The sequence below is a fragment of the Platalea leucorodia genome (genome assembly GCF_965183815.1).
Source record: "Platalea leucorodia genome assembly, chromosome: 6".
Taxonomy (NCBI): Eukaryota; Metazoa; Chordata; class Aves; order Pelecaniformes; family Threskiornithidae; genus Platalea; species Platalea leucorodia.
Window position 1 is genome coordinate 47,014,103 of NC_138828.1, and position 63,962 is coordinate 47,078,064.

General features: G+C 35.8%; 1 protein-coding gene across 1 annotated transcript; it reads left to right on the forward strand.

Annotated features, from left to right (window-relative positions):
* Positions 1-11,912: 11,912 nt before the first annotated feature.
* On the forward strand, positions 11,913-60,536 carry WDR17 (WD repeat domain 17; the record flags this gene model as incomplete). The annotated part of the gene is made up of 30 exons (XM_082314960.1): positions 11,913-12,023; positions 21,087-21,215; positions 22,301-22,484; positions 24,241-24,471; positions 28,991-29,242; positions 30,054-30,176; positions 30,517-30,704; positions 31,987-32,155; positions 34,169-34,260; positions 35,436-35,518; positions 36,549-36,635; positions 37,404-37,568; positions 40,822-41,024; positions 41,164-41,313; positions 41,439-41,569; positions 43,316-43,441; positions 45,265-45,420; positions 45,704-45,768; positions 46,157-46,289; positions 47,791-47,882; positions 48,799-48,898; positions 50,052-50,191; positions 52,662-52,682; positions 53,650-53,761; positions 54,474-54,615; positions 54,704-54,806; positions 55,689-55,790; positions 58,243-58,338; positions 58,525-58,708; positions 60,417-60,536. 30 exons carry the CDS (start codon positions 11,913-11,915, stop codon positions 60,534-60,536), a joined length of 3,990 nt encoding a protein of 1,329 aa, XP_082171086.1.
* Positions 60,537-63,962: the final 3,426 nt, after the last annotated feature.

The following is a 63,962-nucleotide window of genomic DNA, read 5'->3' on the forward strand; positions in this document are numbered from 1 at the left end:
ACAAATTCAGCAAAAATTTTTGCTGGCAGGTGGTGTGTGTTGGAGCTGTACACTTTCCACCCAGTAAATCATCTACAAAGTGATACCTTATCCACCTCTTCTCAGCTCCTACTGCTAAAATTAGAATCTATTGGCAAGGTCAGGAATTACATTGTAGGACAGGTCTCCTCAAGCAATAGCTTCTTTTAGTCCAGAGAACAGAGTAAGAAGACATTTTTTCTTATTTGAGCATGCATAAATACCAGCTGCAGAGGGTTGAGTTAGCTTTAATGAAAGAAATCAAGAACAATCTTTGGAGTTGTAGTTTCACAATTCACGGGCTGCCTCCCCACTATTTGCATTGCATTGACACAAACACAGTAATGGTGATGTAGTGAGCTGAATCAGGAAATTGTTCCGTCTGAAAAATAATTCAAGGAAAACTAGTTGTTCAGTAAACAAGTAAGTTCCATGCTGCAGGTCACCAGCCACCTGCCCAAACAAACAGAGGAGGGAAACAGTAGAAGAGAAAAAGAAGCAGATGTTGTCCAATAAATGTCTGTGGATTAAAAGCCCACATGATGTACCTGATGACTCCAGGCTGGGGGAGTTGGACCCGGCGGAATGCGTTTTGTGACTCGCATTTGACGGGATTAGTCAGTGTGTAATACGATAGTCTGCAGTTCTTTTCAGTCCCTCAGCATGGAGCAATGGGCTCTACAAACGATGCGCAGCTATAGCTAAATGGCTCAAAATTCATGTCATCTTAAAATGCTTAGCTTAACAACGGCGTCGTCCGGGCGTATGAGGCCAGCGCTCCCCGGAGATCCTCGGAGCGCGTAAAATCGTCCCTTCCCTCCTGACACTGGTTTCTGATCCCCTCACGGTAACGGGGAAGGCGGCTTGCTAGCTCTGGAAAACCTCCCCTCTCCCAGCTACTGACCCGGTCGGAACCCGCGCGAAAGAGCGGAGCTGGGGTCGGGGTTCGCCCCCTCAGTGTCTCCCAGGTCACGCTGACGCGGCCGTTAACGCCTGAGGCGCGAGGCAAGGGCCGCAGCTCCTCAGGGGGCCGCGGAACAACGCCCACCCGCGCGAACACGCGCCCCGGGGATCTCAGGTACAGCCCGCGCCCGCGTCCCCCACCCCGTTGCTAAGTAACGCGGTCCCCGCTTCCGCCCGCCGGCGGCCGGCGTCTCCCTCCAATGAGCGCGCGGCGGGGGCGGGCCCGCCGGGTTGCCCGGGAGACGGGGTTGGTTTTCCCCTGCGCGGCGGCGGCGGCGGTGGTGCTGTCGGCGCGGCGGGCGGACAGACAGACAGACAGGTGAGGGCCGGCGGGCGTTTCGCGGTACGGCGTTTCGCGGTACGGCGTTTCTCGCCCCGCCGTGTGGCAAGGGGGGAGGCCCGGATCGGGCGGTTGAGCACGGTGCGGGCCCGGTTGTCCCGCCGCCAGCGGTTCTGTGGGGCTTGGCCGGGCCGCGCCGCCCTTCGCCCACCTGCGGCCTGGGGACGGGGCTTTGGGCGGTTGGCTGAAGTATCCGGGAGCGGGCTGGAGGTGTTGTTGGGTGTTTACATTGGGTTTGGGACTTCTCTGCTGTCTCTGTACAAATGTGTGTGTGTGGAAACGTAAACTTGAAATCGAGTAAACGCGGAGGCAGCAATCCAGAAGAAGGAAACTGTGTGGAAAACGCTTGCCCTCCGCAGGGAGGGAGAGCTTTGGGCTTGTTGATACTTAAGATGCTTTTCCCATCTGGGACAAGTGCGGGAGGGGGGAGGGAAAACAAGCTTAGAGAATTAAAAAAATTATTCAAGTCCAAAAGCAAACTACAGGCTAAGCACATTTAAGACAGCAGGCTCCACAAATGATGAAATAAGTATTTAAAGTTTTTTCTGTTACATAAATTCCTGTGATATCTTAAGAGGTGTTGCTTTACATAGAAATGGTCATGCAACAATTTGAGAAACTATTTTGGAAGGCTTAAAAATGGCAAGTATGAAATCAAAGTCTGAGTGAGACCTTTAAATACTTGGAATGTTGTAGTAAATATCATAATCCTGGATTTTAAAATCAGTGAAGACCACAGTGTTCATAATAATTGTCTTAACCACTGTGTGATATAGAACATAAAAACTTAGAAACTTCCATTTTAAGCCCCCAAACTGGTTGTTTCAAGAATATCTTTCTGATGGCCATGCACTCAGTCTTTCAAAAATGTCATGGGCTAGGGAGCCTCTTATGTCTCTTTCTAAGGAGAGTTTAAGGCTCTTCTGTGTTAGGAGTGCAGAGCTTTCTGGTTTTATGCCTGATTTAAAAATTTTGTCATGACACTGTAGTTTCCTGCTATTTATAAGAGCATTTAGGGGGAAGAATTCAGATAATAAACCATGTAGTAAACAATCAGATGTTCTTCAGACTTTAGCAAAGTATTCTTTCGCTTAAGTTATTCATGGTAAGGCATATTTCCCATTGTTTTAAATGAAGTTTAAGTTGCTAACCTTTGCACTTCCTAATTTTTTGTAGTCCTAAAATAGTGGAAATTCACTTAGGCTGTGTGATTTGCAAATAAATTGTTTCTTGATTAATGGGGCACAACTATATAGGTTACTGATATATTTTAGGGTTTCTGTTGGAGAACAAGTGCCTTGCACAAATCAGTCAAGCTAACTTTGTGTTATTGTTATTTATGTTTTGCATATCAGAACTGTTCAAAAACTTCAGTTAAGACTGTAGTCATCTTTGGCTAATTGTTGTAACCCATATGAAGACATGGTGATCTAAAGAACTTGCAAAGGTAATATGGAGTATGTGTGGAGTAATAGAGATAATGCAAAAATTTTAAAATATTTTGGGAGTATTGTTTTAGTTACTGATTTTTTGGTAACTTACTAATTATTCTCCCTGACAAGATATCTACTATCTTCTTCCATCTCTCTATTTCAGCAGAACCGTCACTCTGTGCATTGTGTTACACCAAATCTTGGACTCATTGAGTAGCTCTGGCTATTTAAAGGACACATAACACAATGATAAACTTGTAATGTGGTGATCTGCTATGAGGAAAATTTCCACATTGCAAGAACAACATAAGAAAGTCCTCACTGAGTTTGACTGATGGTCCATTTAACTCATTGGGCCAGTATTTTATTTCTAATAGTGGTAACAGGAGATGATAACTTAGGGAAAGCAACATTTCCTCTTCCTGCAGTCTGTGAGTCAGAGCTGATGTGGACAGTAAGAATTACTTAAGCAAATCCTGGTGAAGATATCGTGTAACTCATGTATTTTGTTATATAAGGCAAAAGATACGCAGCACAAGAAGAGAAGTAATTATCAATATAACATTTGAATTATAGCAACTGGCCATGAGAAATGACAATTCTCCTGTAGGGTATAGGCAATTCAGCGACGTAGCGTCGTTCAGGCTAGCAGTTATTTATGGTAGCAGCTGAGCTGTACTCTTGGCACTGGAGAAGGACGGAAGCTTTCTATGATATACTTTTCCCCACTTAAGCCCTATAATAAGTACACCTTGGCTGAATCCATTGGGGCCATTTATTCCTTATCCTGTTCTAGCACGGGTTGGAGAACTTGGTTTTGCTGCTCTGTGTGGGATTCACTAGATTAGCAGTAAAAGCTTGTACAGTTTTGCTGACTTTTTTAATGTTGTTAACAATATCGTATACTAGCTCTCAAGGCAGTCTTGTCATGAAGTGTGGGAACTCGTCTCTTCTAGTTCTTTCTGTCATTTGGTGGTGTTTTCATCTAAGGCGATGACCTTGACTGCACTGTCATCTCTGCTAAGGCTACTCCTTAGGTTTTTCACTTGGGCTGCTTTGTTCAGTTTTATGTGGCAAGCTGCGTGTAAGCGGACAAGTTGATAATTAGTAATTTCTAAAATCTTCATCAGTGATGAATCTTTCTGTTCAGTGTCCAGTGTCTAATTTCCTATTTAATGATGGGAGATCCCCAGCTCTCGGAAGCAGTTGTCAGAGTGGAAGAGTATTAATGTCATCTTTTTTTCTTGGGCTGCATATTATAGGCCTTTTATTGGTGAAGTTAATACTGCCTTTTCCCTACTTAATGATTTTTTTTTTTTTTTTTTTTTAATGCTTCTACTGAGTAGACATTCGGTTCAGGTACAGGAACCTTCATCTACTTTCCAGCCTATGTGGCCAGTCTGAAACCAGCTGCTGAGCCTATATGGTATCTTGATTTAAATAATACTTCTATATCTCTGGTAATTACCACCTCCTTCCATTGTTTTTTAAAACACTGTATCCAAAATGTTTAAATCCATCTCTCTTGAATGTGCTAACCAAACATAGCGCATGAGTGCCTAGTATAATGGGGTTAAGCTTCCTTCTGTGTTGAAAATAGCTTTCTTAACACATTGTACATCTCTTCTCATGGCCACATCCCGTTGATGGCTCATACTTTTCCCATGATTTATCACATCCAATGTTTGACTGATTTTTGTAAGGTTTTTTTCCTCTCTCTCCTTTTGTTGTACTATAGCTGTGTAGTTTTTACTCAATTTCATGGTCTCTTGAAACCAACCATCTCTACTTGCAGGTTTTTTTGGGGGATAGGGTTTATCCCATCCCTTCGATTTATATGTTTTGAGATCTCCTATTTTGTTTGTTTTAAGTACAATTGTTTGCATTTACTTGTGCCATTAGACTGCCTGCTTTTGCCTCTTACATCCTTAGGAAGATATGTGATCAAGTCCAATCCACTGCTATTGTTGGCAGCTAGAGCCTAATCTCCTCCATAAACTGATAAAGCTCAATCTGAAAAGTAGCTATGTTTTTGTCCTTGTACTCTTGTGGGAAGGTTATTCTAAAGTCTCACCCTGGTGCAGATCTGGTGATGATGATGGTGTTGCACATCTGTTACTAACAGCTTATTTTAATCACTGTGAGGTGGCCTGGCTATCCTGTATGTCATCTTGTCCTGATAAATCCACACAGCTTGTTGGGAAAGAGCAAATGAGGGGAAAAGGAAAAAGGACGACCATTTAGAGCCCTGCTTATGTTTCTACAACTAGTAGCTTGGGAGCAGTAGGGGAAATCTAATTCTTAACTAACCTCACATGACATAGAATCACTGAGACATAGGTTTGCTGTGTCATTATCGTGTCATTGCTTATTGCACAGCCTTACTGTAAACATTGTATTTTAGGATTTAGTTTAGGGTATTTAGGATCATTACATGCTTCATATTCTCAATGTAAAGGTTCTTAAAGCACTAATTAATAAATAAAACTGAAGCTTTTAAACTGATTTCTTCACTATAGATATTGATGTAATGAATTTACATAATGCTATATGAATTAGGAAAATAATGAATTTTTATACTCTTGTAATTTAAAGAATTTTTGAAGTATTTTGTACTTGCGTTTTTTTGTTGTGTGTTTTTTGTTATGAAGACGTTAATTGCTGTAATGAATGTTGTGGCTTCAAAATGTGTCAGAAGAGAAAATGCAAAGTTGTAGCATGTTAATCTTTAGTATATAGTCATTCAGTAGATAATTTTTAGTGCTATGATGGGACATATTAAGAAATAATGTCTACACGGATTGACAGAGAATTAATTTTGTCATGGAATTGGGTACAGTGGATCTGGAGACAAGCTTACAAATATACCAATTTCTATGAGGTGTAAATATAGTCAATTAATTGAAAATCATTCTTAATTTTGAAACATACTTAATGCTACTGATTTATGGCAAGAATACATTAAATCTGACTTTTTAAAGAAATTATAGAGGCAAATGTCTAAATATTTCTCTATATAAGATTCAAGCAGAAACATAAACAGTGGTTAGAAATGTATTTGGAAAAAATAAGTGCATGGTTAATTTGGCACAGTATATCAACTGCAGGTTATTAAATAATAGCAAATTTCGTGGCAAAAGTGGAAGATCAAGATAGAGAGGTTTCTTACCTCTCTTTCATTCTTGAAGATATTTCTTCATAACTGAAATGTATTGCTGACTTCAGATACTGCCAGATAATATGGGAGAATAGTATCAGCTTGTTCATTCCAATGGCATTTAGATCATTATTTTCAGATGTAATCTTTTATCATTTGTTTTCTAGGTAAACTATATATGTATGTTATATTTAGGAATATATTTTAGCATGTAGAGATTGAGGCCTCTATACTCTTCAGCATCTCATTTCAGACTCTTTTAAGGTCATGTCTTTGTAGAGAGCAAGGTAGTAGCTTACTCTCATAACAAAAAAATACCTGCACTGAAGTGTCCGCAAGTAAGATCAACTTTCATATCAAATACAAATAGAAGATAAACACTGATTTTCCCCCCCCCCCCTTTGTTTGTAATCTTGACCTTTGTAGCACTGATCTTTAACCACACATTGTAATGTTCTTATCCTAAAGCATCACAATTTACAACATCACTTCCATTTTTATCCTTCTGACTGTTTGGGGTTTTTTGTATTTATGCCTAGCCAATCAAACTTTGGGGCCAAGTATTCAGCTGTTCTGTCTGCAGTACTGGAGGTAGTAACCGCCACTAACTCTCACTATTCTCAAATTGCACATCCTTCCTTATTATCATATAAGGCAGAATCATTAAAAGCAGTTGGCAAAGCCCAATTAATATCTTACTCCTGCTGGATCGTATCTTAGAGGAAATTTCATAGTGTATGGGCTTTGTGTCCTGCCTGATGTCCACACTTAAGGTAATTGAAGGTTGTCATCGTCAATAAAGTATGTCTTCACTTGCAATTAAATCCTTTGCTACTTGAAGCTAGAAGACATTTCTGATTCTGAAATCACACTGAACTGTTCAATATTCAACTTTTCTGAGAATAATTTGATTTCGGAATTCAAATAAGGATTAAAGAACCTTGTATTCATGGCTGGATTGATTCATTGTCACTTCAGACAGTAGTTCTGTGAATATATACCATTTCTGTTATCCTTGACCGATGATGCTCATAAACTTAAGAAGAAGTTTCATCTGCAATCTCAGTATCTCTCAGACTATATATGTTACCAACTGGTAAAGCTGGAAAAAAATTTTTTTAAATGTTTAGCATAAAGTATAGATCTTTTTTTCCCAGTATCAACACTTCATGCGAAGGATTCCAAAAGTTATTTGTTCAGTCACTACATTCTACAGTGGCGCATAGCTGCTTGTGATTGCAGATCCTAGAATTGTGATGTCTACGTGCATTACAACCCTCATAGGAGTTGCTTGTATGTGTAAATGGAAATGCCTTATATGAACAGCATTACCTCCTGTACTCCATCCATCTCCTTCATCTGCCTAGTTTGTACTCTTCCTCCTGACTCAGCAAGCTGCTTTGAATCCCTGTAGCTCAAGGTTTCAGAGCTCACAGCTGTGGGATCCAGTGTCTCTGCTGTTTATGCAGCCCTCTGCTGGTAGGGCTCTTTCTAGATCAGAATGCCAGTGTAGTGACCTCTTGAGAGCTTACAAGACTCTGACCTGACGATGATATGGCCTCAAAAGTGCTGCTCCTCTGCATCTTCCACCAATGCACAGGCTCTGACTGGCCTGACCAGCCCATAACTCTTGTTCTGCAATCTCCATCTTTACCCCCTTTCCTCCCCATGCCAGGAGTTTAACTGTCTGTGTTCAAGGCAAGCTTTGCTATGGTGCAGCTGTGTAACCTTGGGTCAGACTGTGTGAAAACAGTGAAGTCAGGAGAAAGCTATGAGAAACTTTGTCTGGGGCTTCCATCCATGCACCTTCTGCCCCCTGGCTCTAGGGCCACATTGGAGCTCAGGCCCTTGCCTTGGTCTTTGCCTGAACTATGCCATAGCCACACTGTGCTTAGCCTTAACACCTTGCTGCTCCTGACCTTGCCTTGCTGAATTCCTGTCTTGATCTTGGATTTGTTTTGGCACTGTGAACTTGTCCAGTGATCACTGGACTACCAACTGAGCCTGGTTACCATCACTGGACCTGTTTTGTTGCTCTTGAGTACTGAGGGACGGTGCCACTCGTCAGCGAGGTCAACCCCCGCCTGCTTTGCGGTCACCTTTGGCTCCTGGCTTCCATACTTTGCAAAGTAGACTACTTGTGCTGCTCCCTGTTGGTCTTATGCAGGCAGATAAGAGCCCTACTCCTAATGGGAAGTCTCCCTCAGAGTCCAGGCTGAGAGATAAGGAATAAAGCCTGCACAGTTACGTGAAGGGGATAGAACAGAGTCCATGGTCTTGTATTGTCCAGCTGCCTCTATGGAGTTGTAGAATTTGGCCTTCTCCTGAGCACGCTGGCTCATTCATAGCCCTGAGACACAACTTCAGTGGGACTTGGTGAGGGTTGTGGACAGTCTGGACAATGCACTTGAATATGTGCTAATATGACTGTGGATGCAAGAGGTGCTAAGCATTGTGAAATGACCCAGAACAGCATTAAACAGCTGGTTTTGTATGCTTTTGGTTGGCTTCTTTTGTGTATCTCACTTGCCTTTTAAAATGCACGTGGCAATGTAAAAAAGCTGAAGTGCTGAGCCCGGCAAGATATCTCGTGTTTCTCTAAAGTATGTTCTTATAATTGTATATATTTCTTTAGAAGTCTTATATTACAGCATTGATAGCTATTGCAATTTCCACCTCAAATGATAAGTTAATGTTTGTGAGTGCTAAATAGTAACAGACCTTTTTGATTTGTAACATACACTGATAATATTATTCTTGTCATATCATATATTTACATATTAGTTATTACATATGCATAACAACTTTAGTTTCTAAAATGTAGTTACTTTGCCAGAATTGTTCCCTCTAGGAGTTAAGTCCTGACCCTGAAAAGTGTAAAATTATTCTATCACTCGCTGAAATGAGAGTACCTAGTTCCAAAGGGAGGATTGTGAAATGTCTGCAGCATAGGCTTGATCATAGAATCATAGAATACCTCAAGTTGGAAGGGAGCCATAAGGATCATCAAGTCCAACTCCCTGCTCCTTGCAGGACTACCTAAAAGTAAACCATATGACTAAGAGCATTGTCCAGATGCGCCTTGAACTCAGACAGGCTTGGTGCTGTGACCACTTCCTTGGGGAGCCTGTTCCAGTGACTGACCACCCTCTCAGTGAAGAACCTTTTCCTAATGTCCAAGCTGAACTTCCCCTGCCGCAGCTTCATTCCATTTCCTCGTGTCAGCTCAAAAATTAGACAGTTGTTTCTGCATGAAATGAATAGGATCTGTTTTGTCTTTTTATTCCCTCTGGAATACTGCAAATACATTTATTGGGCAACTTATTGTAAGGCTGTGTACACCTTAAAGATATCTCTTTTGGTCTGATCTATTAAAATCTATTAACATTCAATGCTTGAACAAAAATTCATTTTTTTGACTTTGACATCATAATACATTTTGTTGTCCTTAAAAGTGAGAACAAAGAATGTTTAACTAGATGTACCAACTGGACTTTAGGTTAAGTGCATACTAAGTTATTATAAAACATTTAATAAGATTAACCTTAATTACAAAAAATTAAGGGATGGAATACTTTGAGATTTTTCATATTTTTATTGTAATATTTAGTACATGGAGTTTCATTCATCCTCCACTGGAGCATTATTATACCTGTAGTATAATAGTTTTTCCAGCGGTTGGAGATGAATGATGGAATAGGCAAACAAATACAATGGACCCATGATGCATTTGCAGCTACTAGTCTTTCTTGTCTCTATTTTTCAAGTATAATTTAGGACAAAACTTTTTACTTTATTTACAGGTAATTGTAACAGATCATTTTTAGCAGTTTACGTTCCCATCCGCTATCCTGTGAAGATTTTAATTGTGTCTGAGCTGAAGATATCACCAGTTTATTGAAAGGCTAATACAGTATCCATATTCATTTAGCCCATGCTTCCCTGATGATCCTGAAACTAAATGTGAACCACGGTGTTAGTCTCTCAAGAGAGACTCATCGTTCTAACAAGTTGGTATTGAGACTAGAAAATTCAGTTCACATACATTGTGGAACAGCTATAGGTGTAAAACAGAACCAGATTTGTTACCGTTGAACTACATGTAATACTTTGCTCAAGTTTCTGAATGATGTCATGTGCCCTTGTAAAGACACAGAGCAGCCTGAAAGCAAAGGCTTTCCCAAATGTGCTAGTATTAATTTATTTGAAACCATGATTTTGGGCTGTAACAAGCAGTAATAATGTGGATATGATTTGTTTAGCAAATTATAAAATTTTTGTTCATAGGAGTGGTATTTCAGTAACATTTTTATCATTTAGTCATAGACCTTGGATATGGTCAGGCGTTTCTTCAGCTGTATGAATAGACGTGTCTGAATTAATCCCATGTTTCCCATATGGTTTATGAGACCATGCAAATCTCTGCACTTTGCATTGTTTACGTTTGAGCTGAAGTCTCAAATGGCAAGTAACCTGAAAGATTTCAGCAGTGTGGTGGGAAGTTTCTCTGTATATCCTTGTGTATGTATACATTTATTGGGAGAACTGTATAACCACAAAAAAATCTGCTAATCTGGGAATGCAATTTCCCATAAATGAAATGGGTGTCTTGATTTAAATTTTTATTATTTTGTGTGTGTGGTTTGTTTCTTTCTTTTTTTTTTTTACTCGTCTTGGGTGTCATAATTGCTGAGTAAGAGATTGGAGAGCAAAGGTATTGCTGCTTTTCTCTATTTTCCTGCTGTGTATCTGAGAATGTAGCTTGACTATACAATAGCCTTAATGGAAACTATGTGTGCTAGAGTGGAACTGGTAATGACACTGAAGTGCTCTTTGGAAATGGTAAGTCATGTTGCCCACTAACTCCAGGTTAATATCTGGTACTTCCAGCTGTTCTTTTCCTGCTTTGCTTTGTTTATTTCTTGATTGAACAACTGACTTCACAGTCTAGCTTTTGCATTTATTATGCATTTTGGGAAACAGCTCATTAATGCAGTACAGAAAGGCAGAGGTTCTCTGGGTTCTAGATTTCTTAAGAAACTGGGTTTTTTTAGCTCTCCGTAATCTCTGTTGAGGATTTGATAGTTGCTGCAACCATGCAGTCAGGAAGATTTGTATGATAATGTCTCCTAAACAGCACAGCTGATGAAGTGTGCTGCTGCAGTACTGAATTGTGGTGTGAGCAAAGCTTTTATTCCTCTTTTTACCTCTTGTTTTCATTGGTATAATGCACTGTGAAATCTGATATGAAACTTGGGAGCATACCAAAAAAGGACAATTAGCTGCAGAAGGAATAAATACAGACAGATATGTGAAACTCTCCCGAGGGAGAGAAAAGAAGCAGATGCATTCCAATGAATTAGTGAAAATTAGGCTTTTTAAATTTCCCAGCCGGTACTGGTGGCTGTAGCTGAGCTCTTCAGGCTCTGCTGGCTGTGAGCAACAGAGATGCAGATCCTTTTTTCTTTTTTTCCCTTTTTAAAAAAAATGTTGTTAAACATAAGATGTTCAGTACTTGCAATTATCGTGGCCCCTCCTACTGTGCCAGTTGAAACCATTCCCTACATAACCAAAACTTCCCATGATTCTGAAGGTATTTTACATTTCAATACAAGCTTTTGTGCACTGAACCACATTTCTTACAGACAGTACATTTGAAAAGAGGGAAAATATTTTTTTTTAGGAGATACATGAGAATGACTCAAACAGCACCTCATTTTCAGAGCTCAGAAGCACTGTAAAATTGAGCTTGAAGCACTAGACTGCTTTAATTTAAAATACTGAAATATATAATTTAGTAATTGTTTTAGTGTTGATTTCTGTTTTCCAGTTCAGAATCCAATACATATAGCATTTAAATTGCTGCTAAAAGTATTTCAGTCTATATATTTATGAATGTAAAGCTTATTAATGCAGAATCATATCACAGAGTTCAGATCTGATCTTTGGGTAGCTTGTTGTAGTTTTGAGTAAATTTTAGCAGAGGACTCATTGTACTCGCATGTGTTCAGGTTCTGTATTTTTTATTTCAACTGTGCCTTCTGTCATGGCTTGGATGACTTATATTTCCCACTGGTTTGATGAAGATGATTGGTATGAAGGACAACAACAAGTAAGAACTGTTTAAATTAATATTTTCTCTTTTACTTCCTTTATATTTTTCTTCTTTAAGCTGCTGTTTATTATATTACTAGTACCAAAAGTAATATTCCCATAGTGGTACTAAGAAGGGGTTTTTAGTAGTTTTAATGAGATCTTGAATCATAGATAAGCACATCTAAAATTAGTTTTTTGAAAATTAATTTTGCTAGCTGGATAAAAGATACTGGAAGTTTGGTGGCCACCTACTTACATTTCTTAGGTTGCATAATTTAATGAGTAGTAATTCTTTAATATGTAATGAGATAGAAATCAAGCATTTAATTTTATTGTATTAGGAGGAATTAATATACTGTGCATGGAGTAAACTAAAATAGCTATAAGCAGTAATTGAGTAAAACAAAAATATTTGGAAAATATTAAATTCACCTAGGGTCATTTCCAGTTTGTACCTTGGATACGTGTATATTTTTATTCACATTTTTCCAAGGAGGAGGAGTTGTTACTATAGCAACATTTGCAGGATATCTTGGATTTTTTTTTAATGTTTATTAACTACATGCCTTGGGCAAGCTTGATCTACTGCTGCTTTCATAGATTTATGGTGGAAAGTGAATATAAGTCACATTTCTTTCATTGTATCAAGCTCCTTTATGTAACCAGATATTTCTGTAACTTCTATTTCTCCTTTTGATAGTATATTCTCAGCTATTGAATCAGAATGCAGGAGATGCTACTGAAACATAAGGACCAGCAGCTGCTTTCATTGTATTATTGTGTATTACTTGGTAATGCCAGTTATATGCTCATAAGTATTAAAAACTAGCAGATTTTAATACCTTTCCACTGTTCTCATTTTACATGTCACTCATGATATGAACGTTTCAGATGTGGAGTTATCTTTTAATAGCTGCTCATCAGGGTTTCAGGTGTGAGATGTGTCAAGAGGTAACTTTATCTGAAATCACAAGTGTCTTTGCAATTTGCCAGCAGAAAAGCAATCTTCTGGTGATTGTGGTAGCTCTGGCTTGGAAGATGAGAACAAAATTAATATGGAGGGTCTTAGATGCTTTATACTGAGATCAGTGTTTTTGTACCACTGCTATGTATGCTGTTGATTGGGTATGTAGGTCAACATTCCTGGTGATGTATTATTAGAAATACCAGCATTTCTCCATGCTCTGTTTCAAATCCTAGTATTGCTCTTTAGATTATCTTGTTAAAGTTGTACAATAAAGGATATTCTAGTTAAACTGTACAAGTAGCATAGTCAAGAGACTCAAAACCACTCCTTTGTAAGGCTTACCCCAAGTTATGATTTTTTTAATGTTAAATTGTTGGCCTTAGGTTTTCTAAGCAGGGTAGCTATCTTGGATTAATATTTGTTTTTAATTTCAAATAAGTGTTTTTTTCCATAAAATACGGTCTCAGGCTGCGATTTCAAATCCAGACTTTTTCCAAACTTCAGCCAGAGGTCCACAACATTGTTAGGACTTCTTCTCTTGTGAAGCCAGAGATACTGTGGTTAAATCAATTCTAGTAGTAATTTCACTCTGGGTTTATTGTGGAGGTTTAAAATGTCTGTGAACACTAGTAGAACACTTGTTTGTTTAAAATGATCTTTTAAATAATAGTATTCTTCTCCTAGTCAGCATCTGGATAACCGAACGCACTCATTTTGAACACTTGCTAGGTTATCGTAAGTTAGGAAATGTCATCTGCAAATGCTGGTTGCAAGAGTCTGGCCAAGGCTTCTGGTGTTTTTGAAGAATCTTGCTGAAATTCAAAGCCTTGTCCAAGGCACTCTCTTCTTGCCTCTGGTTAATATTCTCTTTCTCTAGGAGCCACAGACGGTCTGTGTGCCATGAATTGTATACAAAAGCAGAAAAAACTTTTCTAATTTTTGCAGAGAGGCATGCAAACTCTGTACTGCTCAGTAGTAAACTAGCAACCAACCTGACACTTTAACACGCAGTAGACTACCTAGGTTAAATCCTGCTGGGAAGTATGAAGGGCTTAGCTTTTGTTTAGAGCAGTACATGCATAAACCTACATAATTATTCTATATTATTCTGCATTGTGACTGTCATGATTAATGTAGTCAGTCTTTGCTCATCTTTTGCCCAGAAGCAGTTGCTTGAAGTAGTGTGTGTACAGTCTCAGCAAGACTGTTTAGAGACCTACATTAGTAACTGCAGTTTGATTGTCCACATCAAGAACTGGAAATTCTTTAGCATTTTGTGGTACTCCATGCTAAGTAAGAAGAATTTTTGTTTGAAGGGAGTAACTCAAATGATATTGAGATATCTGGTTCTTAAGAAATTGTAACTGAAATATGACACTGCCATCTATTTCTTTGTTTCTAACCTTTTTTTCGTATGGATCTATTAAAATCCATGACAGCTGATCTTTTACAATATACATATTGTCAAAGTTTTCATAGTATAAGATTTCTTCTCATCTTCTGATGTGCTTACTTTTATTTTTGAGATTCCTCAGATTCATAAAGTAATAGATACAAATAAATTTTAAAGTAATGGCGAGAGAACATAGAATAGAATTTAGAAAATGTACTAACTTCTTAAATGCTCCTTCCAGAAACATTAAAGTTTTTGGAGATTTCATTGCTCTATTTATTCTTAGTAAATTTAATTTGTCTGTTGTCTTTTAAGTTGCATATGTACCAGAATATTTCCAATTATCCTTTATTTCATGGGTCTGGACATAATAATCAGAACTTAATTTCTTAACATGTGTATAATGTGCTTGGTGTTTTCCAGCCCCCTTGGAAGAGGGCTAATACTAATTATGCTTATGTTCTTACATGAGACTCTGTGCTATTGAGGCAGGCATACTCAGGAAGAAGTTGGTTTCCACTGTGTCTTGCAGAGATTTCTTGGTAGATTTGAAGACCTTCGTGTTCTTACCAATTTAAATTCTTTGTCCATTATCTGGTGTTTCATACTGGTCCCATGGGATAGGGTAATGAATTTGAAACTCTATGGTTCACAGGTCACGTTTTTATCTCCAGTGGATTTTCCCACAAAGATGGGCAAATATGCCCAATGTCTTTAAGGAGACATCACTTTTATATCACTGAAGATGTTTAATTATTACATTATCATTGACATATTGCCAAAAATACTGGTACCTGGGGACAATAGTCTGGATGAGACATAACAGTTTTATATGTCAAACATACAGGAGTGACAGCAAGCGTTCCACATAAGAAAACATACAAACTTAATTGGAAGATAGTGACAATAGAATGAACAGAAGCAGAGGACACTAGCACTTTATTACATATAGCTGTTCAGAAACTAGGGGGTTATATATACAGAAGCATATTGATTAATATAAGGATACTGTATATTCACTTTTGTGTGCATGCCATATTGCATATTTACTCATTTGGACAGGTCACACGCCATATGGACCACAATCGCTAACAATATAAGCATACGTTATTGGTTGTGCGTGATGGTTATAAATTTATGAATACTTACAACATACAAGCACATCCCTTGATAATTAAAGGGTGCTAAGTGATGGATTTAAAGAGCTATTATTATTCTGTAAATATTGTTGTAGTACAATCGGGAAATACAATGAGCACTGCAATACACTGAGTAGCTGAAGCAGCGAAAAAGGTATTAGGTTAAAATTAAAATGGTGCCTGTTAAAGAGCTGCAGTTGCCAGGCTACTGACACTGCCGTTTTGTGTGTGTGGTGCGACACAATGCTCAGTCTTTCTCCTGCATCCTTTAGTAACTGCATTATTCTGTGAACATCAAGGTTTAGTTCCTTCATCTGTCAAGTAAAGTGATTTCATTCTACAACCAGAGCAAGATTTTGCATTTTTGGGAGCAGCAAGGTATTGGAATGAACATGGAAATTCTTAAGTGGTTTACAAAAAATGATACCTTTGCTAAGGTAGGGATTATTAGGCATTTATCTTTCAGTTATTGATATACAGCCATGTCTACTTATCTAGTCCATTTAGTTGTTATTTTTAAATATTAACTCTATGGTATACAGAATTTCAGTTTAATGTTTTTTTTTTTTTCTTCTATATTTAGCAACAAGGAACGGCTTAGAATGTTGCTGTTCATTCCAATTGAAAAGAAGGGTTTTTGTTGTCCTCTCTCTTCCCTTCATCTCCTTGGAAACTGTGGGCATCCTTTGATAGCTTTCCCAGTGTGGTATACATTTTTTACATGCACATTTTTTTTCAGTGTATACTTAAGAGTCCAATATAATTACTTGTACATCCTTTATTTTGAAATAAAATGTTTTTTTAACACAGTATGAAAAATCTCCATTGTATAAAAAGGCAACGTGTGAAATCATACCTGTGTACCCTTATTCAGTTCTATTGCATTTCTAGTTTTCTGTCATTTTATTCAGGCTGTTCTGATGAATGTTGCTTTCTCCCTTGTACGATAAGTATGTTCAACAGAAATCTATAATGTCTGAAAAGATCTGCAGGAAACTGCTTTGATGCATGATACTTAGAAGAGAATAACAGTCAGTATGCCACACAATTGTCATTTCTTCTTCTAGATACTATTGTACTGAATTTCAAAGCAAGTGCATCTTCTTAATTATAATATTTTTTTGTAAAACAGTATATAACTCATTACAAGGAGCAGGAAATATTAACAAATTTAAAACAGCAAATATTAGTAAATAAAGTGCAAATTCCTTTCTATAATACACTTCAGAATATTTTACATATGTAATTTTGTTAATACACTTAAATAGGAAAATCTATATGAAGAATCAAAGTTTAATACTGCTTCTTAAGCATGAGTTATTAACTCAGTGAAATAATGATATATCACAAAGCAGGATTTTTCATCTAAATGTTGATCTTATTTAGGAGACATTTTCATCTGAATATCAGACTTTAAGAAAAATAGTACAATATCCAAAAAATGGTTGTTTTAAATGAAACTTGTGAATGAGGCTTATATTGGTGAATTTCTTTAAAAAAAAAAAAATAAAGTTGCCTTTTGTCATTAATGTAAATGTAGAACAAAGAGAAGACAAATGTGTTCGTCTGTTTCAAATACAGTACTTAATATGACATGTCCAGTAATGCTTACAGACAGACAATTAGAACTAGGCTGAAATAATTTTATAACCATTTGATGGCAATGATTTTTGGTCATGATTAATCTAGCCTGAATTCTAATCAAGTGACGTATGCATTTGGAAACCATTAAAATACCCTAAACTATGCAGGTGTCCTGATGACATGAAAAAAATACATAAAACCCTCTTCATTGTAATCAGCTGCATGGAAAACATGGAAATAGTAGCACTAGTAGTGGAACTATCTCCAAAGTGCTAGTCTGTTTTGTGTGATTGTGGTAATTGTGAATCCAGTATGGAGGACCTTTTTCTTTTTGTTCTAGATTTCAACACTTAGGCTTGGAATCCTGCTTATTGTCAGCCACTTAGAATAGTATTATAGACTAGATTTCATGTAGTCAGGAATAATTTCGCTCTTTCATATCAAGGCAAAAAGGAAGATCTGCTGAATATATTAACAAGATTTTTTTTTTTTAATACAGATTACTGCAGAATCCTACAAGGCAAATCTGTTGTTACTCTGACAGAAACATTTGTGGAATTCTGTTTTAGCATCTGTAAGAGATCTTAACTTTACATTCAATTTTACATGTAATCAAACTGCAAATTAAACAAGATTTAAGATAATATTTTGTTACAGATCAAATCAAATCAGGAACCTCTTAGCTCCCATATAAGAAGGTAAAAAAGAGGATCTGTACAAAATGAGACAAATCTTTTATTATTAAGAAATAGATATTTGTGCACTCTTAGTGTCTAAAGAGTTGTTGACTTTTAATGAGTCTTACATGCGGTAAACCTACAAATTAAACCTATGATAATCCATTATTGTACATCTAATTCTCTTCTACTTCACCATGCCTTTTCTTAATGTTCCTTATCCGATTGCTGACATACCTAGTGTTTTAACCATCATTTTCCCTGGAATCAAGAGCAGAAACCAAGCGTTCTGATTCCAGGTATTATTCTGTGTTTTAGTAAATTGTTATGTAATCAACTGGATGACTTTAATTTCAGAAAAAGTGGTTGTTAATGGTCCCAGTTAATTTTTCATTGTGACTGGAAAAAGTCTGTGTTGCAGTTCTGAATGCCCCAAATCCAAATATTTCTGAATATACGTGATTGATACTTTAATTGCACAGAAGGCATCTCTGGAATTTGTAATTTTACTAAACAGTAAAAGAACACTAAATGGCAAAATCAGAAATTTGGAGTCTATTTTTTGTCACTTCGTGGTGGTGGTGATGATAATTCTTTAGATAATTTCTTTCTGTGGGACTCATTTATAACATGAGATGGATTGCAAATGAACTGCAAGGTGATGCAATTTATAGAACTGTTCTCTCTAGAATCTATAATTTATTTGCTGCAGAAGTCAGAAGAATTGTTGGCAGAGACAGAAAAGAAGTCTAATAGCCAAAGCACTAGTCTGCAGCAGAGCTGTATCTTATAACATTTTTCTGTGTATTTCTCTTCTGTTGTTGTACTCTCTCCTTTACCAAAGTTTTCAGAGGTTAAACATGGGTGTTTCATTTTCTTTAGGCATTTAGAACTCAGTCAGAACCTTTAAGCACTATAACTACAGTCAGTGATATCTTTGAGATGGTCGGTCCCAGACATTCAGTCTGTTCCTGATCTTCTGCTAAAGAAGCACCCAAAATAAGTCTTTCTTTTTCATTCACACTTTCCAAAGTGAAAGGGAGAGACTTACAATGTCATGGAGGTTGCTTCTTATGTTTATTCATTAATATTTATCTGCCAAGTAGATACCCCAAGCAGATAAGAAAAATGGAAGATAAAATTGATCATTCAACTTCATTTTCATCCTTTTGTGTGTGTGTGTGTGTGTATATATATATGCAGTAAAATGAAATTTTGTTAATATTTATATAATAAGCTTTTTGTCAATATTGACCAATAGGTTCCCTTGTGTACTATAGGTCACTATTACCATACTTTGTACAAAGTTTTTTCTAAATGAGCCTTAATATTAATGTCATTCAGAAAAATATTCCCCCCTCCAAACAGTTGATATCAAGTAGGTGGAAAGTGACCTGCCAACAACATATCTCTCCTAAAGCTGTTATACAGCAATGCATTGCATAACGAACGCTTGCACTTAATCAACAGTTGCTCCCTCAAAATACTTAATCGTGTTCGAAGTCTCCTTTTTTTCAATTCCATTTCCTTTGTGGGTCTTGAAAATGTACCTAACGCTTGGTAAATTGAACATAGCTCTCCTTGTCTTTAAAGATTATAGTCTCAGCTCTTTGACCTAAAGATCCCATCCTCCATACTCCATGTAATGTTTTTCCACATAATGTCCCTCAGCCCCTTAATCTATCCACAGTATAAACTTGTCCTTAAATGAGACATTCTATAACATAGTTGGAGGAGTAAATTTTTATGTCTGGACCTTACCATAGCCCATGCTGAAACACTCAGTGGTATGGTGGAACTCAGCAGAATTGTCTTTTACCAATCTACAAAAGAAGATGTTTTTCTGCAGGAGCTCTCACTGACACAAGTACAATTGTTTTCCTGTATTAGGATTCTGCTGCTAGCCCAGCTGAAGTCATATGTATGCAGAGGTTTCAGCTACGGGTTATCCAAATATCCTGTGTATGGGTAGTATTTTCAGCCATGCTCAGGGAGCCTTGTTTGGATTGATTTAACTTCTATGCAGAAGTGGTGAATCCTTTTTGCAGCTATTGGACTTTGTTCTGCCATTTGGATCACCACACTGTTGCCGGCTGTGATCCACCTAGTCATCCTTGTCAACCTCAGTGGCAGTTATTTGGCCACTGGAGCCTTCTGTAGTGGTGGTAAAGCCACAATTATTTCTGCAGGTTCATGGATCAGGCATTTCATCAGTTGGAAACTGGCTTGAACGTGGGACATTTGTAGCACATGAAGACTGGTTTCTAAGGGAGTTCAGAGATTCTGTGAAAACTGATGGCCTTCCCTACTCGTCTGCTGTAAAGAAATGCAACAAGACTCTTTTTGAATGTTTTCTTAAATCACAGAACAGTTGAGGTTGGAAGGGACCTCTGGAGGTCATCTTGTACAACCCACCCAGGAGTGAAGTTTTAACAATACCGTTGCAAATGTGTGCATTCTTGGTCATAGTAGAGTCTGTAAATGGATCATAGAAAAATGGCCAGGCTCGTGCTCTTAAGTAACGTTTTGACTTTATCGTGAATCAGATATGGGCTAGGTGCATAATTGGTCTGGCCCAGCAAAGCATTTCTTGTGTTTTTGTGTTAAAGGCAGTTGTTGCCTCTTTTTGAGCAGAGCTGGTAGTTTGAGACTTCTTTTAGACAGTGAAGGCATAGTTTGCTATACAATAATGCAGTAATGTTACACTAAGCTTTGCTTCTTATTTTCCACAGTTTACTTCAACTTTTTTGTTAAACAGTAATTGAGAAAACTTAGAAAGCTTCTCCAAAAAGGTTGATGATAATAAGTAACGCATAGCTGTTCTATGCAAGTGGTTTGAAGTCCTTTTTAAACACGTTGCTTAACTTACTTAAAACTATTAGCATGTGGTTTATTTTGTCCAGCTGTGTTTGTGGGGGATGAAGGGAAGAAGAGAGCAGAGAGGGCATTACACTGTAATATATAAAGTGTTGAACCAGACTGCAGAAGAAAATGAAAGTGATGAAGAACAGCTTCAGCTAGTACAAATAAAGAATTATTCAAGTTTTCATGGCCTGCTTTTTTCTCCCAAATGGATTCCTGTGAATGGTGTTAAAATCCCTTTCTTGTGTAGCACTGAAGCCTGCGAACATCTGCTTGGCTTTATTTTAGATACGTTCATTTGTACCTCATAAACACAAGGTGTGGCTGTTAAAACATAAAGGCTAGCTATATTTTTAAGGTACATGTATATGTGTTATTTATGGGAACAAAAATGTATTATTCTGCTCTTAAACATTCTGTTGTCTTGTTGTAGTCTAATGAATTTCTCTTTTTAAAGGCAAAAATGTCACAGGTTAAACAAGTGGGACTTTTAGCTGCTGGATGTCAGCCATGGAACAAGGATGTATGTGCTGCTAGTGGGGACAGATTTGCCTACTGTGCAACCCTTGCTATTTATATTTATCAGGTAAGACTATTTTTATTTAACAGACTAGTTACATTTTTACATTGTTGTCTATCTCACTTTGAACCCTTTCAATAAATGTTTCTATAATGCTTTTGGAAGTATGATTGCTGCTGAGAAGATGTCTATGTAAAGTTCAGTCTTCTATTGAAGATACCTCTTCCAAATTAATTTTTTTTCTCCTTGTTACAGCTAATACAAAAGATTGATGTAAACTTTATATTTGAAGTTGTATGTGTCAAGAATTATTCTTAAGACAGACTCTCAAGCACCTGAGATGAATGAAGTGCAGTGATAGAAGAGCAGGTTCTGAGAGAGAAATGAAGCAGTTCCATGGTTTCATTTGGAGCTGTAGTGTAACAGTAGTCTTTTGAAGTAGTTTAATCTACTGTGCAAAGTTGTGGATTCAGTGGTCCACCTTTCTTTGTTTTGGAACAAGTTATTACTTTTTCATTACTGAACTGCTCAGCACCGTGGTCTTCTGAAGTTCAGTTACTATACATCAACACATAACAAAGAAATAGAAATGCTGTGACATGGAATTTTCAGACTGAGAAATATGTCAAGAAATAAAGGATACACTTATTTTAACTTCATGGGTTGTACCGCTAGTAGGATTAAAATAAACAAAATTTACTGTGTCGGGTTTGGGAATTTGATTTTTTTTTTTTCCTTTAATTGTCCTGAGTGATTTGAGAAATCAGAATGATTTCAAACTCATTTTCATATTCTATCCTGTTTAACCCCTTGCAGGTTACTAAATTGTTGTTACCATGCCTATAAATAAAGAATTTTAGGATTGTGTTTGAGTTTCAGTGCAGTTATTAATGGAATATAATAGTTTATAAGTGAAAAGAGGATAGACTGTGTTAATACTGGTTGGGCTAGTTGAATATTTGACAACTTTTCTGTTCAAGTCAAATGTATGAATTTAATTTATTGAGATGTCAGGTACTGACAGGTGTTAAACCCACTATAAATTAATCTATAAGTCTAATACGGTTATATGAACTATTCTCTAACCCAACAGTACTTAAAGTGAGTTTATGAAATATGTATTTCTAAAATGAATTTTACTTTTTATTTAGCTGGATCACCGATACAATGAATTCAAGCTCCGGGCAATTATGTCTGAGCATAAGAAGACAATCACAGCCATATCTTGGTGTCCGCACAATCCTGACATGTTTGCAAGCGCCAGTGCAGATAGCTTAGTGATTATTTGGAATGTGACTGAACAGAAAGTTGTGGCCAAGCTGGACAATACAAAAGGTATTTCAGACATGGAGATCTATTTTGATCCATACAGCTTTTTTATCCACAGGTATCAGAAATACTTGATATATAGTACATTCTAAGCAGCTGGTAGGCCAGAGGTTTAACAATTTCATAACACAGTATTCTTGTCAGATTTGTTGCAGTTCGTTTTAGAAAATAATGATAATGCATTTGAGGAAATTGCTCTGAACCATCTAGTAATTGGTAAAGAAAGAGGTTATTCTTTTTTCTAAAGTACTTGATCAGTTCAGGAATTTAATTTGTCATTGATTTCTTGTTGAGCAGGGAAAAAACCAGTTTTTTCCATCACTGTATAAAAGGATAAATAATTAAGTTTTAAACCTTGTGTGTTTTCATGATAACTTCATGGAAGTGAAAGCAAATAAATTGTAGCCATCAACAGATTGAAGTATAAATTGTTAATGAATTTGAAAAACAGTTTTTGTTTAAACACCCTAATGCTTGTCTACCTGCATCTTCTCTCAGGACTTAAAACTGCTGGTTTGGAGATTGTAATAGAAGTCTAGGGGGTTAAAAGTCTGTGTCTGTCACCTTTCCTACCCAGTTCTGATTTATTCCCTTCAGTCAAAACCAGTACCTGTATTTCTGTTCTTACAGTTAATCTCTGTCAGGTGTCCTTGACTCCTACATTTGCATTCTTGGAAAACAGGTGCAACCCAAGAACTGTCCGTATTTCAGGATCTTCTAAGATGTTTTGGGACCCCCTACTCTGTTCTTTCCAGAGCACTTAGGATACCTCTGAAAATCTTGTACATCTTGCATATCCCACAAAAGGAATAAGTAGGAAAACAACACACTGATTTGATCTATTCTAAAAGGAATATTGTATCAGATTATGCGTTAATATAAAAACTGATACTTATTTTTCAATACCTTGCTTAAAAAAACTACTTCAGCCAATGACTATGTATGAAAGAAGTGTTATTATTTTAAACTTTTAAAAAGCTGATTTACTTTCAGGATAATATGTTTAAACCTCCTATTAATGCTGCTTTTACTCTCTGTGACACTGCCATGTTAAAGTGTCTAAATACAAACAGTTTTGAATTTTCAGCTTGAGGAGTTTATCTTACCGTCATTTATTCCTTCAGACACACATTATTAAATTATGAGGATAATGAGGGTTGGAGATGTTAAGGTCAAAATCCTTAAACTGGAATGCCTGCAGTTAAGTGTTAGGCAACTGAATTAAAACTTATATATCCAGAAGGAAGCTATCAAGAGTTTCCTTTGATTACAGAGCTAGCTTTCCAATTTTGTCACAAATATTTGCCTCTGTTTATCTCTAAATGAAGTTTCACTGTGTTTTGCAAAAACAGACATTTTAAAGTTTTCAATATTTTACCAGCTTAGTAGCAAATAGCTTACAGTAAAACATAATGGTGAATGGAATTGTGAATGAATGAAAGTATTGTTTACAGGATCAGGCTTATCCTCTTTCATATCCATGATTATCTTTGGCACTAATGAAGTGTAGGTCTCATAAAATACAGCCCCTCAAAGTAGTACTAAAATAATTTGGGAAATAATTCTACTTCCTGCCTATGAATATGTGTAGTTTACTTTTACACCATCAGATGTTCACACAGTTGTCTAAATGTTAGTCTAATCATTTTTATGTAGAATAATTATTTCTACAGCTTTTCAGGACAATTGCTGATACTGGGTCAAGCAGTAATACACTGAATTTTATATCCTGGTTCTTATAAGGTTTACCTGTATGTTTCAGGAATTCCTGCGTCACTTAGCTGGTGCTGGAATGCAGGTGATGCAGTTGCATTTGTGTCCCACAGAGGTCCGTTGTACATTTGGACTATCTCAGGACCTGACAGCGGGGTAACTGTACATAGAGAAGCACATAGTTTCTTGTCAGATATCAGTCTGTTTAGATGGCATCCAAAGAAAAAAGGAAAAGTAGTATTTGGACATACTGATGGAAGCATATCGATTTTTCAGCCAGGTAAAAACTGATACAGTAAAATATTTATTTTTATATATATATCTCTCTTATTTTTGTCTCTGTATATGTGTGTAATTCTGCACTTTTTTCATTTAGGTTTTATAATGTATGTACATAAAACTTGTTCTCAGTTCATAGTATTCCTAGTCCTTCCATATCACAAAAATTTTCTTAGGTGAAGAGTGCAGAGCATTTTCTTTGTATCTTCTCCCTTTTGTGACCAAGATAACATTGCAATTTTTGACATACAATAAACTGTTTTTTTAGGGAATGATAACAGCCATGATCTCCTAATGAACTTTCACAGCAAGTTTGTTCTTCTGAATGGACTGACTTGAATCTTTTGCTTAGTCTCTTACTTTGCTTGCATTTATACTGGAGTCCTCTGCTTCGTATTCTAGAGTCATCAACATTTTTGTAGCTAGAGTCTCATGTCCCGCTTCATATTGACTTTGTGATTCTGTTATATGAAAGACTATATGGGAAAATATTTATCTCTTTGAAAACCACCAAGCACGTTTGTGCATGCTTTATAAATAGTCCAATACTCTGCTAATGAAAGTGTCTTGTTGATAAGCTCCTTTGAAGTTGAAATTTAGCTCTCTTTCATAAATAGTTTTCTACAAAAACAGAAATTTGTATTAGGTGGACTATTTAAATTTTTTTTCTGGCTACTTCTTTTTCCTCCAGTAAAAACTGATTTTCAACTTTGTGAGAAAAATTGTTCTTTAGATAATGCATTAATTTTACATAGTATTATGCTCCAACAGCCATGCAGAATTTATTCTCCTTCAGTTCACTCTGCTAAGTTGTCACTGAGGATGTCACAGAGAATAGATTACCTTGCTTCAGTAGTGCTGACTGAATTAGTATTGGCATTGGAAAAAGAAAATCTATTTTATTATAATCTCTAAATATGTATTGAACTGAGGCTTTTCATGAAGTTTGTCTAGAATGATTTGAATATGAAAATAGAAATAATAGGAAAAGGATTTAAAATATCAAAATTATGTTCTAGAAATGCAAACATAATATTGGCTAAAAAAGCTAGCAGCAGTGGCAGTCTTGTACGTACCACAATTCAAGTTGCTATCAAAAAAATTTGTTTATTGAAAATTATGCATAACTGCTGGGTAAAAACCTACTTGCATCAGCTTGAAATTCAGTTTAGATTATCACAGAAATTTTGCCTGTCTCTGTACTTAGGATAGTTTTCATTATTATTGTAGTATTGTACATATTATTCATTAAGATAATTTTAAAATAACAATAAATTAACCATAAAATTTGTTCTTAACATATATAAGACTCTTGATTTCCAACAGAGAAGTAAGAAGTTGAAAGTTTATATGCAGTTGTGCAAAATTTTTTGTCAGAACGCTTTCACTGAAAATCCTGGATTTAAGTAGTGCAGTTTACTTCTCCTTAATAAATTCTTTAGAATTGAAAAGAAAATGTGGCATTTTGGCTTTTAAAAATGAACTTCTCAGGGTTTTGTTTTTAAACTATTTAGAATTTCACTTTTCTCAAAATTATTCAAGAAAAGTAGTACACTTTCTGTTGGATCATATTAAGTGTTTTTTAAACCTGAACACACTTCTTTTAACGAAAAGGATGTAAAAAAACTTTTCAGTCAAATAGAACTTTTATTTCATTTTATGTAACAAAAAAATAACTGATCTGCAGAGGTCTGCTTACAAATTAATTGTCAGAACTGAGTAGCAGATTTTACTATGTGGGATAAATTAGTACAACAAATTCAGATGCATTCAAGAAGAACAACTGCTAATTGAAATAGCATAGAGCTGCCATTCAAAGCTCAGACTTGCATGCAATAAGAAATCTGAATATTTTAATTCAAAGGATTATATTCGTGTAATTAAGACAATGACATTGGAGCAATCATAATGACTTTGAAAGAATGCAGACCAGTATTAGTTTTCTTTTAACTTGCTTTCTTTACACTGTTAGAAAAAAGTGAAGAATTTGTTTAGATAAAAACCTAGATGTGTTTAAGAATAGATCACAAAACTTTTGGTGAACAGATAAATTCATTAAAATATGTTTCAAAATCAGGTAATGTTGAAAAATAGACTGTATCACTGTAATAAAATATAAGTACCATTAGTGTGGTTACCCTTTCATAAATGACTTTATGTCTTAACATTCAGATATAATTGAAAACATAAGCTTATCCAAGTTATCTGTTTTATCAACTGTGGGTTTCTATTTTGCAATTTATAGTCAAAATTCATCTGACTTTTGTAATTTGTAGCTTTTGAAAAATAACAATACACAGAAAAAAGTGGTATCAGTAGGATGAATATAGGCCCTTAAAAAAAAAAAAAAAAAAAAAGGGGGAAGGGACACAAAGAATTTGTACTTTTCGATAAGGAATAGAAAGCTAATTTTTTGCTTTGAGATCGAAGTTCAGCCCTCATCTACTTCGTGTCAGAAAGTGTAAAATGACTTGTTTTTGAACAAGAACTTAGTTTGTCACCAAGTGACATCAATTTAAAAAAAATACTATTCCTTACTTTTAAAGGCTTCAGTCCTTTTGCAGGATATCCTACAAAACGCTATCTTGAGAGAACCTGAACATCCACAAGTTCCTGTTAATTGCTTAAAAGTTCAGTGTGATTGACTTGTTGAAGGCTCTGGTCTTACTATTTAAGTGTGAGTCACTGCTGCATAGTTAGCAGACCACACAACTTCTTTTTCCTTGTTGTTACCTACTTAGTTTTTTTTCTTCTGGCTGTACTTTCTTTTAATTAACTCCAGACAACCTGTTAATGTAGCAGAACAATTAGTGTGAAGAAAAAATATGCAAGAATTTAAGATTAGTACCCTATTTTTAAAGAAATACAGTGCAGTCATGTAGAGCCAAATGTTCTGTACCAGTTTACCTTTCATTTGTGCTCAAAATAAGCACAGCTTACTTAAATGACCTGTGACTCAGTCTCAGTCGCATGATTCACAGTGCTGATGTCTTCTTTTAACGGCAAATAAAATTTAACAGTTACGGTTTCCATGAGCTTTGCTTCTAGACTCTTGTGAAGCACAGATAAAACTGAATAGCTCCTAGATATCCATACTCCCTCACCAGCTGGTTCTGCTTTCTTGGGACTGAAGTGTTTGAACATTCAAACTTTGATCACTCCAGGGCTTTTTGCCTTTAGTTCTTGTAAAGCTAACTGAAAAATGACAATTCTGTTTTGTTGTCAGTTCTTGGTTTCATTTAAATGAGGATTTTCATTGAACAAAAAATTGGAACTGAAATGTAAGCAGGGGACATTGTTAAAGAAGGTGGGAATCCCAAAGTTTTTGGAAATTTAAAGCAGTTATCTGATGATATTTCTGATGTTGTTCCTGTTGTTATTCTTGATGCTTCAAAAGAGACAACTGCTCCTTTGCAGTTGTCTTGTATACAGACATAAATGGCACGGAGAAATAAGTTTATGCTATTAATTGTTGTGCAGTCTTAAATTATTTCTCCCATTTCTGGTAACTGATTTATAAAGTTACCCTAGATATAATGTGCACTAATAGCATTTTCCCTAGAAAATCATAATGAGAGTTATTTTAATATTCAGAATGTTCCCCAGTGAACAGAAACTTCTCAGCATTTTTTTTTAGTGTGTATCAGAATAGGCTTTGTTCTACATCAATCATTAAGGAATATAGATAGGTCTTGGCATTTATCATAATATGACAAATTAATTGTATTCTTCATTATCAAAATTGAAAATTAGATTAAAAGCTGAATAATGGAAGTTGTCGTTTCATTATTTCTAGAAAAGGAGTACAAAATTAGTTAGTTTTTTTAATACAAGATCACAACTTCAAAATTACAGATCTATGTTGTTAGTTATTCATTTGGGCTGTATACTGTCTTATAAAACTAAGAGCCAGCTCTCTGTAAAAACAAAAACTGGGAAATAAACATGATGTTAAAAATTGTGGTTCTCAATAATATAGATCATAAAGTGAAAGATGTCTGCTGTTATGCAGGTGTCAAATTAGATATTTAATGGCCTGTTCTGCCTTCAAAATCTATGAACATTTCATAAGGAAGAAAAAAATCTAAAGGCAATTTTTCATGGACACTTTTTTTGACTGCTACGATTTTTTTTCCTAGTTCACACTGCTTTTATTTAGCCTGTATTTGCTGTGGTATGCAGATTTACTTATACTCAAATAATGTGTATTTTAGATTGCTGCAGGCCTTTACTCATAGAAATTGTTAGGACAATGTATATGATTCAACATACTTTTCTTCAGTATAAAATTATGTTAATAAACCTGACAGCTGTTTCTATTTTCTGCTGTATTAAAAAGAAAGTTGGATCTTAAGTCAAATATTGCAGAGCCAGCTTCATTAATTTCACTGGTGCAGACAGTAGAGCAGGCTACTAAAAATTTCAGGGAGAGACAAAAATTATGTTTGCAAACGTTGTAACTATTAAAAGGATATACTTGATTTCATTTCGAAATAATCTGTTTTCTTGTGCTCTAAAAGGTTCTAAAAATCAGAAACATGTCTTAAGACCAGAGTCTCTTGAAGGAACAGATGAAGAGGATCCTGTTACAGCACTGGAGTGGGACCCTTTGTCAACTGACTACCTTCTTGTTGCTAATTTACATAATGGTATTCGACTAGTTGATTCTGAATCTCTGTCCTGTATCACAACTTTTAATTTTCCCAGTGCAGCGGCGTCTGTTCAGTGTTTAGCCTGGGTTTCTAGCGCACCTGGAATGTTTATAACTGGAGGTAAGCCTTTTTATTTTCTGATTTATACAAAGGTAATAAATATAAAACTGATTCTTCAAAATTGATCCTTCAAGTTTGATATTAAAGCATACATGCATCATACAAAAAAAAAATACGCAAAACTGTAGAAAAGAACAGAAAACTACACTGAGCAGTTTTTACTTATTTTGTATTTGTTGGATACATAAACAAGTGACTTTAAACTATTTTTTATACTAAATAATATTTTCCATGGGGGATGGACTAGATGACATTTAAAGGTCCCTTTCATCCCAAAGCATTCTATAATTCGTCATGCACACTTCCGCAACAAATACGAGAATTACTTTGGGAATAGGAGTAAAAATGTATTGTACTAGTGGATGTCACTTCTTGCTCCCCTGCTTTTCTTTCTCTATTTTCAGAAGGATTTTTTAAAAAATGAATCTTATTTCTTGCCTCTTTTATACACCATAGACGTTAGTGCTCAGGTTGAAAAACTAATGAATAGGGCAAGTGAGACTGTGAGAGTATTTTATAATGAGAGAAGTTCCACAGAGTTTATTTACTGAAGTTTAAATAACTCATGCTAATAATTATTGTTGTTAACAGTGATATTACCATGGAGATGACAGTGCCTGCTTGTAAAATTCTTCTTAAGATTCTAAGTTTAATTAATTGTTGTATTTTTGCTTAGATCAGTCCTTAAGCCGCATACCTCTGTGTACAGCAAAAAGAGAATAATAAATTAAAAAAAAAAATGGGTTTTTATGGGTTTTTTGTGTGTGTGTGTTGTTTTTTTTTTGTTTTGTTTTGTTTTTTTTAAACTCAGATTCTCAGGTTGGTGTGTTGCGTATTTGGAATGTTTCACGTACAACACCTATAGATAATTTTAAATTGAAGAAAACTGGTTTCCATGGTTTGCATGTGCTAAGTTCTCCTCCAAAGAAAAAGTGTAAGTGTAATTTTCATTGTTATTCATTGCAATGGCTGTAAGTTAAGAAAATCTTGCTTGTGAATCTTGTTATATCTGAGTTGATCTCTGTAAGTTTGTGTTGGCTCTGTAGTTGTTAATTAAAGTACCCTCTGGTGCCAGTGGACTAGACAAATATGTAAAGGATCAAGCACTTTATAAGGTCCTTCTTTAGTAGGCTAGGCTTCATACAGGAATTCTGCATTTCTTTTGTTTTAATCTCATTGGAATAAAAAGCATTTTACTCTTTATAATTGTTAATTATTAAATGAAAAAAAAAATTAATCTTATCTGTTTATATCTTTTGCTTTATTTTGTTAAGCATGTTCATCACAGCATACTACTAAAAATTACCATACATCCTCAACAAGTGAGGCAGTTCCTCCTCCAACTTTAACCCAGAACCAAGCATTTTCTCTTCCTCCTGGTCATGCTGTCTGTTGCTTCATGGATGGTGGAGTGGGGCTTTATGACATGGGAGCCAAAAAGTGGGATTTCCTTAGAGATTTGGTACGTGTCATCTCTGTCTTTGGCATGAGAGTTTATTTGGCTTATACACTTTCTTCTAACAGCAAAAAGTGGAGAATGAAGTCTTCGCAGCAATGTAAAATAGTTTATATCATTAAAGAGAGTCTAAATTTCTAGGAAACAAAATTACAGTTCTGAAGTTAAGAGTAATTCTTTATTGCAAAAGACTGAATCCTGTTGGAAGTATTCTGGCAATTTTCATGTAGAAATTAAGATTTAAGGGCCTGGTTTTTTTTTTAACTGAAATTTTAATTTGATGGCCTTCTCAGAAATATTATCTGGAGGGTTTTCTATAATCCAGAATAAAAGTTCTAGTCAAATCAGAGAGAAAATACATGCAACTCAGATGGTGAGGTCAATCAGTTTAAAATTACAAAGACCAAATTATTAAATCTTCTTTGAAGCAGAAATTCAAAACTGGGTTTATCACATATTAGATGAGTCTCTTCACTGGGCTTTCAGTTATTCTTGAGGATTTTTCTCTTCTCTTTCCGCATTCCCTTTTCATTGGAAAAACTTCAGTAATTCTCAGCTGTACTCCTACACGTGTTTGAATAGAGGCTGCTGGTTGGTGTTCTTTTTCCATTTTTAATGGTTTTGGTGTTGTAAAGCAACTGAGGCTTAAAAAAATTCTTATGTATTGTCTGTTTCTCGTGTACGTGTCAAGTTAAATTCTACAAATGCATGTCTTGGAAAACAAGCAATTGACATGTGAAGTTTCTAATGGATTGAAGTTTAAACTGCAATAGAGCATAGACTGTATTTAGAACATAGAAAACTCGGTGGAATACTAGAAAACTTGTAGAACATGATCAACATAAAAAGCTTTATTTTTTCAGTCACATACTTTTTACCTAAAGACCAAAATTATTTCTGTTTTAAAAAATTAATCTTTCTTGGTTGTTTTTTGTGGTGTGATTTTTTTTTTTTTTTTTTTTTTTTTTTTTTTTTTTTTTAGCTTAACTCTTTTAAATTCTGTTTTTTAGCAGCTTGGTTCCAATGGCAAATGCTAACAAGTACCTGGCATTGCATCACCGTGTTTCAGGGCAGAATTTTTCTGTCTTTAATAATGATCTGTGAAAGGGAGGAGTGTTGTAATCCAAGCTATTTTATGCCTTTTAATTTTGACTGATGAGCCAGGTTTTTTTGGAACTCATTGATCTGACAGGTTATAATACAATGTATTTTAGAGTTTAATCTAGAATTGGACTTCTGCAAAAAATCAAATGTAATAAAAATGGATTAAATATTTGTTTCATTTAAGGGACATGTTGAGACCATCTTTGATTGCAAATTCAAACCTGATAACCCTGATCTTCTTGCTACAGCTTCATTTGATGGCACAATAAAAGTTTGGGACATAAATACTTTAACAGCAGTTTACACATCTCCTGGTAATGAGGGGGTTATTTATTCCCTTTCTTGGGCTCCAGGTAAGAATAATTTGCTTTAGGTCTAAATGTTCTTTGAATTAGCATTGACTAGAAGCAATTTGTGGTGTAAAAGTATTAGTTTTAGATAGGAGGGTATCTTATAAGGTTTAAACATAACTGAACTATTGTCTGTGAAACCTATAGAATTCAATGCTTCAGTCCTTGTTGAGGCTTACCCTTATGAGGAACGATCTCGGTATTTCATACTGAGTCAGGATGGAGGGAGGAAAATTTCCAGAGCCTTTCTAGCATTACATTATGCAGATGATGAAAAAGGCTTTCTTTGCATGGGAATCAGCTGATTAAAGGAACTCAGATTCTATTTTGTGCTGAAAAAGTGGAATGTGTTTAGTTCTTTCTCTTCCTTCTTTGTGTAGGATTCTAATCACTGAAGAGCTCTGCTTTTACTTTAGTAGAATAGGCAGTACCTTTTCTGCAAAGCATCTACTTTTTTTAGAGAAGTCACTGAAGTCAGTGGGAAATTTTCTTCTTAAAATTGTTCTGCAACCCACTTAAGTGAACCTGGGAGTACATTTCTGAGAGATACTGTCAGTAGTTGACGATAGATAGGCTTTCTTGTTGTGTTTTAATTCTTTGGACAGCAGATGCACTTTTAAAAAAGTCTGAATAATTCAGCTCACTTCCTTTCTCCTGTGCTTTTAAACTCTAAGAAATAGTAGCTGACAGGAAAAGAAATCCTGTGATGGGAAGCTTAATGTAGTTTGCACATGTGAAATGAATTTGCACTTTTTTAATTTCAGAGAGCCTCTTGCACCTTGTTCCTCTTCACAGCTAATTTGTCTCGCTATATGGGAATTATGACAATATGAAATATGGTGTTTTCTTTTGGTATTTTGTTTTGAAATTTAAATTCAGTTTGTATCTCACATTGAGAGTACAGTTTGTTCGCTGGGGGGGTGCTTTTCAAGTCTTGTATTCTGATTTTTTTTTTTTTTTTTGAAGTAAATTTAAGCGAATTGGAAGCATATGTTTCAACTTCAGTTCCTTACCATGCTGTCCAAAAGTTCCTGTTCATCCCAGACAGAACTTTTCCTGCTTCTTTCACATCCCTTACTCCTAGAGAGTTCATCTCCACCTTGTACTATCATTTATCTTCATTCCTAATATGTAATCCAATGCATGCCACCATTTGTATTTGGTTTCAAAAGACCTTTGAACATAGTGTTTACTCTTTTTTTTTCTTTTTTTTTTTTTTCCCCTATCATTCTTGTACCTGAATCTCTTTCCATCTTATATATGTACCTCTCTAGACTTCCTGCATAGATTGCCTGCCTCTGAAGTGTGGTATAAAATAGCAGTCATGACTTACATATAAATGTGCCATATAGCTATTTAGAAAAAGTATAGCTATATTGGGATAGAGGGTCACTGTGGTGAGGAGAATTTGGTGGCTTTTGGATTAGGCCTGAATTCAGTTTCCACGTTCTCAAAATGGAGTCAAATATTCAGATTTTCCAACCTGTAGAGTGTGGTTACAGATTCAAGTACATTCTTGATGGGCTTAGGTGCTGCAGTGGCACAAGGTTAAGAAAACAAAGTACTGTTATGTTCTGTCTCATTCTTCCTGAGTAGTCTTAGTACTTAGGGAACTTTAAAAGAAAATGCTCTGGTTGCTACAAATTTAAGCTTCAAACATTGAGATTGTATCTCTCTCTCAGTTTGAGTCCTATGCATCATGGACATTATTTTTTTGTCACCTTAACTGCAAGACTTTCAGCAGGCATAGGGAATACTTTTTGCAACAATACAACTTTTATTTTGCCCTTTCCTCAAAATAGGAATGTAGAAAAGCAGGTCAGGCTTTTGTTGAAATTGGTATTTGTGACTAAGTATCAAATGCTGGCCTTAAACTATGAAAAACTCTTGTTTATGTGCCATTAATGTCTTCTGTTTTTATATTACATTTCTTGAATTTAAAGTAGAAACATATTAGTCAAACAATATTTTGATCTTATATTTATTGTGAGATCTTACAAATATCTTTCTCTAAAGGAGATCTGAACTGCATAGCAGGTGCAACATCCAGAAATGGTGGCTTCATCTGGGATGTCCCAAAAGGCAAAATGATAACCAGATTCAGTGAGGTAAGATGAGATTACATCTCTTTTTGTCTATATGCAATGTAAGTTAGTCATTCCCTCTAGTGTCAATAAATAAAGATGGGTCAAAGTTCATATGTTTTTAAAAGGTGCTATAACATAAAAATCTATAGAAAGAATTATGTGGGGGCCAATTTATCTCTGAGGCAGAAGTATTTTTACTTCCTCAGGCTGGGTTTGTGACATGAGAATGATGAAGCACCAGATGGTCTCCATTATCTTAAAATTGGTCCTGTAGTGATACACAGCAAAAGCATAGCTCATTCTTTCTTAAATATGTAAATGTATATGGACATGTAGACTTTAAACTGAGTACCAAAATGTAAAATGATGTTCTGTATTTTCAAACATAAGGCCCAGAAAAAATTTTCAGTCCCTGAAGTCTAGACCAGTAAAGCTCCATTTTGCAGCACGCTAAAAAGTATGCCTTATTTAGAATCTTGCTTTGTATTACCTAAAATCTATGCAGGCATTTGCAAGTCCTGAAACAGTCGCATAAATGTTATTGGCAGAAGGAGTTATTTAATACTGTGTTGTAGTATTCTATATTTTTTTGTGTATTCTTAGTATATAGCCGTAATCTTCAGATTATACAGACATAATTAACTGTGGCATCTGCATCAGAGAACAAAGAATGCTCTTGAAGAAGATGGAGATGGAGGGGGGGCGGGCAGAAAACAAATATACGTACATACATTCAGGAGTTCCTGAGTTCTAACACTCAGAAGATTTGCACTTGTGCTACTAAGCATCTTTTCTCAAACGCTCGTCCTGATACACGTCCCACTTCAGTTTTCACATACCACAATTATTCATGCCCACTAACTTCGTTATTCCAACAAGTAGCTAACCTTTATTCAAGCTTCAGGTCCATATAGTTATGGGTTGCTCATTCTTCATCTTGACCCAGTTTTGTCTCTTGGATACTGGAGAGTATGGCAGTTTTATGGTCTCTCTCTTCAGTCCCAATTTTTTGGACTTGGATTCTCAAATATCCCAGATATGTTGGGGACTCATTATAATGTGTTTTTGTACAGTATACTTTACTGGGAGAAAAGGGTTGAAGCCCATAGGAGAATAAAATAAAAAAGATGAGTCAATAGATGAGAGAAAAAGGGGTGAATTATTTCTTATTGATAGGTATTTTGCATTTTTTGAAGCATGGAAAGAATGGAATCTTCTGCATTGCCTGGAGTCATAAAGATTCCAAAAGAATAGCAACCTGCAGCGGTGATGGATTTTGGTGAGTGCTACTGGAAGAAAAAAAAAAAATTGCTAAATGCACTTCTCAAGTCAGTAAACTTTCAGAGTACTATCAGTGATTAATTTTAAAACTGTTCTTACTGGCCAAAACTTGGATTATATTAATGTCCTGTACTTGTTAGGATATATTTTTCATTATTTTAAGAAAAAAATAAAGGAAATTTTGCAAAAGGAATAGTGTCTAAGACACTCTGATAGTGAAACTGAATATTGATTTTTATTTAACCAAGAATATTCTTCTAGAGTATTCTTCTAGATAGGGAGGACACTTTTCAAAAGCTATCCCACTTCACTTGTCTTCATTTTTAAATTTTTTTTTAAGTTTGCTATTTCAAGGACTAGGAATCACTATTTTAGAACAAAGTAATTGCAGTTGTACTATTACAGGAGTATAATAGTGTATTTGTAAAAACTTGCAAATGCCCGTTGACAAAAATTTTGCATTTATTGTGTTTCAGTACATTTCTAATTCCTTGTTCATTCTTGTCCTTTGCTACCCATGTTATTTCACTTCAAACATAACAAGAGCAATTTTAGAAAACAATCAATCAATCAATGTCTTTCTGTCTGTCTTTCTGTCTGTCTTTCTGTCTGTCTTTCTGTCTGTCTTTCTGTCTGTCTTTCTGTCTGTCTTTCTGTCTGTCTTTCTGTCTGTCTTTCTGTCTGTCTTTCTGTCTGTCTTTCTGTCATCCCTAAAGATCTATTTGTACCTTAAAGCCATAGCTACAAGTTAGGTTTTGGGCTGTGAGGATCATTTCAGGCAGGGAGGTACCACAGTGGACATCTTTGCAGCCCCTCTGAAGGAACATGGACTCTGAAGTCCAATTAAATGTTTTCTTAGGAAATATATAGTTAGCCTTGTAGTTGAGGGGCTGTAGGAATAAAGATTTTTCATATTATTTCTGTGTACTTTTTTTGCTCTCTGGCTTATTTGCACAGAATCAAACTTGACTTTTGGATAGCCTATTCAGAATGCCTTTTTCCTCATATTGCATTGTAATTGGTTTCAGTATTATTCGAACCATTGACGGCAAGGTTCTTCACAAGTACAAACATCCAGCTGCAGTGTTTGGTTGTGATTGGAGTCAAAACAACAAGTAAGTAAAAATTAACCCAAAGAACTGATAATATTTACTATTTAAATTGATTACCAAGAAAACAATTTTTTTGCTATTTAAATTGATTACTGATACCATAAAGTTATCTAGAATGTGGTATTTACTGTGATACTAGAGCAGTGAAATTGTTTCTGTTCTGCAGTAGGATATGTCTGTAGCAGCTCTGTATTCCCAGTACTGTATTTCATTGCCCAGCATGTTAATGTGTTGAGTAGGACAAGGACTACGTAACTTTCAAAAGAGTATCTTTTCATATTGATGGAAGAAAAAAAAAAAATTCTCTGGCTGAATAAATAATGGGGGGGGGGGGGAAGCAGATATTCAATACCAGGAAAAGGGAGGTTAGACTGGCTTCCTTTTAATGGCTGCTAAGCTGAAGATATTGCAGGCAACTAAATACACTGTGATATATGTTAATTTTGCAGATAATTCTATTAATAAACATGACAACTTTTTGTCAAAAAACAATTATACAGTAATTCAATCTAGTAATAGTTGTGTGTTGGGTGCATGGTCAGATTGTAATGCAAATACTATTCCCTGTTGCAACTAATGGATCTTTATCAGTTTTTTTCTGAGTTAGTATATTTAATTGGCTTGTCAGTCATTACATCATAAAGACACAAAGCAGAAGCAAAAATAACTTTTTTTTAAAGTAAATTGCAAAATACACGTCGTATTTAATTTTAAGCTAAAAAAGTACCTTTGATCCCCGTGACTGAGGATTTTACTATTCTTGTTTTGCAGAGATATGATAGCTACTGGTTGTGAGGATAAAAATGTTCGTGTTTACTACTTGGCAACTAGCTCTGATCAGCCACTGAAAGTTTTTACAGGGCATACTGCAAAGGTGTTTCATGTACGGTGGTCTCCTCTGAGAGAAGGAATCCTCTGCAGTGGCTCTGATGATGGGTGTGTATTTCTGAACTATTAGGAAACTTAAAGCCTCAAGCAGGACTATTAGATAAACTTAAGATCTTTAGTTGTACTGGTGCTGGAACCTTCAAAAACTCTGTGAATAATATAATCTAGATCTCTGCCTTGTTCAGATTCGGGCTGTAGCTTTGCTGTTAGCTTAATATAGAATTTGGACAGCAGGATAATTATCTAAAAATAATTATCTAAAATTGTCACAACTGCTGTAGCAATGCAACTTTCCAAATGCTTTCCCAAGAGTAGAGTCAGTGACTGGTACCTGTTACTCCCAGGAATGATACAAGGAGGATACCACATGCTTACACTATGTCTAAAGATATGGGTGCAAGACCTGCTCTTATTTCATGTCTTTCAAAAGTATAATTAAGTAGAATCTGTGGAGATTTTTAATGGGTGCTAGGTACTTCTCTTTTGTTGGTTTTGATGATGTTTTTTGAGGGAGAGCGCATCAGTCTATGGTTAAGCAGCAGGAAGGATTTTTCTATGATTCTACACCACTTCCCTGCAGAGTACACAAAACATTTCTGTAAAGGATCACAAGTTTAGAGTATTGGTTTCTGTTGCTTTCCCCAATATCATTCATTAGATGTTTATGCTTGCAGCAAAATCTGCTAGTTCATCGTTTAATGATTTATGAAAGAAACCAACTTGACAACAAACTTCTTACATGCAAATCCTCTGTATTTCACATGAGCAAGAAGTAGTGAATCCAAAAGTCTGTCGCAGTGTCATTATGAGATATTCTGATTTTATTACCAATCATGGCTATGTAATAAGTCTTGATGACAGAGGTTATTAACAGAATACAGTCACACTTTCACTTTGAGGGAAGGAGATAGTTGAATAACTTAGTCCCAGATAACACAGAAAGTAAGCAGTCTTTTGAGTTTATTGTACTTGGTAATGCTCCTGTTCGTAGTCAAACTCGGAACTATTTCAGATGACCTGTTTAGCACCTAGGCTTATACAGTACATAGGAACAGTATGCAAGGGTCACACATGAGCACATATTGCTGTAGAACAATATATATGTAAATACATAAAATGGCCTTCTAACTTGTGGATTCTACTTTGTGATGCAAGGCCTATCAAATGGCCCCTTTGCAGCATTGGAGAAACTGTAATAGGTGCCTTTGCTGCCATGGATGAGCTTTGGTAACGTGTTTGATAATGTAACAAAATTTAGCCAGAATTACAATGATCTTTTCAAGAAACTGAGTCCTCATTCTGTAGTCTGCTCAATTAACTGTATCCAGCAATAGCAACTACTGAAAATAAAAGGAAATGTTGGAAACTTACTTGGTTAAAAGGGAAGAAAATAATAGTGAGAAAGCTGGTATGAATTCTTCCTCACTAGTTGCGTAATTGTAGTGGAAGTTTCACAATTTAAGATAGTGTGGTGTCCACTTCTGCCATGTGACAAATGCCATGTTCAAAGGAGAGAAGATAATAGAATAGAATATTTTAGTTGAAGGGACCTACAATGATCATCTAGTCTAACTGCCTGACCAATTCAGAGCTGACCAAAAGTTAAAGCATGTTATTAAGGGCATCCTCCAAATGCCTCTTAAACACTGACAGGCTTGCAGCATCCACCAGCTCTCTAGGAAGCCTGTTCCAGTGTTTGACCACCCTCTTGGTAAAGAAATGCTTCCTAACATCCAGTCTAAACCTCCTGTGGCGCAGCTTTGAACCATTCCCACACATCCTATCACTGGATACCAAGGAGAAGAGACCAGCACCTCCCTCTCCACTTCCCCTCCTAAGGGAGCTGTAGAGAGCCATGAGGGCGCCCCCCAGCCTCCTTTTCTCCAAACTAGAGAAGCCCAAAGTCCTTAGCTGCTCCTCACAGGACATGCCTTCCAGCCCTTTCACCAGCTTTGTTGCCCTCCTCTGGACACATTCAAGGACCTGAACATCCTTCTTGAATTGTGGGGCCCAGAACTGCACACAGAACTCAAGGTGAGGCCTCACCAGTGCTCAATACAGCAGGATAATCACGTCTCGTGACCGGCTGGTTATACTGTGTTTGATAAACCGCAGGTTGCAGTTTGCCCTCTTGGCTGCCAGGGCACGCTGCTGACTCACATTGAGCCTGTTGTTGACCAGCACCCCCAGATGCCTTTTTGCAGCGCTGCTCTCCAGCCACTCCTCTCCCCATTTATACTTGTGCCCAGCATTACTCCGTCCCAGGTGCAGAATCTGGCATTTGTTCTTGTTATATTTCATGCCATTAATCATTGCCCAATGCTCCAATCTATCTAGATCTCTCTGCAAGGCATCTTGTCCCTCAAGAGAGTGAACAGCACCTCTCAGTTTGGTATTGTCACCAAATTGCTAGTAACACATTCAACTCCTGCATCTACATCATTGATAAATATACTGAACAGAACTGGCCCTAGAATTGAACCCTGAGGAATACCACTGGTGACCGGTTGCCAGCCAGATCTAGCCCCATTCACTACAACTCTTTGAGCCGTGCTGTTCAGCCAGTTCTTCACCCAGCACACCGTGAACCTGCTCATCTCACAGTTGGAGAACTTGTCCAGAAGGATGCTATGAGGGACAGTATCACAAGCCTTACTAAAATCCAGAAAAACTACATCTACCACCTTCCCTTCAGCCACTGGGTGGGTGACCTTATCATAGAAGGATATGAAATTAGTTAAACAGGACTTTCCCTTTGTGAACCCATGTTGACTGTGCCTGATGATTGCATTACTCTTTAAATGCCTTTCAATAGTACCCAGTATAATCTTCTCCATAATTTTTCCAGGAACTGAGGTTAGACTAGCAGATCTGTAGTTTCCTGGGTCTGTTAGAGGCCTGTTAAAGACATGGGAAAGAGAGATCTTACAGTTTTGCTTTGTTTTTCTTTCATTTTTCTCCCCTTGAGAGTCCTAACAGACAAATTTATTACACATGCAGGAATATGGGCAAAATTCTGTTCTCTCACTGACATGTAAGATAATGGTGCATGTGAGATTTTGAAAGACTATGCAGTGGATGGAATAGTTTCTTACTCCGGTGAACTGCCTTTGGTGTATTTTGTAGCCCATCCTAAACATGAAGGGCATTGGCTCCAACCTCTCCTATTACAACTTCAATAAACATATCGCTAATAAATATTCTGATAAATTTGAAGCTTAGAATATTGCTGAAGTAGAGAGAGAATCATATTTCAGTATGTGATTTGATGGACATAGGTCTTTTTTTTATCCTGTTTCAGTACTGTTCGAATATGGGATTATACACAGGATGCTTGTATAAATGTTCTTAGTGGACATACAGCTCCAGTACGGGGGCTGATGTGGAATCCTGAAATTCCGTACCTTCTAATATCTGGCAGTTGGGACTATACAATTCGAGTCTGGGACACAAGAGATGGGACATGTTTGGACACAGTTTATGATCATGGTGCAGATGTATATGGTAATATTTTAAAATTTTGTTTTACTTCTGTATTGAAATGCATTTTAAAATATTTTAAAATTTATAAAATAATTTAATTAAACTGGTTATCAGATGAACTTAATTATTTGACTACATTTTTAAATGTCATCTTCACTAGGATTAACATGTCATCCTAGTCGTCCATTTACTATGGCATCTTGCTCTCGTGATTCCACTGTGAGGCTCTGGTCATTGACGCCTCTCATAAACCCTCTACAAATAAATATCTTGGCAGATAGATGCTGGGATGAGATTATCGGTAATACAGGTAAGTAAATTGTACATACCGTTGTTTTAATTTTCTTTGTTATTATATTTCTTTTTTTTTTTTTTTCCTCCTGTTTGGTTTTTTTTTTTTTTTAATCTTCATGTATAAATGTTTGTGTGTGTTAGATCGTGCTGTGGAATCTGGTGCTCCTCCTTTGCTGTGTGGTAAAGTTTCCAGGGATATTAAACAAGAAGTGGAAAAATTGACAGGAAATCCTCGAGGAAAAAAACTAAGGTGGTTTTCAGAATGTTTTTCAGTAAGTATTCTGCAAACTTAAGGATGTTGTCAGTGTGTGCAACTTTCTCTTCCAAAGTCAATCTCCAAAACTGAAATTTCTTTCTTCTCTACCATTTTTTTTTTTCTCTCTTTCTTAAAGGGACGTCAGAAAATACGCAGAAATCAATTCTGTCTCTTAACAGTTTTGCATGTAAAAATGTCTATGACTGAATTAGTTGTGAGTTGTGAACACCGATTTTTCACAAAGTGAAATAAGTGCAATAATTTAATTTTCCATAGGAAAAGTTTGACAAGAATTTTCTATTAAAGAAAATGAAAAGATGTGTTTTATCAAACTACACTGGAGTTTTTAATTTTAATCCATCAAAGGGACACCCTCATTACGGATAAGGTTTGAACTGCCCAAGCGTCGGTGCGAAAACTGCTGTATAACCTTCTAGGAGCTGGAGATCTGGATGAGCCATGCGCCAGTATCCATCTCTTGCCTTTGCTCCATTGCACAGTAATATTTCCTATAAATCACTGCAGTCTCTCTGTGCAATTGAGTGCTCACATGCATAGGAGCTGAACTTGAGGTAGAACAAGGACAAAAATGACCTGGAACTACAGCTTGTGTCAAGCACTGTTGTAATTTAAGTCAATACACTGACCTGCAAAGACCTAGTTTATCCAAAATATTTGGTTTGATTTCTAGCTAAATTGAAGTGCATGATTTAGAAATGCTGAAACAATCTTCTTCAGTTACAAATCTTGACATTTCCTGTTTTATTAAAAATGTATTTTTATGGAATTCCTGGTTTTACAGAAGTTATACATTTTGATGTCCCATGTTGATTCGAGAGTAAAACTTACATTAGAATTTCCAAGAAGAAAAACTTTTTTTGATCAGCTATGTTCAGTGCTTTTTAAGTCCAGAAAATAAAGTGGTGTGCTTAAACTGTGGGGAGTCAAGAGCTTTAAGGGACTGAAAAAAGAGGAATAGTCTGGTGGGTTTTTTTTGGTTGGTTGGTTTGTTTGTTTGTTTTTCTCCCTAGTAGGATCTTCTGCTTTTTACCAGCTCAGAAATAATTGGACTTCTAAACTTGTAGTCCTGTTATTCTTAGAAAAGCTCCTTCAGGTCAAAGGTTTAATGATTTTTTTTTTGTTTTGTTTTGTTTTTTTTCTTAAGCTTTTAATTACTCACTCTCTTCTAGACCTCATTGAATGTTAAACATTGTCCTAGTTCTACAGAAGGATTGATTCAAATGTTAGACCAGTAAAAATGCTTAAAATTTATTTAAAAACAAATCGCCATGATGGCCTACAAGATTTTGTGCATATACAGTTATACCATATGCGTCCATTTTAAGATTTAATATTAAGGTAGTAAACCAGATTGTGGCAGCTGAGCCTTGAAGCTGCTTTTCACCTGGCCTGCACCTTTGCTTTACAGAAAACGGTAAACAAGTGCTGGGGCAGCTCCTGCATCCCAGCAGCTGAATGTTGTTTTATGCCAGCAGTAGCCACCAGAAAACTGATGGCGAGCCCTCAGCTATGTCCACACGTAACCAAATACTTATGTTCATGGATCTTGCTGTATCTTCACAGCCTTCAAGAAGACTGAAGGACTTGTAGTATCTTGAACTAATTCATGTCTTCACAGTAAAGCTTCTAATATTAGAAGTAGTCCGAAATTGTTCTCCGACAAATGTTTTTCAATGTCTTTATAAGTTTAATTTCTTGAATGTTACTGTAATACAACTCTTTTCTTCCCTAACAATTTTAGCCTCCAGGAGGCAGCAAAAATTTATGGGATTTAGTTGCTGTAATAAAAGGACAGGATGACAGTTTGCTTCCACAAAACTACAGCAAAGGAATTATGCATATGAAACATCTCATTAGATTTAGAATGGTAAGTGAAGCATAAACACTATGTGAAAATGGTTGTTAATCCATTATAGTATTTCACTCTTTAAAAATAACATTTAATGCTTTACAAAAGGGTCACAATTTATTTCATGTCCAAAGATATTTGTGCAATATCAGTTCTGTGTGCAATACTAGTCTGTTAGAACAATAGCATCTAGCTAAGTCTGCGTGACTTCATGCATACTCAGTGTTAAAATGCTAAGTTACAGTTATTAACTAGAAAAGCAGTTTTCAAGAGAATGAAAAGAAATTGCAAAGCAAACATCACTACAGCTTGAGCTATGAAGTGAGTTTGTCTTCCCTGTTATATATACTGTACTTTTATATTCAGTAAAGTCAAATTATTTGGTTGTATAAACATGAAGTTTGTAGTTGTGTTCAGATGCAGGGACAGGGGAATTCATGTCTGAAAATGGGGGAGAGTCAGCAGAAATATGGTCTGTAGCTGTCTGGAAGAAGGCGTGGAAAAACAAGAACCTGTCATTAATAGAGATATGCAGCTGAAGAGTGACTCAGATGTGAATGTGAAATTCAGGTGCTAAGCCATGAATTTATTAGTAGCTGCATATATGAATATGCAACCAAACATACAATTTGTGCAGAATATGGGGATACATGGTTCTGTCAGGGACTTCTTAAGGATACTAAAGAATCCCATACTCTAATGACTGGAGTGGAAATAGAGGCAAGATGTCTATTGGTACACATCAGGAAATGCTTAACTCCCCACTTGCCACCCCCAGCGCTAAATACCTGCCAGGTATCACCTGTTGTTTGCTCTTGCAGGCTGTCTTTTTCACAAAATCACGGACTCTTTAGTGTGTCCTATATACCTTATGACTCTTAAGCGATAGATGTTTTTTATTGGTAATGTTAACTGTAATAATAGCAGCTGCTTTGCTAATACTATGAAGCTCTGTGTGTGTGTGTATCTGTGTGTCCAAAAACCAGTTTTCTCAGCCAGTTAGCCTGAAAAGAAGAAATTAATTATTGACTCAGCAGCTGCCATTGGTCTACATTGCAGTTTACTTTGGTGAAGAATGTTCAAAGTTCGTTCTCCTTCCTCCATATATGGTATTGTAAAGCTGTGAATAGCCAAACGCCGTCTCACGTGCATTGATGATAAAGAGTTAAACTGAGAATTCTTGAAATGTGAAGTGAAGCTCCTTTCGCTTTTTTTTTTTTATGTTAAATGTGATTCTATTGCAGCTTGTTTCTCAAACTCTGCCAGATGGAGAAATTTAGTCCTATCTCTTCAACTAATAGAAAAATTGCAGTAGTTGGGAATATAAATTGTTTATTCATCATAAGGTTAATGGGGTATGACAAATCAGGACACAGGTTGAGCCTATTGTCTTTATTCTTTCTTTATTTGGACATCATTATAATGGTAATAAGTCCTATTTCCAGCTCTATATGGTTTATGTTCACAAATATTTTTTTGAAATTTCAAAAATATCAAGATTTTTATGATGGACATCTGGTTGAATTACTATTACATATGATAAAATAGCTGAGAATACAAAAAAAATATAAAAGAGATTAAAGGAAGGTAATTGAGGAAAATGTACGTGTGCAACAAAACACTAACATAGTTACTTTAACAATAAATAGTTCACTGTAATCTCATTGTAAACTCTTCCAATTAGCCTTTTCGCAAAAGGATTTTTTTCTTAAATGATAGCCTTTATATTCCATTGTAATGTTTGACACTAGTTCTTTCTTAAGAAAACTTGTTTTCATCACAGAAAACTGTACTTTTTTTTTTTTTTAACTTTTTAAACTTTCCCCCCCCCCCCCCCTCAGTCCAAGGCACAGGAACTGACAACGGTAAAAATGTCCAAGTTTGGAGGTGGTATTGGTGCACCAAGCAAAGAGGAGAGGCTTAAAGAAGCTGCAGAAATACATTTAAGACTGGGACAAATTCAGCGATACTGTGAACTAATGGTAGAACTTGGAGAGGTAAAAATCAAAACATTATTGAAGAACAATAAAATATGAAGGTTTCTGAAAACCAGCTACTCTAGCAAAGATGGGGTTGCAACAAAATGGGTCACAAGTCCAGAAAAGAGTAATCTTGCTCCAGTTATATTATTTTAACATATGCAGTCTAATGCATAGCTCATTCCTTATTTAACCTCCTGACAAATTTATTTTTTAATGGAAGAAACATGAAACTAGTGAAAAATACAGCTGTTTCTCAAAATAAAATGATTAGGTTAAATGTATTACTACTTTCTTCTAGTGGGACAAAGCTCTCTCAGTTGCACCTGGTGTATCAATGAAATATTGGAGGAAGTTAATGCAAAGGTAAGCTAATAAAAATACGATGCTGAATTTTAGCTTCTGTCCATAAAAGGACACAGACAAGTAGGAAGGATGGATATTAATATCAGTTGTACTTGGCTTTTGTTACAGTTACTTTTTGTTCAGTAAGGGTTGGGATGGAACTGTAGAGGATTTCAATAACAATTTTGTGTACAGGAATCAAGTTAAAGCGTTGAGCATAAATTGCAAATTTAAATGGAAACACTTCAGTGCAGTATCCACCGTTTGCACGTGTTCTGAGGTCTGGAAAGGCAGATGGGTTTCAGTGAACTTTATATGGCTTCATCTAACACCTATACCATAGAGATAAGTTTAGTGATCAATTATATATGTAGATCTTTCTTGTTTGTTTATTCATTTGTTTAATTAGGAGAGCTGATCAGTTAATTCAGGAAGAAAATGATGATGTCATCCCATACTGTATAGCTATCGGAGATGTGAAGAAACTAGTTTCTTTCTTTACTTCAAGAGGCCAGCTTAAAGAGGCTCTGCTTGTTGCACAGGTATTATGAACAGCAGTGTGGGAGATGTATTTAGCTATTTGTTTCTAACTGAAGAGGACTAGCATATTTAAAAGGCTAGCTCTGTTCACTTTTGCAAAATGGCTACGTAATGATACCCTACTCTTTACTTTTGTATTGTACTGACCAGTTTTTATGCAGAAATCATAAAAAGGTATCTCATGCTTACCAGTTTTAAGCCTGATTCTTCTAAATTGCAATCAAATTCCCATCATGAAAACTGATGTATTCATTTTTGGTTGAAGTAGAAAATTAACCTGATTTTCAGCAGTCTGTATTGCCCTTAACATCTAAGACATGTAGGATTTCTCTTGCATTTCTACTGAGGTTTTGGTTATACTACTTCCTATAGAATCTTTGGGTGAAACTGCTCAGTTGCAGTAGTAATCAATATAGGAAATCAATCTTTTAAATTAATGCAAAAAACAGTACAAGAGATTACCAAAAGTGTGTATGTCCCTTCTGCTTCCTAATGTAGACACAAGTTAAAGGGTGCACAAAACATGAAAGACTGATACTTTGTTTCACTCTTTCTCACTATTCCTTTATTCTTTTTGAGTAATTTCTGCAGGCTTAATATAATTTGTTAAATAAACTGTCAGGACTTGTCCCTGGTACGTTCTGTCATGCCTACCTGTCCTTGAACATTCTGTTGCCTTAGAGATAAGAATTTTAATAACGCATATGAATTTGTCCTTTAGAAATTGTCTGTCTATATGTTGTTGTTCTTCTCATAGTAGCTGAATAGTGCACAGAATTGAACTTTTAAGGTATGCTTAAATTTAACAAGTTCTAATGTTTGGACCTTAAAGCACCTTAAAGCTTTAGAAAAATCTTAATTTTTCTTGTAAGAAAGACATTTCAGGGGTTGCTTTTATTACAAGTCATCGAACAGTCTTTGTCTTAAAGGTTTAATCAGATAATATTAAGCAATAAAATACCAGGAGTTTCTTTCCCTTTTAACTGAGCCCTGAGTATTAATGTTGTTATCCCAGCTACACCTTAAAGCACATGAAAGAATTTTCTTTTGAGCCAAACTGATCTCTTCTCGTTTAATGTTAGAAATAATTTATTGCCAGCTTGTGCCACTATATAAACCTTTCCAGATCTGCTGTTATGCCTACTGAGAAGTATCTATGGAGTTCATCCTTTACTCACAGCCACTTGCTCCTTGGGGTGTAAAAATCAAGGTTGTAGCCCTCACTGTCCATTTCAGGTGTATTCAAATGCTGGAAAAATCCTGTACAAATGCGTAGGGAGGAAGAGGTCTCTTGCTTCTGTAGAATTTCTTGTATGGCTGGATAAAACTAGGCTAAAATTTAGCTATGAATAAGTTCATTGGTTTAAACATTTCCTGTGTTATAACTGGGCTTTAGAAGGATTTTTATAGATCTTAGATTATTTTTTGTTGTTGTTGAAAAATCACATTTCATGTTCAGTTTGATTGGTGCATTAATTAATTCATTTTTTTATTCACTTCTAGGCAGCTTGTGAGGGAAATATACAGATGTCACCGCTCTCCACTGCAAGTGGATCTTCAAATTCTGGTGGAAACAATACAGATGATTATAACGAGTAAGTTGTTCTAGTTTATATCTAAAGCCTCATTTTAGTGCAGAATGTGAAGTCATCAGGGGAGATAAACCTTAGTGGTTTAATTTGGCATCAGCAATGTAGAATTAGACAACAAAATATTACATCTTCTAGTACTTAGTTGACAGTTACTAACTAACTGATGCTACACTGAATAATTCCCCCATTGTGCCTCCTTCTGGAACCAAATGGATTTTTCATATGTATGTATTATAATTATAAACATACTTTTAATTTGCTTGATATTTAAGGTGCGTTCCTATGCACTTAAATATGTAGCATATTAACTTAGAACTTTTGGTAAGTAGAGTAAGATTTAGCATTAATAAGTATCTATGAGAACCTCTGTTTTATGCATCTCCTCCTCCTGAAGCTTCACTGCTTATCATCAGTGGAGTTTCTGACAATGTACACTAATGGTCATATTTTCATTGTGTGTGCCCATAAAAGAAACGATGCATCTCTCCTTGTTTAGAACAGTGCTCAAAAACCTAAATTACATTATCAAGTTATATGTGTAGTAACAAAAGCAGCTTGGAGGCTGTGTAGTTACTTCGTTGACATGTGCAGTTTTTGAACAATTAGAGATTTATGCAGAGTTCACAGGTACAGAATTAATATCCAAGTATTTGATTTTTTTTTTCTTCTGTCAATCTGAAGAGACATTTCCATACTGATGTAGATTTTGGGAAACTGACCCACCTAAATATGCACCAACATAAGTAGTGGATGAAGCTCAAACTGATTGCATTTTGAAAGCTAGTGGTGTCGTTACCTGTCAGTCAAATATAGAAATTTTAGGGTACAGAAGGAAATGTGATGACTTGTTCATAAATTAAAGAGCCAAAGAACACCAACCTTTAAGTGACCTTGCAGAATTCATGTTTTGTTTTCGCAGGCTCCTGCACAAGGTCAGTAAAGAACTGGCAGAATGGTATTTCCAGGATGGCCATGCAGTGCTTGCAGCATGTTGCCATCTGGCTGTTGAAAATATAGAGGTAATTATTTTTTTCTCTTTAACTATGGAAAGGCCAGCATTGACTTCCTTTTTACATCTCCAGATGTTAACTGTTTTTTAAAATGTATGTACCACATTCTAAAATGTATTACTTATACTTGGTATTTGCTTTGTATATATTTATATAGACAGTTTGATCCTTACAATATTGAAGTTAGTAGCAAAACTCCCCTGAGTCTATTAAATTCAAGATTCCTGTCATGCACAGAAAGTAGTATGTTACTATTTAATTGTATTTTCATATATACAGTATCTTGTTATATTAGAAAATATAAGGTACCTACATACCTTACATGTATACATAAGTATTACTGTTTACTGTGACTCAAAAGACCCATTCAGAACTGGAACTTCATTGTGCTACAAAAGATGCGATCTCTGCCTTGAAGAATTTGCATTCTAAATGGTGAATAGGAAAAAACCCTCTACCCCTCAGTACAAAACCAGGGCTGACATGTAGGAAACATTTTATTAGATTGTCATTTTGTTTGTAGTTTTACAAACAAAATTTTGTTTCTTTTCCTCATTCTCTCTGGATTTTGTTGTTGCTGACCCAAGATGTTCTTCCTCCTCTATCCCCCCAAATGAATAAAAGTCCATCTTAACAAGCTGTTCAGAGAGAAAGCAATAATCAGTTAATACCTATATTTCAAAACAGACATGTCACGAGTTCTTGTGTAGTCTCTTACTGTTTAATATTCTGCTATGCCTTTCAGCATCTCCAGTTGCCCAGGGAGGGTAAGAACAGGAGAGTCCTTCCTGGTTGTTTGGGTTTTTTTTTGTGTGTCCCCTTTTGTCAAAAAAGAGGGGAAATATGTACTCGGAAAGCTAACATCCTTACTTAAGACTAGAAGGAATTTTTATCATGCTTTTTATGTATGATGTGCAATCCTTTTGGTTGAATAAAGGAAGATTCTGCTAAAGGAAATCTATTTGGTTATTTAAAAACTGATTAACACGTGGTGCACAATTATTTACTTATTCAAGAGACCCAAATTATATATAAAGTTTCTTTAATGCATATTTTGTCCTTCTGTAAAAAACAGTCTCATAAATGAATGTCATATGCTCAACATGGTGAATCCCCAAAAATGCTTGTGTCCCTTAATGATATAATTTTTTCATTGAGCAAGCTTGCGATGGCAAACCTGATTCGTGGAAACGAACTGGAGTTGGCAATCAGTGTGGGTACTGTCTTAGGAGAAAGTGCAGCACAAGCAACACATTATGCCCTAGAATTACTAGCAAGAAAATGTATGACAGTAACAACATGGTAAGAATTTCTTAATCCACAGAGGATTTTTTTTTTTTTCCCCCTGACAAAATGATAATGGTGTTTCATTCTGAAACTTTTTATAGACACCAAACCACCATGGGTAGGTAGAATAAGAATTGCTGCTTGAATAAGAATTGCTGTATTAGACCTTTGAAGCACAGGGCATGCAAATGTTCAGCTTTAATCTCAAAATACATTATGTATGCATTGTAAATGAGAGAAGAGTCATTGTCAAACAAGAGTATGAAACCCGCTGAAAAAAACCTAGATACTTGGGCAATAGGTAGCATAGTAAGTCCTAGTCTGTACTGAGTAAAAATGCTTCAGACAAAGTAAGGCTACAATTGAATTATAAAGTCAAAAGGAACAGAGGCTTAAGTAAGATCTGTGAAATGATTTTTAAGTACTTGCTTGAAAAATACAAAAACCTAAGGGGCTGAGGAATTATTTTATATTGGTGTTGGGAATACAAGACAGCTGACAAGATTTAAGGATGAAACAGGATTACTATTTAATTCTGCAGGAGTAGGTCATTTCTCTGTTGCATCTAGGGGAAACTTTATCTCTGCTAAATTTTCTGTTCTTCCTTGTGGTGGTTTTACTTTGAAAGATACAGTTTTGGTCTGTTTTTTGTCTACCAATGAAAAGCAGAAAATCTTCCTAAGGTATATTTGGCAGCTGTACAGGTTTCAGAATTAACATTTCATAGGCCATGTGTGCTTAAACAGATATTTCAATTAAGCATCAGTTTTTCTGCTACAGTTGGTATTTGCTTAAGCACTTAGAGGTAGCCTGAGAGAAACATAGCGGAACTCCTCTCTACAGAGACAATGAAGCATTGTAGAAAGAGAGAAAATAAGAAATGGATGACTTGCTGCTTTGGTTTTGCAAGGATTTAGCATGTCTGCATTGCACCAGTTCTAACAGGGTTGTTTTGGCAACTCCATTTGCAGCTTTTAAAGCCTCTGAAGCTCTTTCTCTGATCTCCCTGCCTTCGTTGTGGAGAGTGAATTTTATGTAACCTCTGATAGGAAGCACTGGATGTGGAATTAAGAAAAATGGTGTATATTTTTTTCCAGTTCCGTAACAAAAGGTTGTTGTGATCTCAGTGCTGTAACAAGTACTTATAGTACAGCATTTACATGTATACACATAAAACTTCTGCAAACTTATGGTATGTGTACACTGAAGTCTACATGGGTATATGTGATAAAACTTTTTAATTGCTGTACTGCATATTGCCCAAATATACACCTGGATTTGTCAGTGGGTTTCATATGCTATACTGAACACGTATTACAGCTACACCCTGCAACCCTGGATTCTGGTTTGCAGCCATTACAGCATATTTGTCTGTTCTGTAGGAAAAGATCAGAGATTCCTGAATCTCTTCGTATTTTCTAATAAAGAGATACTGGCACAGCACAGTACCCCTTGGTCCACTGCATGTATAAGATCATGTATAGGGAAGCTGGAGTTCAAGGGCCTCTGATATTTGAAGGGCTCCTTTTTTGTTTTTACTGGTTGTTATGCTTAGGGATATCCATCAATTGGAAACATTTCATTGTAGAGACACACTTAATTGTAGACAACTCAAGGAATACCAAAAGGACCTTGATGGGTTAGTAATGAAATCAGTTATTGGTGGAATGTTTTTTGGGTTTTGGTTGGTTTTGGTGGGTTTTGTTTTTTGTTTTGAGGTTTGGTTTGGTTTGTTTTTTTTTTTCCCTTAGAAGTGCCCTAAAATATAAAATCCAAACAAAAAAATCAAAACTGAACGTTCATGCCCTTCCCCATCCTTCCAAATCTACAGCCTTGGGAAAATGTGTGAACACCATTTCCCTTTTATTTGTGTTTAGCATCTAAATACCGTTAAAAGCAACCTTCTGCTATTCAGAAGGCTAGTGGTATTTTACTTGAGATACTGAATTCTGCATATGCAGACTCAGCCGCCTGATTTTGTTGTTTTTGCTGACAGTGTTTGAAGCTTGATTATTAAAAAAACATCCAGGTAACATGATTTGTAGGCAATTATATGAGGGCTTCTTAGGATTGTTTTTAAATAAACATTTGATTTCATTTTTTTGGCTGAGCGATTTCTAATAACTTTAAAAAAAAAAAATCTTTAAATTGCCTATGAAGATGAGTACATGTGAGTAACTGACCTTGAAAATAGTTTAAGAAATTATGAAATACACTATATTCTCAAAGAGCCTTTCGGTATCTCAGAAAATTGGCTATAGCATGGTAATAGTATACAGATTTTTCCAAAGACCTTTTGGCATTAGCTTCTGTAGTTTGTCAAAAGGCATTGGAAAGATATTTTTTTGTTGTTAAACAAAGTCAGTTAACCTGACCCTTAGATTTGCTGTTGTAGTTTAATTATTTTCTATTAAATTTTTTCCTCTGTAAAATAAGAATACAAAACAAAGTTTTGTTCATTACTGTTTCAATGTCTTCCTTTTAGCTTTCCATCACTTGGATACAGGTATTTTGCTTGCTTATAGAAAGAGAGATTTGAAAAGCGTGTGACTTTACTAATGCTAAAAATAAGCTTAAACTAAGTGTTCTAATTTTTTAATTTGATCAATACTTGAAAGAGGGACAGAAAGCAGTTGTAAATATTGGACAGTAGCTTACTTGAACATTTTCAAGCCAAGGACCGCATTCTGAAAATTCCAGGGGAACTCAGTAGGAGTTTTTGCCTTACACAGGGGCAAGTCGGTCTTGTGGGTCACAAGAGAAATGATGTCTGCATGAATAGTCACAGAACAACCAGAATATTCAGTTATTAAAAGCTCAGTAGAATAGTTGTTTCAAAATAATTTATTAATATTTACATGTATTCCCTCCAGCTGCTTGTTGTGTTAAGGAGGGGGTAACAAATGGTAAAAAGTTAGGAATATTTCAGAAATATCTGTTTGCTGAAACACAATTTTCCTTTCAGAAGGATGAAAATAGGCATCACATTCTTTCCTTGTATAATCTCACTTTTGTAATGTCACAGAAGCACTAGCCATTCTGGGTGACTGAGAGATGCTTTATGCTGATGTCATGGAGCTCTAGAAGCCTGGAAGTTTGAGGATGGTTTCATGACACAGAGTCACATTAGCATCTTTCCTTCTTTCAAATTGGATAGGTTCTACTCTCCCTTCCCATCCCGGCTCACATATTCTTCCATCTCACTTTGAGGTGGTTCTGATGCTTGAGGATTGTACAGCTGTTTAATTCAACCAACTAAAGCAACAGAAAATTAACACTTCCCAAAAAAGATGAATAGATTAAGCCTCATTTATTGCACCAAAATAGAGACTGAGGTTGCTTCTGCTCTTCTCTGGAAATAGTATTTTTTTTTCAATAAACTCTTCTTTATAAAAGGAACGTAAAAGAGAAACAGAGTTTCCTCCTATTACAAACCATCAAGAGTAACAACATGTCATCTTTTGTTTGTGCAGGGATTTAGCAGCTGATCTTCTTATGATGATTCCTGATAATAAACTGCAGTTAGTAAAACTATGTGCTTTTTATCCTGGATGCGTAGCAGAAATAAATGACCTGCATGAAAAGGTACAATGAAAAAGAATGCGAACAAGAGGTTATGTATTGATTTGTTTACTAATTTCAGAAAATTTAAGGCCGAATAAATCTGTAGGATGAACTTGTCACTAAGTCTTATATGTTACATATCCTTTTTTGCTCTTTTAGTCTTCATTTGACTTTATTTTCAGTATTGCACAAGAACAACTTTAATTCTACTCTGTGTGTAGCCTTTCCATGACACAGGTTACTTCCTGAAGTAGCTTATGATCTTCAGAATTACCTGTCAGTGTGATTTATAACCTCCTCATCGCTGAAGTGCAGCCTAATCCTGTCTTGGCAGATCAGCTTTCTGTACTATCCTGAATTGTTTTGCATCTTACGTCTGTAATTTCCTGAAATCCCCCTTTCCTCTTCAGCAGCAGAAGGGTCTGCTTCACTAACTCCCTTAACGTTCAACTCAGACTGCACATCTATTAAGCAGTAGTAAAAAGTTCACAAAAACGTTAGCAATGGAAACTGATACTGCTTAAACTAAAGTTACAGAACCTTCTCCTCCTGTGTTGTTCTCTGATCTAGATGGCTTTCTTAATGCGCGTTATATGCAGGTATGTCCTTCAAACAATGACTCTTCTTTCAGAGAGTTTGATCTTATTGTTATGTGCTTCTTCAGTATTTCTCTGCATCTTGGAGAATTGTTTGAACATTACAAGAATTATTTGGCAAAACCTTTGTTTTCCAGTGTAATCTTCCTGATGTAGAAGAATGTATGCGATTGGCAGAGACAATTCAGGCAGATGGGGATGTATTCGAAACTATAAAGTACTATCTGTTAAGCACAGAACCTGAAAAGGCCCTTCCTATTGGCATTCAGTATGTGAAAGGTAGGTACTTGGATGAAGAAACCTTTTAAAGCATAAGTCATTTGTGTAGCTTGCCTCTTGAGATGTTTTTGTTTCTGTTTTTCAACAGAACAACTTTGTGGCTCAGATTGGACTTTAGATTCAGTCTGTCCATATCTTGATCTTCTAAGTTACATACGCACTGAACGATTAGTGTTGCATAAATGTAGTGAGTGAGTATATTTTCCTTACTTATTAAAGGGGAAGTTTCATTAAAGGAAACTTTTGGAATTAAAAAAATATAGGTGCAGACTGTTAGTATCATTTTTTGTTTACCAGAAGAGGGGTACAAAAAAATTGCAACAAGCAGGCTAGTTCCCAATCTGGAGAATAGAATGTGGAATTTTCCTAAATTTTCAAGGTTTAGCAAGAAGAAAAAAGATATTTTACTGCTTCTTTCTCTATGGGGCATTTACAATGGGTGAATCAATGTTGGTCTTATTTGAAGACTCTCACTTTGATCAGCTCTGGTTTCAGTTTCTTGAAGAAACAGAGCAGTAGTACCACACATAATATGGGGTTTATGTCAAAGTGTTAAGGAAATTTGAGCTGTCACTCTCAGAATTAACTCTAAAATAGTTGGATGGCTGTGGTTCACCTTCATGACAGGTGGTTGAAGCTAGGCCTGGGTGCCTGCACAGGTGTATGTGTGAAGAACTAAAAGGAGCAAAAAGCTTAACTCTTATCTGTGGCCTGTGGGAAAACTTGGTGAAACTTAAGTCCACGCTAATATGTGGGGCAATTTTGTTTACATTTAGAGTTTTATCACATTGAGAGGTCTGAGTGAAATTGTTTTTGTAACTTTAAATGATTGTGCTTAATAACTATGTGTTATACATGCTATTTAATATTTAATAATTGAGATCAATGTAAAGCAGATGGAATCTGTTTCAACAATTACATCACATAGAAAGTAAGCATAATCAGCAAACATATGTTCTCCACAAAAGATAGATGGATAAATTAGGTTTTAAAATTATAATTTGAATATGAGTTTGTTTAATGTTTTTGCAAATGCATGTTATTGTTCATGATTAATACTTATCCATTTATAGATTTCGGAATGAGCTGCTGATTTTGTGTGGTTACATTGGTGCTTTACTTGCTATCAGAAGACAGTACAATAGCATTGTACCTGCACTTTATGAGTATACAAGGTAATATTATGGTTTTCAGCAATACAGAAATCCCAGTCACTGTTATCATGCATGCCATACATTGTCCCCACTTCCCCCCTGCCTCCCAGTGGGAAAAAAAAAAAAAAAAACACACCACACACACAGAAAAGAAAAACCAAAAAAAAAAAAAAAAACCCAAAAACCCCAAACCCTGAGTTCCCAGTTCTGTTATAAAGTTATAAAGGTATATCCATGCCTGCATATAGAACCTTCTTTACTTTCTTTATGCATTACACATGTAGGAGTTTTTGAGGTAATGCAACAAGTTGTGAATCCAGGATTTCAGTCAAACTCTTAGTTCTGTAAGAAAAACAATTTTTAGAAGTAGATGAGTATTTAGCATTACCTCCATGCATGATTATATGTTGATAGTAACAGTTCTAATTTTGTATCTGTGTGGACCATGTGTCAAGACTTGCTCAGTAGCAACAAGGACAAGCTTTGAATTTACAGTTTGTAACTGGGCACTAGCTTGATTCCCACCAGGAAACCTGGCTTGATCTTCTGTTACTCAGTGAGCTAATATTCCCAGGCATTAATACACTTGACCTGGCTCACTTGATCTGACCTCTCCTGGTCCTGCCCACTTATTCCAGCTCAACCCCAACCAGTCACCTGGCCAGGCCCACCTGACTAGACTTGACCGACTTGAACCAGCTCAGCCTGACCCAATTGACTTGACCTCACTCACTTCACGTGACCCAACTTGGCCCATGTGATGTGACTGGACTTGGCTTGACTTGACCAGACTTGGCTTGACTTGATCCAGCCCACTTAACTTGACCAGACTGGGCTTGACCCAGCCCAGTCCAGCTTGGCTCAACCCACTTGACCCTACTCGACCTGACCCACTTGATTTCACTTGGGACACTTGACCTGACCTGACTTGTCCCACTTGGACTTGAACCGACCAACTTGGACTTCAAAGGAGAAATATTAAGATCAATAAGATAAAGATCTTATTGATCTTAAAGATCTTACCTGGTAAATAAAATAGGCCTACATACAGTACTCTAGCATTCCTTCCTCAGAGTATAACCACGACTGTTTAGTCTTCCTGTCTGGTTTGGTAACAATACTGCTATCCAGCTGACTAATTTCCACTTCTCCCTCACAATTTGGGACTGTCAAATCCCTTTGGTTTTGTTACCTGACTTGCTGGGTAGCAAGGCCAGCTCCAAGATGTCACTGATTTCATAGCGCAAGCTGGATTGGCATTGTTCTAGCTGTGACTGCTCCACTAGCTGCTCTGACTGACCACTGTGGCTTTGCTAACAATTTCAGCTCATTTACCTCTTCATCAAGAATAAATGTTACATATATGTTGTCCACTCCTTTCACACCTTACCAGAATTGTGAGCTTTCCTACACCTCCTGATATTTTATCAGAGTTGCCTACCAAGGATAATGAAACAACATAAATTTAACATGTCTTAGATCTGTGTGTTTGCCCCTTTTCTTCCACTCCTCTACATTAGGTGTCTCGACAGCGCCCCTTTCCTCTTAGCCATCCTCATCTCTGAAACTTGGTGAGAGGCTAGGGAAAAGGGAAAAGGACGGGGCTTTTGTTTTATTTATTTTTTACTGAGCCACCACACTTATGTATGGAAAACAAGAAGATGAAATATAAGCTCTTACAGAAGGGCTATTCTGATATGGAAATTAATAGACTAGTAAGAAGCCAACTCAGTTTATGGTACTTTGGCTGTCAAGCTTTACATTTTCCTGGGATTTAAAGAAGCACAGAACAATAGTGTTCTAATTTTTTTTTTTTCTCAGATTGCCCAATATTTTCAGCATTCATAGATTTTTTTTAGATTCCAGCCCATCTTAAACTGGACACTTTAATGCTTAAGCTGGACATTTTTAAAGTATCCCAGCACAAATGGAAGTTTGCTGAATTAGGTCAGGTAATGACTGTCCCTTGTATTATATTTTGATAAATAAAAAATGCATCCACTGCAAGAATTTTGAAACTGTTTTCCACAAGTAATCAGGTGAAACAAGGCTGTCCCAGAGCATGTATTGAACCGTGTTACTCTAACTGTATTTTTATCATATCCACTATATATAGGCAAAAAGGGCCCTTAATTTTAGTAAAGTTGTCATTATTAAAAAATAAGAATGCATATAGCCTTAAAATATAGAACAGCCTCAAAGAAAAAAAAAAAAGGAGCTAATTAAAGACAGGAAAGATTAAATAAGAAGGTGTAAATAGGGATAATTAAAATCAAACTTAAATGAAAAGGTATACTTTTATATCTAGTAATTTAATATTTCTAAGGTTTAATATAGTGATTATCATGAAGGATCAACTTATTTCCATATCCAATCAAAAATATTTTTATATTACTACTATCTTGTTTATCTTTTAAGAAAATATTCATTGTTAGAATTAATTTGGACTTTAATTATTTGCATTCCTTTTCAGTCAGCTTTTAAAAAGACGGGAAGTATCTGTACCTTTGAAAATTGAACAGCTTTCTGAGGAACTAGATGCATGGAGAGCTTGTACTCAATTAAACAAGTAGGTGGACAAATATAAAACTACCATGAATAAGACTATTAATATTTAAATGTTTAGTTGTAAATACAGTATTTATTTCCTTTGTAAAATCTGAATATGAATGTAAAACATTAGTACTTTATGGCTCTTAATTTCCAACAAAAATTAAGATGTATAGTTGAAAAATAAGTGTCTTTTTGTTCATAGGCCTACTGATGAATTGCCATGCACCCCGCCATCTGAATCACAGAGAACAGTGTATTCAATACTCGTATCACGAATACAAGAGGAGCCTCTGAAAGGAATGGTTGGGCCAGACTATGTCACTGGATCAAATCTTCCTAGTCATTCAGATGTTCACATCTCTTGTTTGACAGGGCTAAGGATACAGGTATGGTTTCAGAGAGCTGAGGTGTTCTTGCTCGGTGATAGCATTGACTAGTTGTGAGGTTCCCATAAATCTAAGGTTGCTCCCATCATTTAGGAGAAAAACGTTTTCCCTGTTGTCACAGTAGCAGAAGATAAAGAGGATAAGTGCTGACATCTGCCATATAAGAAAGGCTATATAACGAATTGTCCAATCAAGTAATTGCCCAGTTTCCCAATCGAAAACTTCTTAATTTCCATGGGAAAGACAGATTTCCTTTGCCAGATGTTGTGTCTAAATTGCATGTGACTTATTGCCTACTACCTCACCACAGCTTGAATAAAACCCAGGAAATTGTTTATCTTCAACTACATACTAACATTAATCTGTTGTTAGTATTTATCATTATGGAAATGCATACTATAAAACTTGTAAGTCATGATTAATTAAAGCCAGATATTAGGAGACTAAATATTCAGATGTATTTATTCATCACTCACATAGAGCTTTATGATCAAAACATACTAGTCCTTCTAACACCTCTTTGGTATGTTGTTATTTCCATAAAGGGAAAATTGACAGAGCCTGAAAACACTATTCTCAAGTGCCTCAGCATGAATTTACTCTCTTACATGAGGTTGAGTCTGTTTCCTCTGTCCAGTGCAAGATGCCAGCCCAAAGAGTAACAGGGTTGTTCAGGGATAAAGAGGGATAGTTTTGCATCAGAAATTGGAGATTGCAAAATGCTAGTAGGATTTTTGAGGTAAACAAAATTCACAACTGCACACCATCAAGTCTAAAAAAAAAAAAAAAAAAAACTTGCTGCCAACACTTCCACATCAGACCAGTGGTCTCTGGCTATGGCTATACTCTCAACTTTTGCTAACAGCCACTTAAAGCTGCCGTTGTTATAATCCATTCAAAAAGAAGAGCAAATATGGTGTCACCAGCTTGTCATCTGCAATATCTTTATTTCTGGATTAGCAAACATGAGGAGTCATTACTTTAGGCATGCAGATCAGCTCACAAATCACTTAGTTAATGCTAAGGCATAGTAGCCTAACTGCATGGGTTTGCAAGTCTTAAGTAGCAAGTTTGGAGAGCCTAAGTCTTTAAGAAGGCACTTAAACTGAATTGCAGCTTTGAGATCATATTTTGTCAAATGAAGAAATTAGCAAATAGCTTTTATTCCATCAGATAAATTAGTATTTCGTCCTTTTCATAGTGAACATTTGAAATTATTCTGTAGACTGCATGTAGACTCCATGTTTTCGAACAATTCATGGAGGCATTATAGTGGTTTTTTTGTAGATGGAGAAACACATAGATCAGCACAGATAATGACAGACACAATGAAATATGTACAGTATTCTGAAGGAAAAAAACTTGTTACCTCAGTTTCAAATTCAGGCTAAATTTAACTCTGGAATAATTGACAAACATATATAAAATACCACAAATATTAAAAATCAAACTAAAAAGTTAAAGATTATGAAATGTTGGGTCTCCAGATTTTGGAACATAACAAGTTCACTCGATTTATAATGTGTAACTATTATCAAAGCTTTTAGTTGGTGGGGTACAGTTTTTGCATGGACATAGATGATAGATGTAAATCAGGTTTTCATGTTCTCCTCAGTTAAAACAAAATGTGCTTTCTGTTGTGGTTGCCCTTACACAATACATGTGTACTTTCTTTTTCTTTCCCTCCCCAAACATTTTTGCTGTGCAGGGTCCAGTGTTCTTCCTTGAAGATGGAAAATCTGCTGTTTCACTGAATGATGCTTTGATGTGGGCCAAAGTGAACCCTTTTTCACCACTAGGAACAGGAATACGACTTAACCCATTCTGATGAGGTGTTTTCCTCTGTACTTTGTAGTGCTTAAAATAACACTCTGGGGGTTAATACTGATTTAACCTTGACTGTCAAAGGACAGAAAGATGGCAGTTGACTCCTTCTGAAGGGCAATTACTTGGACTTTGAAAATTGTAAAATGAGAACAAGAAATGGATTTCTATACAAATGTTTGTTGATAATCCAAAGAAAAAGTTATTTGAGAATCCAAAGAAAAAAAAAAAAAGTCCTAACTTCATAGACAGCCATGTCTTTTTCTTAAATAAGAATAGTGTTATCAGACAATACAGACATATTTCAGTCAACTCTGTGTAAACAGATGCCTTGTAAGGGAAGTAAGCAACTATCTGCACATTATCAAAATATAGATAACAAACTGTGAAATCCATAAACACACTTTCAAATACATAATAATAGAATGACTTTATTGATAGCCACTGCAACCTGTTTTTAGAATGACTGGAATCCTGCGGCTGTTTCACACGTTGTGTACCCCTTTTTAATTTTAACTAACTTTTACACACACGATTCTATAGCAAAAATAAAATTTAAAAGTGCTTAGATGATTTTTTTCATCCATTAATTATTGTGCTTTAATAGCCGTTCAAAGATGTTTACTAATGTTTTGTTTAGATAGGTTTGAATATCTAGATTATAAAATTCTATTTTCTAATAAGTTCATCTTTGGCAACTGTCCCCCTTAGACTTTCACTGGAAGCTAAAATGTATTTATAAAACTTTTTTTTTTTTTTTAAAAACAAAGGGTTTGTAAGGACCAAACAGCAAATGTATTGAAATTATTTAAATATGTTATATACATTTAAAATACTTGCTTTCTTTTTACATTTTGTATTAGTTATAAATAAACACATAGTATGACAGATCAGAAGTAAATACTTGTGCATATATTTTTATTTACTAAAGCTGTGCTCAAATGGAAAGAAAATTATGGCAATAGAATACTAAGAATATTTAAATTTTAAAGCTGTGTATAGTATTGAATTTAATCATAAGGCAAATCTTATTAATAATTATTATTATTAATAATTCTTAGAAATGCCTGTAGAAAAGATGCCTAAAATATTCTAATAATGCCTATAATAATATTCTTTATTAGCTTAATTGATGGCATACAAGCAGAAATCTACTTTATCTGTGGTTACGGTTTTTGCTGCTGCTTTCCAATAAATGTTAAAATCCTGATAGTTACATAAAATGTAAAGAAGTTGCAATTAAAAATTGGCAGAACTATTTCTAGAGAAACTGTTGTAAAACTGGAAATAACGCAAGGTCTCTCTTAGACCCTATTGAACAAAATCCTCAATATATAGGTAAGCAATGCCCTCATTTAACTAGAAATAACAATGCCACCATGCTGGAACGGTGGGATGGAAATTAGAAAGAAAAAAATTCCCATTTTGTTCCCCCCCTTTAAAAAGTTAAAATTTCTTTCTGTCAATGTTGGATTTCAGAAATAAAAATTTCGTATTTTTTGAAAGAATTTTCCAGCAGTCAGTATCTGATGTGTTGCTTCTGTCAAATGAAAGACTAGCTATATTTTAGCACATAAATTGTACGACCTTGTATGTAAAAGTTGTTAATACAGAGTTGGAGAGCAAAGGTGAGAACTGAACATGCAGCCCCATGACCGACGATTGGGATCTGAAGGATTGACTCAACTGCCACTCTACTGTATTTAAAATCTTTTGCTGTGTCCTAAGGATTTTTTTTACCGATATTTCACGGTTTAAATATCTTACAATATGTAGTATAACTGCATCAATTTGTTGTGCATAAATTGTGCCTTAACATGGAATCTTAGACAAATTTACTCCCTCTTTAAATTAGAGAGTGAGGGTTAGGAACTCTTTCATTGCTGAAACACAAAAATTAAGTCAAAGGGCACTTTCTATATCGGGAATGCATCAGGTAACAGTCATTGTGAGTAAAACGAGGTTGCACTTTCTTTAAGGTGGTTGTACCCCATGCGGTGAGTGAGGGGAACATGCAGAAAAGGTTGTAATTGTGTCTGCTGCTACAACTGTGGTTGCAACTGTCAAACTATAGATTCATCCTTTTCAAAAATAATTTCAGATTGTTTGCTAATGTGTGACTTCATTGTCTGGCACAGCTAGTCAAACACAGATATTTTCCCCTTAATATTAAAGAATCTTTTGTCTTCAAATGATTGTTTGACTCTTCTGTAAAAGTCATAGTTCTATTTGAATGAAGAAATGTATCAAGCTATACAGCTAGTGCTTTCCAATTACTATTAAATCTCGGTTAAGTTTAACATCACTTTATCCCTACAAACTCAAATTCATTGTTCTGTTGAAAGAATCTGACCAACAGTACTGACAAGCTTCACAGACTGCAGTCACAAATGAGACTTTCCTAGGTGGGTTCCAAAACAATACCAAAAATCTATCATGCTATAAACTCTTCCCATTGCAAAGACTGCCTTTAAGATGAGATATGACTCGGGAAAACTATATTAAAAGAAACAGTGGCTTTGAAGATTCTAAGTATTAAAACTCCATAATTTAGGAGTGACAATGCTGTTTTAATCACCTTGTAGTTTAAATTTAGTGTACAATTTTGCAGTTAAACAGTGAAAGAAGGCCTCATCTTTCCTTATGAAAGCAGCATTTTAGCCCTGTATATACATAAAGCCGGAGCACTACCATCTTCTGAGGGTATGGCTATTGGAACCACTGTAGACTATTGGTGGTGGGAAAAGGGAAAAATACATACAAAGAACCTGAAAATTGATCTGACTGATCAAAGATGGTGAACTACGTTGTCCCAAACTTGGTTTAATGTTAAACCAGCCTTTAAAGCAAAAAGCACAAGTTGCTCACTTCAGCAGTATGTTAAGCATCTGATCAGTTAGTTGTTCAGGTTTCTAGTTTATTTGCAGTTATTACCCTTCCCCCCACTTGACTTAGACACCCAGATGATCTTGGCAGCTGTGTAAAATGAATATTACACCAAAAAAAAAAAGAAACAACCTCTCTAAAGAGAAGGGGAAACATCAAACAGGTTGTATGGTAAAAGTGTTCTGTATCTTCTTTTTAAATCGAATGATTTGTATACGTTGAAAAAAAGCTAAAATGGGATGGCTTCAGCATTTTGGAGGCATAACATGCATGAGATCATCACAAATAAGCATGGAATAGAATGTTGAGAGATTACCCAGTATGTCTTGAAACCACACATGCTGAATTTGAACAACTTAATGATTTTACTCTTCAAATAGTTAAACATCTTACTTGGCAAAGCAGGTCCAATATTGAAGAAAAGAAAAAAAACCACTGACTTCTGACAAACTGTGATCATACACATACTTCTGATGATCCAGAGCAAATATTTCATTTGATGCCTGTCAAAGATGCAGCTAAAAGACCGACTGACCTGAAGTTT